We start from the raw sequence: 72,089 nt of genomic DNA, 5'->3' as shown, positions 1-72,089 counted from the left end.
TCTTACCTCTTTTCTCAAAATTCCTTAGCTCCAGAGAATTCACGCTCTTCGAATGTTTGAATGCTCGGTGAAGTAAAATGGAGCCAAAACCACAAATTTATAATGTTTATTTTCCAACTACCACATTTAATGCATGCCGGTTAAGTAATCACTTAACTTTACTTGTCGGTATAGAAGTATTTTCTACTTTTCTCCAATAACCGAGGGAATAATAGCATATGTCTCATTTTATTGCCAAACCCTCAAAGAAATTTTTCTTCAATTTGATGAAGAGCTTCATGCCAGTGGACTACTACTTTGTTCTGTCAGTGGAGTGTTGATTGGTTCTACCGGTGGAGGAGTATTCCCAACATTTTTTAGGTCAGACTTCCTAATCCATTGTTTTGAGAATTCTTGCTTAACCTCTTCAACTTTTTCTTTTCCTTTCAAACTAGAACTTTTGTTGTCCATCGGTGATCCTTTACTTCTACAGAATTTTACAATATGTCCAAACTTGTTACATGCATAGCAAGTCACATTATTTTTCTGAATAGCTTTCCCATAACCTATACCAGTTTGTGTTCTACATTGATTTGACAAGTGTCCAAATCTTCCACAAACATAACATCTTACATTCATTCTACAATTTTCAGAGTTATGCCCAACTTTGTTCCATTTTGAACATTCACTGGTGCGTGTGTTGATGTTCTGATAATTTCTAGATCTACATTGATTTTCTCTATGACCATACTTATTATAGTTAAAGCATTTTCCATTGAATTTATAATCATTAGGTTGCCTTACTAGTTTGCTATGATCCTAAGTGTTTGTAGTACCTAAGTTTTCTCCAACTTCAAAGCCAATTCTACAAGTATCACCATTAGGTTTCTGAATCTTTAACAAGTCACCAAGTTATTTTGAGCTTTTCTTGAATTTTTCTTTGTGCTGATTTGCAATATCTAGTTCTCTTTCTAAGATTTCTTTTTACCTCATCAGTTCATTTGAGTCATTCTATGTATGCATTAGATCTATCTTCAACAAATCATTTTCATAGCTAAGTCTTGTGTTCTCATTTGCTGCATCACTTAATCTTCTAGACAGATCTTCTTCATTCTTCTTTCTATCTTCAATTTCCTTACAAAATCTCATGGTCATATCCTGCATTTCATTCTTTGTTATCATATTCTCTTGCTTCAGCTTATTTATCATATCATTAAGAGTTTCCTTTTCATCATTCTCAAATTGCATCTTTTCACAAAGTTCTCTTCTCTTGTTTCTTGCAATAGTAAGATTTTCTTGAAGTGCTTGAATAATATCCTGAGCTGCTTTTAGATCATCTTCAAGTTTCATATTTTTCAATTTCTCTATATCATAGTCTGAGAGAGCTGCTTCTAGTTGCTTCATCAGATTTTCCATCTCTACCAGTGTCAAGATCTTCCTCAAGCTGTTAGGCTTCTAAAAATAGAGGACCAAGCTCTAATACTAATTGTTAGGATTCCCACAGATACTTAGAGGGGGGGGTGAATCAGTATCTAATCGGTATGTAGAATTTCTTAACTAAAAACATGTAGAGCATATTAAGACAGTGTACTGGTAAGAAAGAAATAATGCAATAAACAGAGATAGAAACAACCACATGAAAAACATACCATAACACAAAGATTTAACGAGGAAACCCGGTGTTGGAAAAACCTCAGTGGGATTTGTGACCCACAATATTCACTTACTGGCCAAGAAGAGAATATTACTACTACAAGAGGGGCCTAAACATGCAGGAAGGCCAAGTGCCTAAAGCTCACTACTCAAATACAAAATAGGAAGTCTCACTAACTTACAAAATAGCATCTATAATGTCAAATCCAGTACCGGTTTCTTCTCTACTTCTTACATAAACCCTTAACCTATAATTCTCATAATAGTTCTACCTTATTTCACCTAATTATATTCTACCATCTCTCTATCAATGTCCTACAATGATCTCTTATATATATGAGTCATTTTACAATGTTGCCAAGTTGGCTTACAATTATTTTATAATAATACACAAAATATATTATAACAAAAATCTTGTCGGCCTCTATGTCGGTATGCTTCCTTTCACTACCAGTGCCGGTGGTCTGAGTGCCGGTGTAGAGTCTAATCTTGCTAGTGCCAGTGGAATGTCTTTTCTAGTGCCATAGAATTGTAAGGTTGTCATCAATGACAAAACATTCAATCATCTAAAATGTCTCATTGGAGTGTGTATTTGCCAACAATATATATATATACATACATACATACATATATATATATATATTAAAAGAAAATATAAAGTAAATTAAAAAAAGAAAAGAAATGGCATTAAGAGTTTTGGGGAGCCTCAGCCCCTACAGAACCCTCGCAGGGCGGCCCCCCACACGGTGGACGGCAACCCCTAGCAGTGGCCATAGCCGCCACTGTGGGCTACAACCCACAGTCGGGGAGGCTTCGCCCCCCTATGGGCGGCACCCCACAGTAGCGACGCAGCCAGGCTGTGGGCCACATCCCACAATGGCGGCAAAGGCCGCCTCTATGGACCATGACCTATAGGCACAGCTGCAGCCATCCCTGTGGGGAGCCCTCATGGCCTTCCCCCTCCCCTCACCTCCATTGAAACTCCACCGCCGCTCCACCCTAATCCCTCTGCCTGCTCACCGTCAGCCTTGCACAAAGACATAAAACCCTTACTCGGTTCGGGTTAGGGTTGTTCAGAAGTTGTAAAGAAAAAAAATAGATTGAAAGGGTATTTTATAATATTTTTAATTAGGTTACATGGATATTTTTATAATAGTGTTTGTTCAGAAAATAAATATCCTTATATATAAATATATATGTGTTTAATGGAAATATATATATATATATAGTTTAAAATATGAATGTATAAATTTAACTTGAGTCTAATTAATTTATTTAAACATTCATATTTTATATATATGATATATAAACATTTAAATATGATGTTTTAAATTTTAAATAATTTTGGAGTTTAATCTTTTAGGAAATTTATAATGACTTTGTAGGTTATTTTAGCTATAGGGGATTATTTCTTTTTAGTTCACCTAAATTTAGGCTTGTCGAGATTAAAATTTATAGGGCAAATTTTATTATGGATTTATTTATCCCTTTAGTCAAATTTTAGATACATTATAATTATTGTTAAAATAATTCATGGGATTTAAAAATCCAATTGCTAGAGTTAATTTAATTAATTCCTACAATGATTAAAAAGATTGATTGAGATTAATAATATCCCTTGTCAATTAATTTAGGGGTTTTTGCTTAAATGAATTTATTATTTAATTAATTAATGAGATAATAATAAATTCTTTGGAGAGTTAATTTCCTGCATGCAAATTAGATTATCCTGCTTCCTTGACATAGTCATTTAAATTAACTTTAGTTGAAGAAGAATTCAAAAGTAGTTAAGACAAGACTTGATACTGCATTATTTTAACAAACTTAGTTTTATTAGGACATGTTTTAAAAAAAAATTTATTCCATTTGTGCCCAAAAGTTTGGGCATGACATTTTTGGTATCAGAGCAAGGTTTCCAACACTAGGAACCTTTCTCCATTATGTTTTTCTTTAAGTATTTAATTAATTAATTATATTATATTAATTTTTATGATATTTAATTTTAATTAATTAATTAAATATTTCTCCCAAAAAAATTATTTATTTAATTCATTTTATTTTATTTTCTCATAAGGATGCCTCCAACTATGCGACAAGCTTGCAAATGAGGTAGAGGTCCTAGGCATGTATGCATGGCATGTGAAGAGGTCGATAGGGAGGAATCGGTTCCAGAAAGGAACCCAGAGGATCCTCTTAAATAGCCGGTTGACCCAAACTGAGACATATTATTAGCACTCTAGAACCTGATCGGTATAGTCCAGGATAGGCTTCCAACTAGGGATCATCATGTTGAAAACCAAAACTCAGGGAGCCATAGATCGACAGATAGGGAACGGAGTAGGAGTCCACCTCCTAATCCCGTAGAGAGTCAGGCTAGGCATGAGCCCGAGTCTGTTCACCCACCAGGACCACCTCCAATAGTAGAGCCAGTGTATCATGAGAGATCACATCAGGATCCAGGGGATCTAATCAAAGAGGTTATGTGCCTCCAGCCACCATCTTTTGGGGGATCTACCAATGGGGTAGAAGCTGAGGCTTGGCTTTTGAGCCTAGATAGGTGCTTTGCATTGTGCTCCTATGAGAGAAATCTAAAGGCACGTGTAGCAGTCCACTTACTAAGAGGAACGACCTCCACATGGTGGAGATAGGAGGAATACAAGTGTGGTTTAGTTGTAGATACCCTCACATGGGAGATTTTTATAGAGAGGTTCAAGGAGAGATACTTGTCAAAGCATTATAGATAGCATAGGGTGGATGAGTTCTTTGACCTCCAGCACAAGGTTGTCTCAGTGACTTACTATGAGAGAAAGTTCTTTTATCTCTTACCGTACGTGGACTACCTGAAAGATGAGAAGCTTCTTGTCAACCATTTTATCAAAGGGATGAATGCTAGCATAGTAGGACCAGTGAGGATGGCCGCTCCAGGGAGCCTTCAGGTTGCCATGGAGAAGGCCTTGATAGCAAAGGAGATTCAGGTCAAGCCACAGGATACAAGGGATTAGTTCTAGAACTGAAACCCTATACCCCAGACATATGGGTTTCAGAAACCCCATTGGAAGGGTAATAACAGACACACATCGGGGTTCTCCAAACCCCCTACTCTACAACAGTCATAGCAGAACCAGAGGTAGAGGCCTCCATAGAGTCAGCAGGATGTAAAGCTCAAGCAGTGACATTCTTAGGGTTAGCGGTGAGATCAGCGACCCCAGGTTCCATACACACCTTTGGTGAGGACTCAGCAGTCCTCTAGGGGTGGGTACAGTGGTTCTATTAGGACAGGGGGACAGTCTTTTTCTAGGCCTCAGGGCATCTAGTTTCAGGCATGTAGTGCTTGTTTCATGTGTGGAGCCATGGGGCACATGGTGAGAGAATATCCTTAGGGTCAGATGGTAGGAAATCAGAGGATAGAAGCATCAGAACCTATAGTTGGAGATATGGGTAGGTCCCATAGAGTCGTCACAGTGGTTGACAACTGTTAGGCAGAGCACCAGACCACAGTCATTGAGGCTACAGGTATGATCAAAGGTAGCAGTGTATCTATATTATTTGATTTAGGAGTTACTGACTCCTTTATATCTTAATTGGTTATGGAGCATTGTGGGCTAGTGGCAACTAGACAAGGTGTTAGTTGGGAAGTGGAGTTAGCTTCAGGGGCTAGAGTGTCAATGGAATCAAAGGTTAGGGCATGTCAGCTTTAGATTGGAAATACCACCACCTTAGTAGACCTTAGAGTTACACCACTCGAATCATATGGCATCGTACTTGGCATCGATTAGCTTTATGCCCATAGAGCCAAGATGGATTGCCACCTGAAAGAGATTGAGTGTGAGGATGATCATGGTTTGCCCATAGTAATCACTAAAATTTAGAGATTCATGTCTCTTCATATGATTTCCAAAATGCAACTTAAGTGGAGCATGCAAAAGGGATGTCAGTTATTTGCCATCACCATTAGTGATAGAGAGGAAGAGGATGAAAAGGAAATATTGATTGATGACCATCCTATCCTTAAGGGATATTCAGACATGTTTCCGTCAGAGCTACTTGGTATGCCACCTTGTAGAGAGATTGACTTTCATATAGACCTTGTAATAGGAGCTGAGCTAGTTTCAAGAGCACCTTATAGGATGACCACAAATGAGCTTAACGAGCTCAAGATGTAGCTTGAGCTCCTAGAAAAGGGTCACATTTGTCCTAGCATATCCCCTTGGGGTGCACCAATCATCTTCGTGAAGAAGGACAGATCTCTTCAGTTATGCATAGATTATCGTTAGTTGAACAAAGTAACCATCAAGAATCGATATCCCTTGCCCATGATCGATGATTTATTTGACCAACTTTAGGGTGCCAAATTATTTTCCAAAATTGATCTAAAGTCAGGATACCATCAGTTGAGAATAGTGGAAAGTGATATCCACAAGATTGCATTTCGCACTAGATATGGCCACTACAAGTTTACCATGGTTTCATTCAGCCTTATGAATGCTCTAGCTATTTTCATGAGCCTCATGAATGGGGTATTCCGCACATTTCTTGACCATTTTCTGATTTTGTTCCTCGATGACATATTTATTTAATCTTAGAACAAGAAGGAGCATGAAGAACACCTAAGATAGGTTTTGCAGTGTTTGAGGGACAATCAATTGTATGGCAGTTTGTCGAAGTGTGCTTTCTTTAGATCAGAGGTCAGGTACCTTGGGCACGTTATTTTCGGTGATGGGATCTGAGTTGACCCATCAAAGATTAGAGCTATTATGGATTGGCCAACACCAACTAGTGTGACAGAGGTCAAGAGCTTCATGGGCTTAGCAGGTTATTACTGACACTTTGTTGAGAGATTCTCTAGAGTTGCACATCCTATTACTTCTCTTCAGCATAAAGGGAAGAAATTTGAGTGGACAGAGAAGTGCAAGAGGGCCTTTCAAGAACTCAAAAAGGTACTTACTAGCACACCAATCCTTGTAGTGCCAGATCCCTTAGTTGACTTCATGGTTTGCACAGATGCTTCCCTAGAGGGTTTAGGAGCAGTCCTTATGCAGGATGGTAGGGCTATAGCTTTTGAGTCTAGGAAACTTAAGACTCATGAGCTTAACTATCCTACTCATGACCTTGAGCTTGCAGCAGTAGTGCATGCACTTGTGAGGTGGAGACACTTCCTTTTAGGTCATCATTTTGAGCTTCATTCAGACCATCAAAGCTTTTAGTACATTTTCACTTAGCCGAACCTTAATGCACGTCAAAGGAGATGGATGGAGTTCTTGTGCGAGTATGATTTTGGCATTCACTACGTCAAAGGGAAAGACAACATAGTTGCAGATGCTTTGAGTAGGAGACATCATGAGGTATACACCATATCTATGGGCACAGATTTGAGAGATCGTATATTGCAGCAGTTGCTAGAGGACAGATGGTATTTAGAGGTTTCTCAGGTGATACGATCTCAGGAAAATCTTGAAGGGAAATATGTGGATTATTCCCTTGAGTCCGATGGACTATTACACCATAGAGGGTGCATCTATGTACCTTCTTCTGGGGGATTGTGAGATGTCATTGTCACGGAGGCTCATAGAGCTCCTTATGTAGCACATCCCAGAGTTAAGAAGATGCATGCTGACTTGAGATAGTTATATCATTGGCCAGGAATGCGGTAGCTCATTACTAAGTTATATCATGCCTCAAGTGTCAGAGAGTCAAGGTGGAGCACCACCATCCAGGTGGGTTGCTCCAGTCTCATGCTATACCAGAGTGGAAGTGGGATACTATATCCATGTATTTCATCATTGGTCTCCCTATGTCATCTCATCACCATGATGCCATCTTGGTGACAGTTGACAAGTTGACCAAAGTGGCCCACTTTTCACTAGTTCGGACTACCTTCACAGCACCAGTAGTAGCATAGGTGTTCTTGTGAGACATTATCAGACTTCATGGTGTTCCATGCAAGATTATTTTTGATAGGGATTCCCTCTTCACTTCTTCCTTTTGGAAGGCATTACAGGCAGCTATGGGCACCAAGCTCAACTTCAGTATAGCCTATCATCCAGAAATAGATGGTTAGATAGAGAGGGTTAACTAGGTGTTAGAGGATATGCTTCGCATGTACATCATGGATCATCATACCAAATGAGAAGACTACCTCCCCTTAGTGGAATTTGCCTATAACAATGGGCATCACACTTTGTTGGGGATGTCACCCTACCAGGCATTATATGAGAGGCCTTGTAGGACATCATTGATTTGGGACCGCATAGAGGAAAGAGTTTCTATTGGTCTTGAGATAGTTCGGGATATGGAGCAAAAGGTGGATTTGATTAGGCAGTGTCTTAGAGAGGCATGAGATAGATAGAAGAAGTAAGCAGATGCAAAGAGGATAGATCATAGCTACTTGGTTGGAGATAGAGTCTTCTTGAGAGTGTGACTGAATTAGAGTCCAATCCATTATGGAAAGGGTTCTAAGCTCGCACCTTGCTTTGTAGGACCATTTGAGATCCTTGAGAGGTAGGACCAGTTTCCTATCATTTAGCATTGCCACCAAGCTTGTCATGCATCCACGATGTGTTTCATGTATCAGTTTTGAGGAAGTATATCTATGATGAGTATCATATTTTAGAATGGGATGCCTTGTAGGTGGAGTCAGATGGAAAGGTAGCTTTGGAGCCCATTTGCATTTTGGCATGCTAGACACTTTCCCTTCGAGGTCGGGAGCTGGACTAGGTTATGGTCTAGTGGGATTGCTATGATGGGGTTATGGCTTCATGGGAGGACATAGCATGTATGAGATCACAATACCCCCATCTTTTTAATGAACTCCAAGAGAAAGTTCATGCCTAGAGGGGGAGGGTGTGAGGCCCTACCCTGACTCATCCTAGCATTTGAGTGATTTTCATGTTGAGACTATTATGGATGCTTTATTTTTATGCATTATGGATTTAGAACTTATATGATTCCATGATTTGGATAACGTTGATGTATATTGATGCTTCATTTCTATGCATTATGGATATAGAACCTTATATGATTCTAGAATAGGATAACTTTGAGATGATGTATGTCATTATTGGATTTGCAGGACTTTATTATGATGATAGAAATAGAATGCATGTCTTATGTATGGACCAAAATTATGAGGATTATGATAATTAATTATGTGGATTTAATTGGATATAAGATAGATTGATTTGTTTAAATGTCAATTGTATGTAGAGTGCTTGATGTGTATTCTTATTCATGTGTTTAATATTTTATGAGGTTATTTGAAATTACTAATGTGTAATTGAGTTGCACAAGAAAATTATCCATGCGACCATGAAAATATTATGAAGAACCAAACCTAGACCTATGTACGTTTGTAAAACCAGGGTTGTCTATTTGGAGAGACAACACCCCGTATGTATCATATTTTATTTGTAATAGTAAATGATGCATGTGTGTTAAATTTCATTTATTGATTTATTTAAATCCAACAAGAGACAATTTTCTTGTGTAATTTTGTAATGTATTTTATTGTGTCACTTGACACATGTGTTGATTAGTGTTTCTAATTTTGACTTGTCTCTTGGAGGGAGTTATTTTAACCAAAGCCCTTTCAAATATTCTAGTGTGGACCCAAATTTGTCTTGGGTAAAGAGTCTTGTGAGTGGTCAACTTAGGTTTGACCCGTAGGTTAACTTCAGGTGGGTTTCTAAGAGGTCAAATGGACTCCTAGGTTTAGTTTTAGGGATTTTCCAAAGGTCCAAAGGGTATACCTATGGGTTAGGAGTATTTTTAGGCATGTGACTACTCCCATGTGACTATTTAGTCACCTCAAAAAGTGAATTTTCCAAGAGGAACGAAAATTCAATTTATAAAGTTCCATCTAGGTTAGATAACCTTCTGTTTCGATGTGATATTCTTTTTCCCCACTTTTTCTTACTTTTTCCTTTTCAGTTTTAGTAACCTGTGAGAACTCCCACTGAGGTCTTTTTAGGCAAGGATTAGGGACTTAGTGGGTAATCAGCCACTCTCCATTTTTTTGGGAGATCTTGTAATTTTGAAAAGAATAGTTTTGGGATAGAATTTTGGCTAAGTGTAGAAGGAATAATTGTGGAATTGGGCTGCTCATCCTCAAACTAGTTCTAGAAAACTTTTGGGAAGATTGAAGGTTGGTTCATCTTCTCCTTTTGTTTCTTTTTACGTTGCATGTTTATGTTGGAAAGATTGTTTGTATGTAAAAGTTGTTTTCTTGTATTTTCCTTTGTGAAAATTATTTGTGACCTATCTTTTATTTCTTGTATGCATTTTCTATGATTTGGGAGTAACCAAAGCCTTCTACTCTTGGGAGAGTGGATGGTCTTGGGGGTGGAAGAGGTTTATAGCCTTAGAGTGAGAGGCTCTCATTATGAGAGTGGTCTCAAGGGTTTGTTTATGTGACCCTTCTTGTATAGCCTTGTTTATGCATTTGGGGGTCATAAGGAGAGAAATTATGGCATGAATGCCTGTGGGGGCATAAGTGTGTGGGGCTAATGTACTTATGATATATCTTGTTTGCCATGAGATGGCTTTCTGATCTACCATGCTTGCAGTCTTCTCAAGGTATTTGGTCCACTTCCACCCTTGTAAAAAAAAAACATCACATTTTGTGATGAAGTGTAGCCTTGGTTGCGAACGTGTTTGTTGTTTGTTTTTTTTCCCTTGCTTGTTTCGTTTGCTTGTGTGTAACCTATCTAGGGCTTGGTTCTCCAAGCTTGGGGGTGGCTTCTAGTAAGCCTAGGATGGGAGGTGAGCTCTCCATGGTAATAGCCTTATGATTTGCATGCAGGTTGCTAGAAAAGAAAATAAAAGACAAGGTAGGAGTTGTTGGTTTTTACTTGATTTGCAAAAAAGGATTAGGGAATAGAATATTATGTTTTAGTTGCAGCAATGTAAAAGAAAAGCTATATGTTGTATTTATTTTGAAAAAGAAAAGTAGTCATTTTATTTAAAGTCCACATTTAATAGAAATGAGAGACTAGTTGGGCATCTCAGCGATTTATAATGATGACTATATTGTATTCTAAAAATGCCTTAAATAAATGCATTATTTCTATTAAGTTATTATTGCATAAATGAAATATTTCTGTTGGGCTTAAGCTTTGTATTGTTCTTGAAGTATTATTGGTTGTATGCATGTTACTTTGAAAATAAAAGTTCATTTTAACTCCTTATGCATAATGAAATAGTTCATTTTAACTCATTTTATTTCCTTTTACAAATTATGGTAAAAAAAGGTTTAATTTGTCTATCTCTAGGGAATATTTCCAATGATTTCTAGTCGAATATAGTTGTTGTTAAAATTTATTAAATTCTATCACTTTATTTATTTGCAGAAAATAAATCTAGAATTAGTAAACGATCTCTAAAGTTAGCAACTAGATTTTCAATAGAAAAAGAAATGCTTTATTTAAATCTGTTAGTTTTAAAAACCTGCTTTAAGTGATTTTAGGAAAAAGAAATATAAATAGATTTTTTTAAAGTAAATAAAAGAAAATTTGTCTCTATTTCCATGTAGTCAATACTTTGTTCATCTTTGCATTATTTAGAAGGCAAAGAAAATATATTCATAATAAAGTAAATCTGTAGCCTAATCTATCCCCAAAATATCAAAAATTATATTTATAAATAACAAATATATATATACTTTGAAAGGTAACTATATATATGTATATATATATAATATGCATATACATATAATATACATATATATATATATAATATACATATATATATATATAATATACATATATATATATAATATACATATATATATATATATATACATATATATATAATATACATATATATATACATATATATATACATATACATATATATATTTAAAAAAATATATATAAAATATTTTTTTTTTTTAAAAAGAAATGGCATTAAGGGTTTCGGGGAGCCTCAGCCCCTGTGGAACCGCCCGCTCAGTGGGCAGCGACCCCCAGCGGCAGCCACAGCTGCCACTGTGGGCCGAAACCCATAGTCTTGGAGGCTTTGGGCCCCCCTTGTGGGCGGTGCCCCACAGTAGCGGCACAGCCGGGCTACAGGCCACGTCCCATAGCGGCGGCCAAGGATGCCTCTGTGGGCCGTGACCTGCAGGCACGACTACAGCCGTCCCTACGGGGAGCCCTCATGGCCTTCCCCCTCCCCGCACCTCCATTAAAACTTTGTTGCCACTCCACCCTAATCCCTCCACCCGCTCACCCTCGGCCCTACACAAAGACATAAAACCGTAACCCAGTTTGGGTTAGGGTAGTTTAGAAGTTGTAAAGAAAAAAAATATAGATTGAAAGGGTATTTTATAATATTTTTAATTAGGTTACATGGATATTTTTACAATAGTGTTTGTTTAGAAAATAAATATCCCCCTATATATACATACATACATACATACATACATACATACATACATACATACACATACACATACACATACACATATACATATATGTATATGTATATGTATATGTATATGTATATGTATATATACATATATAGATATACATATACATATATATGTATATATATATACATATATATGTATATATACATATACATACATATATATATGTATGTATATGTATATATACATATATATACACATATATATATATATACATTAATGTATAAATTTAACTTAAGTTTAATTATTTTATTTAAACATTCATATTTTATATATATGATATATAAACATTTAATTATGATGTTTTAAATTTTAAATTATTTTGGAGTTTAATCTTTTGGGAAATTTATAATGACTTTGCAGGTTATTTTGGCTATAGGGGATTATTTTTTTTTAGTTCACCTAAATTTAGGCTTGTTGAGATTAAACTTTATAGGGCAAATTTTATTATGGATTTATTTATCCCTTTAGTCAAATTTTAGACACATTATAATTATTGTTAAAATAATTCATGGGATTTAAAAATCCAATTGCTAGAGTTAATTTAATTAATTCCTACAATGATGAAAAAGATTGATAGAGATTAATAATATCTCTTGTCAATTAATTTAGGGGTTATTGCTTAAATGAATTTATTATTTAATTAATTAATGAGATAATAATAAATTCTTTGGAGAGTTAATTTCCCACATGCAAATTAGAGTATCCCACTTACTTGACATAGTGGTTTAAATTAACTTTAGTTGAAGAATAATTCAAATGTAGTTAAGACAAGACTTGATACTGCATTATTTTAGCAAACTTAGTTTTATTAGGACATATTTAAAAAAAAAAAATTATTCCGTTTGTGCCCAAAAGTTTGGGCATGATACTAAATCTGATCCTAATCAGATCATAGGGTTTGATATCAATGACAAAATTCACACAAACTTAACATCCTTTTGATACTTACTCTGAGAGATAAAAATTCCATCTTTCTTTTAAACAACTTACAACCTAAGAACAAAATATATAACTCACCAATCGTTGACATGCCAAATTCATTTTGCATCTTCTTAGAAAATTATTTACATTAATTATCATTCCCTCCAGATATAATGTCATAAACATACACTATAAAAATCAATAAATATATCCATCAATCTTAAAATAAAAAAATTGTCTGCTATACCTTTCACCAATTTTGTTAAAACAAATACCTATCTAATCTTTCATACTATGCTCTAAGTGCATGCTTGAGTCTATACAATTCTTTCTTTAGTCTTCATACCATATCCGAATCTTCTATCAATAAGAATCCATTTGGTTGCTCAATGTAAACTTCTTCTAGATCTCCAATCAATAATATTAATTTAACATCCATCTAATACATTCTAAAGTTCTTGTAAGTAGAAAATGCTAGAAACATGTGTATAACTTCCATCCTTGCTACTAGAGAAAAGGATTCTTCAAAATCTATATATTTTATTTTAGAATATCCTTTACATACTAATCTTGTTTTATTTTGCATCACTTGCCCTTCCTCATTCAACTTATTTTTGAATACCCACTTAGTTCTTGTTATATTTTGTCCACCAGACTAGGTACCACTTAGTTCTTCTTTCATTTCTTTTACCCACCTTTCATATTTTTCTTGCTTCCTCATAAATTTTTGACTCAATCATTGATAGAAAATAATAATTGGCTTTATATTGAGACTCTACAATCTTTCTTCTTGTCTGAACATGTTTTTTTATCTCCAATTATCTAATTTTTTGAATGATGCTTGTGAACATACTTGGTGAGAACTTTTGTTGAATCTTCTTCTTCTTCATTTGATTCCTTCTCTTTTCTCTCTTCTAAATCACTTGTCTTATCTAGAATTATTGGAACAATCTCAATGCTAGTCTCAACATCAAGTTCAATCTAATTCCATTTTTTTCATATCTTCACATTTTTACTTTCCACTTTTTTGTTTGAACAACCTTTTGGTGAATCATCGATAAGCCTTACTATTTGTAGTAAATCCCAAAAATATCCCTTCATCTTCTCTAGAGTAAAAGTTCCTAAGATTTTCCTCCTCTCATCTTATATAACACTTACTTCCAAAGATATTAAAATATTTCATAGTTGGTAGTCTTTCATTTGACAGCTTGTAGGATATTTTGGTATGATTTACTTGGATCTGCATCCTATTAAGAAGATATACTATAGTATATACTACTTCTTTCCAATATACATTAGCCAAATTAGAATATTTTAACAAATTCCTATCCATCTCAATAATAAGCATGTTATTCCTCTCAACAACATAATTCTATTGAGGAGTCCTTCGAGCAAAAAAGTTCCTTCTAATCCCATGAATTTCACAAAAGTTATCAGATTACAATGAAGTGAATTCTCCTCTAACTAATCTGAATCTGTTAATCTTAGAATCAATTTAATTCTTGCCAAAATACCTGGGAGAAATAAAGCTAACTAACACACAATAGTGATAATTTTTTTTTAAAAGAAAACATCATCTAATGCGATACATATTTTTTTTAAAAAGAAAACATCATCTAATGCGATACATAACATCATCTACTCAATATGAGGATAGCATCAATTAACATAATATACACTTACTCATCATGATCATATAACATAAACACATAAACTAATTAAGAAATCGGAATAAACACAACATAACATTACCATCATCTTTGTAGGGTATCTCAACATCATTACTTATGACATCACTACAAGGAATTATTATCATGATCACTAATACTATCTAATGCAACCTAGAACCATAATTACCTATTCCTTTTATGCATATACATATGATCATTTACTAAATCCAAAAAATAACATATCATTACCATTTATTCTTTCCATTCAACATAAGAAAGATCATCTACTAACTACCTATCATGAAATGCAATCCATTCCAATTAGGTTCATTTTAGAGCACCAATACCAAATATTCCTAATTCCCTTTTTACATTCAAATTCGAACATGATCATATACTTCTCCCATCATGATTTACTTTATATAAATATGATCTATTCACATTTCTAATTCCTTAATTGCATACACATGATACCAAATGTACAACCATAATTCCAAAACATTATTTTCCATTTCAAAATTTTATTACAAAATACACTAATATACATGCATATTTATCCTTGTAGTACCCCTTCTCGATTGGACTTATTAGACTAATATTTTGTTGTGGTTTACCTTTCAGTTGATACATTACTGCTAAATATTATTCAAACATATTTGATATCATTTCATGTTTATCTGGTTATGAGAGGCATGATTTATTTACAGTATTTCAGTACTTGTGATTGTAGCATTTATGGGTTATTGCATTGTACTGACACTTTACATTATCTATGAAATGTGTCATATATATGTTGCATGTTTGCAAATGTATTGGATGTAAGGGAACGATTTTCCTTCACTTGCTTTGGTGAGACAGGCAATGTTGTGATTCTCCTTCATCAGTGTGTATGCCATGTGTTCTATATTTGTTTATGGGCATGTGTGGTTTGATGATACATGATATTGTAGGTACAAGTACCGGTAGGTACGGGGTATCGTCTCCACCTGGCTTCATAGGTTTGAGCATGCCTTATATGTCTGATGGGAGTGGAGGAGGTAGTTGTTGACCCTAATTCTTACCTTCAGTCTACTCTTGTGAGTGTCGTCAGTCAGTCGTTTGTTCCTTTTGTTCAACCTTCGAGTCTTCTTGTATTATCCTCGGTTTGTGTGCCATTGTGGGTTTGATTATTAATTTGAGTTTAAGTCATCATTTCATAGTTGGTATAAGTAATTTATGCGTTATTATGCCTTTATGTTATGGACTTAGCTTATTGAGTTAATTTATTAGATTTAAATCAACAATTGCTTTATTTTGGAAAAGTAACTATATTTAATCATATGGAAAAAGTAAAATAAATAAAGTTAATTCTATTGCTTTTAGATTTAAAGAAAAATAAAAATGGAGTTCAATTATTAATTTTCACTTTTGTTGAAAAGTTAATTAAATTTCATGATGGGAGAAATGTATTTTTTTTCAAAAAAGGAAATTTCAATTTACTTTGAAAGAAAATAGATAAAGTCAATTTGATTATTTAAATATCTTTTTTTTCTTTGGTGAGAAAAATATTTCAACTTAAAAGTTTAGGTTAAAATATTTTTCCTATTTATCCATGTAAATATTTTTGGAAGGGAGGCTTGTTTTTTGAGAAGGAAATTTTGGAAAATTGCTTGGAAGGAAGATTTGGGTTTTGGTTTGGTAATTTGTTGAAGGAGAGAAGCCCACAAATTTCTTCCAGGAAGCTCCATAGGTTGGATGATTTCTACTTTCTTGTTTTAAAAAAAATATATGCTTCTTTCCCTTCTTCTGGATGTTGTTAAAAGTTTGATTAAATGAGTGTTGTGTTATGGATTTTGTTTTCTATGAGGTTTATTGAAAAATCCCAATCAAATTTTGTTATTAAAATGCAACTTCAAACTCTCCCAAATCAATTTCATGAAAAGTTTTGGTTTAAAAGTCATTTTTTCTTTTTGATTATGCAAAGGATTTCATTTCTTTGTGATTTTGGGTAGAGTCATGCTGGCAAAATTTTGCTAAGAATTTCCCTTGTGTCTTCATTTACTCAAATAAAAATTCTTCCTGGTAGTTTCAAAATTGGGGAAATTTTTTGAGTTAAATTATTTTTGTCCCTTTCTTGTCTTGGCAAAAAATTCCAATTGGGGGATGACAAACAATTTATTTCCCAACCAATTTGAATTTGGGAATGAATTTGCTTGTTTTGGGAAACTAGTTCTTATCTCTGTTTTGTCTCAAAGATTTTTCTTGTTCGTAAAATTTCATTACTAGTTATAAATTTGATTTATTAATTTTGCTCTATTTTCTTTTTAAAAAAAAATTAAATAGAAGTTGTTTTATTATCCTTTGTTGTCTGAGAGTGGGTTTTTAATAGATATTTTTATCTCTATCAATTCATGGAACATGAATTGAGTTTTAAGGAAATTAATTTAATTTAAATTAAAAAAGAAAAGAAAAATTAATTAACAAAAATTTTGGTTTGGGGGTGGTGGCAGGGAGCTCCACTCAACCCAGCCACGCACCCCATGGCAACTCGCTCCTCCCCCCATTCATGGGTTAATAGCAGCGCTGCTACCCCATGTATGAGGTTAGCAGTAGCACTGCTACCTCATACATGGGGTAGCAGGTGCTGCTACCATGTGTATGGGGTAGTAGCAACTGCTACCACATACACGCGGCATCAGGCCACTGCTGCAGCGGTGGGCCATGGGCCCCATCGCTTAGCCCTGCCTTATTTCATTTTTTTTTAAATTATTTTTTTTTAAAAGTTTTTAAAAAAATATAAATGTTAATTAATATAAATATTAATTATTAATAATTATAATATATATATATGTTATTTTGAGTTATTAGTTTTTATTTATATAGTTTAAATTAAAATAAAGAGGGTTGGGAAAAATTTTGGGAATAAATATGATTTTTTATAAATATTAGATATTATATTTTAATATAATATAATCATATAATATTATATTCATAGAATATATATTATATTGAGATTATTTTATATTATTATATATATTTGTTTAAATTGAAATTTAATTTAGATTGTGGTTATAGTCAATTCGGGTTAATTATAAAATTAATCATGATCAGATTATTGGGGGGTTAAATTTTAAATGTGGTTCCAATTAACTCTTATTACACATGTGACTTCATCGTTTCCTTATGTTAAAATAGATGTGATTTCTTTATTTCTAGAAATCTTTATTGCAAGTATTTTATGCTGTCGACTGCTTAAAGAAAAGATTGCCTATTTAGGATTTTGTGTTTATAATAATTGCAGTCTAGTTTACATGTCGTTGCAATTTTGGAGAGTTGTCATTATGTCATATGATGTTTACCCCCTTAGTTAGGTGTCATTGTTAAACCCTGAGAATGTGAGCCATTGTGTCTTATGTTTCCTAATGGTCAATCCTAGGTTAGTGACTGTGAGTCCTTCACTTTTGTTATGTTAGGATTATTTATGGCTGTCAGTTTTGCCATAGAGTTCTCATAGAGAGACCTTTCCTATTAGTGTCCTAGGAGAGAGAGTGGCTTTCAGGTGGGGGCCGCACCCAAAGTGGATGGCAGGATAACCCCTCGAAAGTATGTTATTAAGTGATAACCTAATAATTGATTAGGGGGTGGGTAGTTATTAAATTAATTAAGATATTGTACCCCACACACGGGTGAGTGCTTGTATAGGCTCAAGGTGTTGTGAGAAGGCCTAGAATGGAAAACCTACCACCTTGTCTTCACAAAAGCTTGGTAGGGTCTGCATGATGCTTAGATGGAGTTGGGGGTTCGGGAGAGGTTACCAAGATAACCCAAGATGGGAACCGGGACCTATGGAGACCTACCTAGGGTAACCATCTTAATCCATGTGATGACACTCTCTCTTTAGGGTCATTAGTGTTTTGTGAGCCGAGTCACTTGAGTTCTGTGGAGTCATGTGTACTATTGTACTTGTCTTATTGCTTGCTTGAGGGTCTTCTTCTATCTCCTAGCATGGTGGGGTGGTTCCATGATGGGATCACATGGTCAGGTGGTAGTGCCACTTCACAACATATATCTTTGTTCTTACCTTCTTGTGAGGATAAGCTTTGTTGGTGGTTCTTGGTTCATGATTCATGTATTAGCTCATGTTCATGTTATTGTACCTTTGAGACCCGAGTGGTCATTGTATCAGTAACTTTGTAACCTATGTACTTTATTTGTTCTATTGAAGCCATGTAATATATGGAATATTGTAATTCAAGTTTAATGGATTGTATGTTATTTCAATTATCTTTCTCCTTATGTATAAATGAATCATTGGAAGTATATATGTTGTAACTCTTTAAACCTATCTATTTGGAATCAGTTTTTGGAGTTTGAGTTATTTAATCGTAATTGACTTTCCCTAATTTACATGGATAATTGGATTAACATTGTGATGTAGTTTGAAGTAATCTTCATTGGTAAACCTTTAGGATGTCATTGTTAGACTTCCACTTGTGTTATTATACATGCAATGTTATTTTGAATGCACTTAAACTTTAAAAAAAATATATTTCACTCTTTAGTTGCCTTGTAGTGTTGCATTCCTTGAGGGTTTCTGGTGGGGCATTACATTTGGTATCAGAGTCCATCTTTCAACACTAGGTACTCTAGGACGTTGTGAGCCCATTCAAGTTGACCTTTTGTGTAGGTATTAGTGTTTGAGTTTCCCTTGTTTCATCCTTGTCATAGATCTGAACCATTTTCTCTTTTGGAGTGTTAGGTCATGGCTACGAAAGCTAAGGGAGTTGGGCATGTTGGTGGCCGCAATAGAGGCAGAGGTGGGGGATGGGGTCGAGGTTTAGACTGCCATAGTCCTTCCCCACCACCCACTCATGTGAGTGTGGTGCAGGAATAGTCAGTTCACCAAGATGAGCATGCAGAAGAGCAGGTTCCTGAAATGGAAGAGCTGAGACAGATGTTTTAGGAGGTTCTAGCTAGGCTAGGCCCCATGCCTGAACATGAGCAGCCCATCCATGCTCAGGTTGGGGAGTCACATCAACATGTTTCAGAGGAGAGAGAGAGAGAGGTCTCCTAGAAGGAGGGAGGTCCCAGTTGACCATGACGTAGCTCCCATGGGTCACATTAGAGACTTGATGAGAACCAACCCTCCATTCTTTGATGGTCGAGGCATAGTCTTGAGGCGGAGACTTGGTTGATCAATTTGGATAGGTGCTTCACTATGTTTCCATATAGTAGCAACACTAGAGCGAGATGTGTGATCATGCGTCTCGATGATTTTGCTTCGATATGGTGGAGGTTAGAGGAGGAGAAGATCAGTCTGAGCATCAACACCATTTCTTGGGAGATATTCTTAGAGAGATTTAGGGCATGGTTTCTCTCACTACAGTGGAGGCAGATTCGGGCAGATGAGTTCTACACTTTGTGGTAGTTTGGTATGTCAATTGACCAGTTCGAGCATAGATTTTATGAGCTGAAACAATATGCCAAGATTGGCAATGATGAGGCTATGCTCGTGCAACATTTCTTGAGAGGTCTTAATGACCGTATTAGTGGAGGGGTTAGAGTTTTCGAGCCAGCTTCAGTCAAGGTAGCCGTGGCAAAAGCCAGATTGGTTAAGAAAAACCTCAACCATGTGCAGGGTGGACAGTTAGGGGTTCAGATAGGGAGTGTTCCTTTTAGTGGGAACAGAGCTCATGGGAATCAGTCCTAGTCAGCTACACCATTTAGGACTTCTCAAGCACCCGTTAAGGGTAGCTAGCAGTAGCAACAGTAGCAACAGCAGCCACAAAAACTAAAACAGACCCAGGGCCAGTAGGGTGTCAACCCTCATCATAGGAGGAACAAGAACTAGCAAAGGAGAAAATAGGGTTTTCCAGGATAGTCCTCTCAGAGTGCATCTCAGGCCCCTAGCAAGGGAAGCTTTCAATAGTCCAGTGGGCCGATTGGAGGTAGAGGAATAGGTAGAGGAGCTTGCTACTCTTGTGGGCAGTTCAGCCATGTAGTCATGCAATGTCCTCAATGTTCCCACTAGATGGGAAGTTAGAGACTAGCTACATTAGAGCCTACAATAGGGGATGCTGGTAGATCCCACAAAGTGTTTGTAGCGGTGGATGACCGCCAAGCTGAGCATCAGGGGATAGTTATTGAGGCCGTAGGTGTGTTGTGTGGTATCCCTATCTCAGTGCTTTTTTACTCTGATGCTTCAAATTCTTTATTTCTTCATCCACTATGGAGCGGTGTGGACTCGTGTCTCCTAAGCAGGTGGATAGGTGGCAAGTAGAGCTGGCTATTGGGGTGCGCGTGTTTGTAGATGCCTTTGTTCCTAGTTGTGAGTTGGACCTAGGACCCTTTGTGACTTCTGTTGACCTTCAAGTCATTCCTTTGGGATCTTGGGGAGTAGTGTTGGGGATGGATTGGTTATCATCTCACAGTGCTCATGTGGACTGTCGTCAGAAGACAGTAGAGTGTTTAGATGACCATGGTAGGAAAGTGGGGATTGTTGGAGTTCAGAGATCGATATCCTTACATATGATTTCCACTATGCAACTTAAGCGGTGTATGCATAGAGGATGTCAGTTTTTTGCAATAACTCTTGAGGATATGGATGAGGGAGAGAGTCGAGAAATCACTCTTGATGGTCACCCTATTCTTTGAGAGTTTGTTGATGTGTTTCCATTGGAGATTCCTGGTATGCCTTCGAAGTGAGATAGACTTTTGCATTGACTTGGTTCCTAGTGCAGAACCTATTTTGAGAGCTCCATATCATATGGCTACTCAGGAGCTGAGTGAGATGAAGTTGCAGATGGAGGAATTGTTGGCCAAGGGATTCATTCATCCTAGTGTCTCTCCTTGGAGTGCACCTATTATCTTCATAAAGAAGAAGGATGGTTCTCTTCAGTTATGCATTGATTACCAAAAATTGAATAAGGTAACCATCCAGAATCAATATCCATTGCCTTGTATAGATGATCTTTTCGATCAGGTGAAGGGATCTAGGGTGTTATCTAAGATTGATCTGAAATCTGGGTATCATCAGTTGTGCATTCATGTTGCAGACATTCATAAGACATCATTTCGCACTCGTTATGGTCACTATGAGTTCACAATAGTGCCATTTGGGTTGACAAACGTGCCTTCAGTTTTCATGTGCCTCATGAATGGGGTTTTTTGCACATATCTGGATCATTTCATCCTTGTGTTCTTGGATGATATATTGAGTTATTTTAGATCTATGGAAGAGCATGAGGGTCACCTATGACAGGTATTGTAGTGCTTGAGAGAGAATCATCTTTATGCCAATTTGGTGAAGTGTGATTTCTTCCAAACCAAGGTGAACTATCTTGGTCATGTGGTTTCAGGAGAGGGTGTATCTATGGATCCTTCAAAGATCCAAGCCATTGTGGATTGGCTAGCACCGACCAATGTTTCAGAGGTTCAGAGTTTTATGGGTTTGGCTGGTTACTACCATCACTTCATTCAGGGTTTTTCTCAGATAGGTCACCCAATTACTTCTCTTCAGAGGAAAGGGAAGAAGTTTGTTTGGTCAGAGCAGTGTGAGTCATCATTTCATACCTTGAAAGAACTCCTTGTCAGTGCTCTGATTTTGGCAGTCCCTGATCCATGTTGAGATTTTATGGTTTGCACAGATGCCTCTTTAGAAGGTATAGGTGCAGTGCTTATGTAGGATGGACATGTGGTTGCCTATGAGTCTCGCAAACTCAAGGACCATGAGTTGTACTACCTAGTACATGATTTGGATTTGGTAGCTATAGTGCATGTGTTGGTTAGATGGTGCCACTTTCTGTTAGGGCATCGGTTTGAGCTGCATAGTGATCACCGCAGTTTATAGTATATTTTCACGCAGCCGAACTTGAATGCTCAATAGTGAAGGTGGATGGAATTCCTCTGTGAGTATGATTTTGAGGTTCGATATATTCAGGGGAAGAAGAATGTAGTGGCTGATACTTTGAGTCATAGGCAGCATGAAGATTCAACAGTGTCCCTTGGAGTGGACTTGAGATAGAGAATTCTTGGAGTTCTTTCTCAGGATTCTTGGTATCAGGATGTTAGAGCTGTGTTGGAGTCTAGAAGGCCTTTAGAGGGTAGATTTTCTAGTTATAGCCTTGAGGCAGATGGCCTTCTTCATCATCTTGGTCAGATCTATGTACCTCTTTTGGAGGGTCTTCGCACTTTGATCATGACTGAGGCCCATCGTACACCTTATTCGGCACATCTAGGTGTCAAGAAGATGCATGCAAATCTTAGACAGATTCACCATTGGGCTGCCATGATATGTGACATTGCCGATTTTGTGTCAAAGTGTTTGGAATGTCAGCGGGTGAAGGCAGAGCACCAGCACCTGGTAGGGCTTTTACAACCTAATATAGTACCAGATTGGAAATGGGACATCATTTCCATGGATTTCATTGTTGGGTTGCCTGTCTCTTCATGTCGACATGATACCATCATGTTCATTATTGACAGGTTGACCAAGGTTGCTCATTTTGTTCCTATTTGAGCTTCCTATATGGCAGTAATGGTGGCCCGTGTCTTCTTGGAAGATGTGGTGAGATTACATGGGTTTCCAAGGTAAATCATTTCTGATAGAGATCCTATCTTTACCTCAGCATTGTGGACCTCACTTTAGCATGCTTTGGGGACTCAGTTGAACTTCAGTTCAACTTATCATCTAGAGACAGATGGTCAGACTGAGTGTGTGAATCAGGTTTTAGAGGACATGCTTCAAATGTATGTTATGGACCAACAGTCATGTTGGGAGGATTATATTTATCTAGTGGAGTTTTCTTATAACAATGGATATCATAGCTCCATAGGTATGTCTCCCTTTTAGGCATTGTATGGTCATCCTTGCCGCACTCCCTTGAGTTGGGATTGGTTAGAGGATAGGGTGCTTATAGGACTGGATATTCTTCGAGAGATGGAGCAACAGGTTGAGCAGATTCATGAACATTTGATAGTTGCACAGGATAGATAGAAGAAGTATGCAAATTCTCATAGGGTAGATCGTCAGTTTTTTGTTGGCGACCATGTGTTCTTGAGAGTGCATCCATGAAAGAGTGATCTATCATGGAAAGGGTTCTAAGTTGGCACCTCATTTTGTTAGCCCTTTTGAGATCCTTGAGAGGATATGACCTATTGCCTACCATCTTGCCTTGCCACCGAGTCTATCCCACATCCATGATGTCTTTCATGTTTCAGTTCTTCAACCTTATCACTTTGATGTGACTCATCTTCTTGATTGGAACTCCATGTAGGTCAAGGATGGCCAGCTTTCCATGGAGCCCTTGTGAATTCTTCAATGTCAAGATTTGACCCTCAGGGGTCCCACCATCGACTAGGTAAGGGTCCTATGGGACCAAAATGATGAGACCTCGGTGACTTGCGAGGATGCAGTGAAGATGAGAGAGCTCTATTCTTATCTATTTTAGGCTTCCAAGAGTAAGCCTAGTTTTGGGGGGGAGAATGTAGTACCCCTTCTCGATTGGAATTATTAGACTGATATTTTGTTGTGGTTTGCCTTTTAGTTGATACATTACTGCTAAACATTATTCAGACATATTTGATATCATTTCAAGTTTATCTGGTTATGAGGCATGATTTATTTATAGTATTTCAGTACTTGTGATTGTAGCATTTATGGATTATTGCATTTTATCGACACTTTACTTTATCTATGTGATGTGTCAAATATATGTTGTGTATCTGCAAATGTATTGGATGTAAGGCGATGATTTTCCTTCACTCGCTCTGGTGAGATAGGGAACATCATGATTCTCCTTCATCAGTGTGTATGCCATGTATTCTATATTTGTTTATGGGCATGTGTGGTTTGATGGTACAGGATATTGCAGGTAAAAGTACCGGGTAGGTATGGGGTATCGTCTCCACCTGGCTTCATAGGTTTGAGCATGCCTTATATGTCCGATGGGAGTGGAGGAGATAACTATTGACCCTAATTCTTACCCTCAGTCTACTCTTGTGAGTGTCATCAATCGGTCATTCGTTTCTTTTGTTTAGCCTTCAAGTCTTCTTGTATTTTCCTCGGTTTGTGTGCCATAGTGGGTTTGATTATTTATTTGAGTTTAAGTTGTCATTTCATAGTTGGTATCAATAATTTATGCATTATTATGCCTTTGTGTTATGGACTTAACTTATTGAGTTAATTTATTAGATTTAAATCAATAATTGTTTTATTTTGGAAAAGTAACTATATTTAATCATATGGAAAAGGTAAAATAAATAAAGTTAATTCTATTGCTTGTAGATTTAAAGAAAAATAAAAATGGAGTTAAATTATTGATTTTCACTTTTGTTGAAAAGTTAATTAAATTTCATGATGGGAGAAATGTATTTTTTTTCAAAAAAGGAAATTTCTATTTACTTTGAAAGAAAATAGATAAAGTCAATTTGATTATTTAAATATCTTTTTTTTTTGGGGTGAGAAAAATATTTCAACCTAAAAGTTTAGGTTAAAATATTTTTCCTATTTATCCTTGTAAATATTTTTGGAAGGGAGGTTTGTTTTTTGAGAAGGAAATTCTGGAAAATTGTTTGGAAGGAAGATTTGGGTTTTGGTTTGGTAATTTGTTGAAGGAGAGAAGCCCACAAATTTCTTCCAAGAAGCTCCATAGGTTGGATGATTTCTACTTTGTTGTTTTAAAAAAAATATATGCTTCTTTCCCTTCTTCTGGATGTTGTTAAAAGTTTGATTAAATGAGTGTTGTGTTATGAATTTTGTTTGCTCTAAGGCTTATTGAAGAATCCCAATCAAATTTGGTTATTAAAATGTGACTTCAAACTCTCCAAATCAATTTCATGAAAAGTTTTGGTTTAAAAATCCATTTTTCATTTTGATTATGAAAAGGATTTCATTTCTTGGTGATTGTAGCTTTTAATTTTTTGTGATTTTGGGTAGAGTCATGCTGGAAAAATTTTGCTAAGAATTTCCCTTGTGTCTTCATTTACTTAAATAAAAATTCTTCCTGGTAGTTTCAAAATTGGGGAAAAATTTTGAGTTAAATTATTCTTGTCCCTTTCTTGTCTTGGCAAAAAATTCCAATTGGGGGATGGCAAACAATTTATTTCCCAACCAATTTGAATTTGGGAATGAATTTGCTTGTTTTGGGAAACTAATTCTTATCTCTATTTTGTCTCTGAGATTTTTCTTGCTGGTAAAATTTCATTACCAGTTATAAATTTGATTTATTAATTTTATTCTATTTTCTTTAAAAAAATAAAATAAATCAAAGTTGTTTTATTATCCTCTTTTGTCTCAGAGTGGGTTTTTAACAGAGATTTTTATCTCTATCAATTCATGGAACATGAATTAAGTTTTAAATAAATTAATTTAATTTAAATTAGAAAAGAAAAAAATAAAAATTAAATTTTTTTTTGGTTTTGGGGCGATGGCAGGGAGCTTGGCTCAACCCAACCACGCACCCCATGGCAGCTCACTACTCCCCCCATCCATGGGTTAGAAGCAACGTTGCTACCCCATGTATGAGGTTAGCAACAACGTTGCTACCTCATACATGGGGTAGCAAGCACTGTTACCGTATGTATGGGGTAGCAGCAATTGCTACCACATACACGTGATAGCAGGCTATTGCTGCAACAGTGGTCCATGGGCCCCACCGCTCAGCCCTGCCTTATTTCCTTTTTTATTATTAATATTATTTTTTTTAAGTTTAAAACTAATTAATATAAATAGTAATTATTAATAATTATAACATATATATATATATATATATACATATATTATTTCGAGTTATTACCTTTTATTTATATATATTAAATTAAAATAAAGAGGGTTGGGAAAAATTTTGGGAATGAATGTGATTTTTTTAAAATATTAGATATTATATTTTAATATAATATAATCATATAATATTATATTCAATGAATATATATTATATTCAGATTATTTTATATTATTATATATATTTATTTAAATTGAAATTTAATTTAGATTGTGGTTATAGTCAATTCGAGTTAATTGTAGCATTAATCATGATCAGATGATTGGGGGGTTAAATTTTAAATGTGGTTTCAATTAACTCTTATTAGACATGTGACTTCATCATTTCCTTATGTTAAAATAGATGTGATTTCTTTATTTTGGGAAATCTTTATTGCAAGTATTTTATGTCGTCGACTGCTTAAAGAAAAGATTGCCTGTTTAGGATTTTGTGTTTATAATAATTGCAATCTAGTTTACATCTTGTTGCATTTTTGGAGAGTTGTCATTATGTCATATGATGTTTACCCCCTTAGTCAGGTGTCATTGTTAAACCCTGAGAATGTGAGCCATTGTGTGTTATGTTTCCTAATGGTCAATCCTGGGTTAGTGACTATGAGTCCTTCACCTGTGTTATGTTAGGATTATTTATGGCTTTTAGTTTCACCATAGAGTTCTCATAGAGAGACCTTTCCTATTAGTGTCCTAGGAGAGAGAGTGGCTTTCAGGTGGGGGCTGCACCCAAAGTGGATGGTAGGATAACCCCTCGAAAGTCAGTTATTAAGTGATAACCTAATAATTGATTAGGGGGTGGGTAGTTATTAAATTAATTAAGATATTGTACCCCACACATAGTTGAGTGTTTGTATAGGCTCAAGGTGTTGTGGGAAGCCCTAAAATGGCAAACCTACCACCTTATCTTCACAGAAGGTTGGTAGGGTCCGCATGATGCTTAGATGGAGCCAGGGGTTCGGGAGAGGTTACCAGGATAACCCAATATGGGGGCCAGGACCTATGGAGACCTACCTAGGGTAACCATCTTAAGCCATGTCATGACACTCTCTCTTTAGGGTCACTAGTGTTTTGTGAGCTGAGTCACTTGAGTTATGCGGAGTCATGTGGACTGTTGTACTTGTCTTATTGCTTGCTTGAGGGTCTTCTACTATCTCCTAGCATGATAGGGTGGTTCCATTATGGGATCACATGGTCGAGTGGTAGTGCCACTTCCCATCGAATATCTTTGTTCTTACCTTCTTGTGAGGATCGACTTTGTTGGTGGTTCTTGGTTCATGATTCATGTATCGGCTCATGTTCTTGTTATTGTACCTTTGAGACCTATGTGGTCATTATATCAGTAACTTTGTAACCTATGTACTTTATTTGTTCTATTGAAGCCATGTACTATATGGAATATTGTAATTCAAGTTCAATGGATTGTATGTTATTTCAGTTATCTTTCTCCTTATGTATAAATGAATCATTGGAAGTATATATGTTGTAACTCTTTAAACCTATCTATTTGGAATCAATTTTTGGAGTTTAAGTTATTTAATCGTAATTGACTTTCCCTAATTTAGATGGATAGTTGGATTAACAATGTGATGTAGTTAGAAGTAATCTTCATTGGTAACCCTTTAGGATATCATTGTTAGACTTCTGCTTGTGTTATTATACATGCAATGTTATTTTAAATGCACTTAAACTTTAAAAAAAAATTATTTCATTCTTTAGTTGCCTTGTAGTGTTGCATTCCTTTAGGGTTTCTGGTGGGGCATTACATTCCTTCTACTAGAGTCATAGCCTTATCCCACATCAACTAATGCAATCTAGTTCATCCCCTTAAGTTTAACCACTCATCCTACCATTTACCCATTCACATTCATATTCTAGAGCTATCCATTCTCCAAGAATAACAACTTTTCCATTAAGAACAATCATTTAATGCCATTATAAATATTATTGTATTCTCTCTCCTCCTAAGGGACCTCTCTCTATCTCTATCCACATGCTCAAACTGGTGAGATTCTTGAAACTACATATTATCCTACTGCTCAGCCTTAGGTCTAGGGCCTAGTTAAGCCAAGACCTCCTAAAACATTTGACACAACTCATCCCTCTTAGGAACTTGCTGAACACTAGGCTACTCACTCTACTAACTCACATCCCTCTACTCACTCAAGTGATTTGACTAATGCTACTCTGCCTCAAGTCTCTTGTGAGTATCTTGAGGTGAAGGATTCTAATGGATAACCCTACAACCATGTCCTCTAACTCTGCCTTGACCACGACCTTTACCCTTACGAGACATAATCCTAACAACAATACCACAAGAATAAAAGTTTAGATATCCAACAAGGATGCTAACAAGGAAGACATAAGAACTAAGTGTTAGGACCCAGGGACAACTGAGAGGGGGGGGGGGGGTGAGTCAGTTGTCTTAGAATATTAAGCCAGAAACCACTTAAACAAATTATAGTTTAATACTAGTGAAATAGTATGTGATATCGGTGAAACAAATTAACTGATAAATGCAATACCGGTAAAGAATAATGCATGAAACTGAAAGACAAAGTCATCCACAACACATAACACCAATATTTGTACGTGGAAACCCTGTAAGGGGAAAAACTACGGTGGAAAACCTTACCCACAATCAGATGATACTACTGTAGATAGTAAGTGTACATAAATGGGGGGCCAACCACCTAGAGCTCACTACTCAAACACAAATGGGAGTCACACTGACTAAAATTGGATGGTTAAATCCAATAAAAATGTACTACTTAAAATAGCATCTTCATATGCTGGATTCAGTACAGGTGTAATGCTGACATGCTTTCACAAAACCCTAGCTTTACCTTCAAATGATGTCTTCATGTATAGCTCTGCTTAATCTTGCATATACCTTCAAACACAACCTTCTTCACATTCCACATTCGATCTTACATTTAAGATCTTACATTTATACCATAAACTAAGGCCAATTATAGTAGGTCGGCTCTACAAGATATTACAATAAAGTCATTTTACAAATAATACAATATTCGATGTAATAACCAATTGAACATGTCGGCTCAATGCATTTACAACATTAATTAATTATCTCCATAGTGTACCATGATGATCTGGAAGAGTTAAACTTGCCGGTGTAAACCTAGATAACCCTGGACCTATTTGCTGGTAAAAGCAAATATGCAAGTATGAATATACCAATGATTAATTCTTCAAAAAAAAGTGTCCCCATGATGTCTTCGATATTACCAGGTGTCTTCCATGTCATTCCGAGTGCCAGTGACCATTATATCCTATCGGTAAACCATATACCAGTAACTGTGCAATAGTTACTTGTTTGTCGGTGAATGCTGCTAGATCTCCAAAGTGCCAGAGTTGATAAGTGTTTAGTAGGTGTTGACATCAATGACAAAACCATACCAAAATACCAACACTAAGTCTTAGCAATTGGTCTAGTTATAAGGGCTTAGATGAAACTAGAGTGCCTAGTGTTGAAACTTGGGCTCTAATACCAAATGTAATGCCCCCCCAAGAAACCCTAGAGGATATAATTTAAAACACTCAAAAAGAGTGCAATTTTTTTTTTTAAACAATACTAAACTAAAAGATGAATTAAGATAAACATCGCATTTAATTTGCACAAGTGGAAGACTTAACTTAAACTCCTAAATAATTTCCAATGAGGATTACTCAATTAAATTAATTAAGAGTAAGGTTTATTGGTAGAATGGTTACAACAAGAACATAGCATTAAAATTTCATTAGCAGATTACAATAAGCATGTTTGAATGCATACAACTGTATTTATTTACATTACATTTTGAAAGCTACATTCATCATAGTCAATTACATTGCATTAAATCCATAATTCAATTCACACAAATAAAATATCTATAACCTAGGTTACATCATAATTTTACATCTTGCCATGAAGGCATACATAAATAAATGATACATCTAACTACATAAGGTCCAAGAAATATAAAAAAATGCTCCAAGAAGAACAAAGAGGATCCAACTAGTACATGAGATGATCACATCCGCAAGAACAATTGAAGCACCAGTGAAGCCAACCCTCACAAGAAAAGAATGAACACCTGATTGAAAGTGGCACTACCAGTTGACCATGTGGCCCATAAAGGAACCACCCCACCATGCTAGGAGATAGTAATAAGACCCTCTACAAAACCACAAAGAATGCACACATGGCCTAAACATTACATCGGGTAACCACATAAAACATACACACACAAATATGATTCCACAATAATACTCCAAGTGACATCAACAAGACTACATGTCTGTGAATATAAGGGAAGAGTGTCATCACATATATTGGAATGGTTATCCTAGTAGGCCTCCATAGGCCCCCAACCCCCATCTTGGGTTATCTTGGCAGCCTCTCTCGAACGTCCGACCCCATCCAAGTCTCATGTAGACCCTAAAAACCTTTCTTGAGGACAAGGTGGTTGGTTTTTCCATTCCAGGCCTTCCCACTACATCCTGAGTCTGTATGAGCACTCAACCATGAGTGGGGTACAATTTATATTAATTAGTATTTAAGATACCCAAACTCTGTAATATATTATTAGGTTATTAATTAACTATCCAACTTCCAAGAGGATTATCTTGGCAGCCTCTTTGGGCCCAACCCCCCACTTACAAGACACTCTTCCTTATGACACTACACAATCCCCAAATAAATCCAAGGAAAAAAAACAAAAGAAAACCATACACAAGGAATTCAAACACAACTAAACAAATACACTTGGTCACATAAACCCTTCTATCTACGTTTAACCAATTGGAGGTGTGATATGGACAATTCGGTGTACTCATGAGACAAGACCACAAAGGGAAAACGCATGAAAAGTTCAAAGTTTATATATACCCAATTTACTTGCACAATGACTTGATTTAAGAAGTCATACCCATACAAACATGAGAATTTCCCCTTTAAAAAAAATAACCCATTAAGTTCCTAAACCAAAAGACTAAAAACAAGTTTCATTTGCAATATGATTTCTAATTAATCAATAATGCATTAAGCCAAACATATAAGAAACAAAACCATTATTTACATTCGAATATAGATTTTGTGTTTCCATCTAGTTAATATTGACCAATTTTTCCTATAATTTATAAATTTTAATTTAAATCAATTTCTTACAATAATTTTCCAAAAGCAATATTAACCTACAATCAATATTTACTAACATCATTATAAATTCTAAAAACATAGCTGTATATAAACAACAAAACAAAACAATTTCCAGATTCAAGTTTCCTTATTTTCCAATTCATAGCATAAGAAAATAAAATTTTGAAACTTCAAATTCCCCAACCCATATTTTTGCTCTACTTTTTTTAGACTCACAAGGAAGAAATAAAATAAACTTAATAGAAAATTTACACTTCCACAAATAAACTTCAAACACTTCCTCTTTCTTACAAGAATCTTCAATGAATTTTCTCTACTGAACATAACACACAAAAAAAATAGAGATTTCTTTATCAACACTAAAATTCAATAACAAAGGTTTAAATCCCAACCTTATATGCTTTCGTGGAAGGAAAACTAGAGATAAATCCAATGGATGAACACACAAAAAACCACAACAATACTTCCAAAGCTTTCCACCAAAATAAAATCCTTCAAACTTTCATCAACACCTCTAAGAAAAATCACCATTCAATAGAAAAGAGAAAATTTTCCCAAAATGCAAGAACCCCATATTTTGGAAACAATCCCCCAATATAAAGGTTTTTTAACTAAAATATCTTTTAGGGCAAAAAACTTTTCTTTCTGAAAATACGTCTTTTCCTAAAATTAAAATTTGAATTTCTTTCCTCCAATTTAATAACACTTATTTTTTTATTTAAAATTAAATTTCCTCACACACAAAAAAGTCATCTAGATATTTAATTTTTCAAAGTTAAAATATTTTTTTACAAAAACACATGACACAATAATAAATCCACTAGATGATATATATTAAAAAATTAATTTAATTAGTCAACCTAGTATGACTGATTTATTTATTTTAACATATAAGGTGCCCATATAAATTATCCATAATTTAATTTATGCATGACAATACACATTAATTATTAATTACCCTAAGGTATTAATAATTAATTTTACATAAAATAACACTAGAAGGATTTAATAGTTACTAAGCACATAACTGATGAATAATGATGAACAACAAATACCCTAACTGGTACTGAGAGGGGGGGGTGAATTAGTAAATACAAAAACTTCTTCACAACTTATCAAGTTAAATCAATGCTAACCTGTTGTCTTCATCATTGAACTTAACCATGGCAATACCAGTTAAACATAGTAAGACTTCAAACATCTAAACCAGTAAAAATGAATACTTCAAATATCATTCAACACTTGATAACTAATTCACCCATATACATATGCATGTGTTGTATCAGTAATACCATAACCATTAGCTTTGCATGCATACTCACCTAAACAAAGAATACTCAATCATCACATGAAAAATGCACAACTCATGACACATAGATTTTTCATGTGGAAACCCAAATGGGAAAAACCACGGTGGGGATGAATACCCACAAACTTGTGTTTGAACTCTTTTAAAGCTCACTTTTTTAGGAGCCTAGTCCGATTAAAGACTACAATAAGGTTCTCCTAGGAACCAATCTTGTTAAAGATCACCTAGTTAAGGGATGGCTATATACTCTATTAAAGGTTGAAACCCTATTAAAGGTTACCTTGCTAGAGTATTTTAAGAACTCAATGAACTTGAGTCACCTGGTTAGAGGTTTTATAATAATCCTATTAAAGATACTCAACAAAGGGATTTTCCTTCTCTTGAAATGGTTAGAAGACAACAGGTATAACTCTGATCTGATAACAACACTACATGCTAAGGTAGATCCTTTTCAATTCCTCTATTCTGCAATCACACTCTCCAGTTTTCCACTCCTCTACTCTGGAATCACACTTTGTAGTCTTCCACTCACTGGTCCGACAAGCATCTCATCACTAGGATACACACACAATATTTTCCAGCACTTACAATACCAAAACTTGTCGACCTTATAGACAACAATTAGGTTGGTAGCATGAACCCTAAACCCTAATCAATTTAGGTTTACAATTACAAGCGGTCCAATCTTGAGCATCCAAACACATGACATAGAATGAAACAATCTCAAACAGATTACAAGTCATTCTGCATCATATATTCTTCACCACACATAGAAATAAATAACCCATCACACTTTCTTCTCATACAAGAAAATTGTTCATTCCTGAGGTAGGCATTTAATGCAATTGATCTCATCCTTATCTCTTAGCTAATTCATCAAAGAATATAACTAGTTGCATTGCACAAGCTAGATTGTCAAATTGGAAACCCTAGAGTTGAGACTACCAACTAGTAGTCACACTTAGTGAAACCCTAGCACCGGTTCACTTCATCTCTTCATATCGGTTCTCCAACTTAAACATCAATAACAACTTCTTCCGATCTTCATATCGGTTCACCTATACTTATTGACATCAATGACAACATACATTTTCATCATATCATCATATGCAACCAATCTACCCCTTTTGCATTGATGGCAATACTTAGTGTATCATTGCAACTAACATATATCTTCATCATTAGATATCTTCTCCCATACCATACATTATATATATTCTTCCCCTTTGACAACAATGCAAAAGTGACGGCACAAGCTCCCATACTCCACTATACTGATCCCCCTATCAAGTAGAATCCTTCAACACATCAACCTTGTAAGATTTATCACTGTAATACCTGATTGATGTGGAGCACACATCTTTAGTTTACTTTATGAAGGGGCAAAACCCCTAATTCACCTCTCAAATACGTAAATGTAGTATTTGGTAAGGGCTTAGTGAATATGTCTGCTAGCTGCTCCTTACTGGAAACATGTTGTAATACAACCTCTCTGTTTCAAACCTTCTCTCTTAAGAAATGATACTTGAGCAAGGTCACAAAATATACTCACTTGTTCAAATATAGGTACTTTGAAACCATCTAATACATGTTTCATCTAAATTGCTTGAGTGCAATTCATAAATGCTGCCACATAATCTACTTTAGCTGTAGACTGAGAAGTACATCTCTCCTTCTTACTCATCCATGAGACTAGTCTTCCACCAAGAAAGAATGCTCCATCGGTTGTGATCTTCTGATCATCCACATTACCTCCCCAATCTCCATTGGTAAATACCTTGAGATTAAAATCAACATTGTATGGATACCACAATCCATAATCAACTATCCCTTTTAGGTATCTAAGAATCCTCTTGACTGCTACCAAGTGGGATTCTCTTAGACTTTTCTAAACATGGGCTACTATTCCCACAGCATGAGCAATTTCTGGTCTACTGTGCACCACATAGTGCAGCTTACCAATCATTAACTGGTACTTCTTCTCATTCACTAACACTAAATCATCTTCCTTAGTCAATTTACATCCGGTTACCATCAGTGTACCAACCGGTTTGCTTTCCTCCATGTGAAAGGTCTTCAATACCTCTGACATACTTAGATTGGGTAATAAAGATACCTTCTTTCATTTGTTGAATATGTAGACCAATGAAGAACTTTATGTCTCGAATCAGAGACATTTCAAACTCTTTCTTCATTTCATCTACAAATGCATGGCTCATTTCATCATCTCCCCCAAAGATTATGTCATCTACAAATACATCACAGATCATAATCTGATCACCTTCAGATTTCAGGTAAATGCTGCTATCCTCACTTGTTCTCTGAAATATTATATTCACAAGATGAGAGTGTAATCATTCGTACCATCCCCTTGGTGCTTGTTTCAATCCATATAGGGCCTTGTGTAATCTACAAACCATGTTACTATCTTCTGATAAGGCAAACCCATCTGGTTTCTAAATATACACTTCCTCTTCTAGGATTCCATTCAAGAACACATACTTCACATCCATCTGGTATACCTTGAATCCCTTAAATGCTACAAATGCAAGTAGCATTGAAACACCTTCCAATCTAGCCAATGGGGAAAAGGTTTCTCCATAGTCTTCTTCTTTCTAAGCATATCCCTTGCATACAAGTCTTTCCTTGTTCCTTACAACTGTGCCTTCTTCATTTAGCTTATTCCTGAAGACCCATTTGGTACCTATGACATTCTTGTGTTTCAGTCTTGGTACCAAAGACCATGTTACATTATTTTCTATCTGGTCCACCTCCTCTTCCATTGCCTTGATCCAGTCTTCATTTGTAAGTGCTTCTCTAGAAGTCTTAAGCTCAAAATCAGAAATCATGCAAAGTTTTATTTAACCTTTCTTCTTGTGAGTATCCCTGCATCGTTATCTCCTATGATCTACTTCAGATCATGATGTAGTTTCACATATCTAGGAATGACTCTAGTTGGTTCTACTTGATTTTCCTCTTCTTATTCACTTACCTCTTCTTCTTCACCTACTACAGCTTTTACCGATATAGGAAAACTGAGGTCTCTACTTGTTTCTTTCTTAACTAGTTCCTAGAAGGTTACACCTGGTTTATCTTCCACTTTCTCACTATAGGTTTCCTCAAGCTCCTCAGGGGATTCATCAACCCAAACATTGATACTCTCAACGTTTTTTTGTGTCCTATTGTTGTAGCACTTGAGAGATTTGATCTTAGTGGAATATCCCAGAAATATTCCTTCATCACATTTAGCATCAAACTTGCTCAGATTCTCACCTCTCTTGATGTAACACTTACTGCCAAATACTTTAAAATAACTCATAGTGGGAGTCTTCCTGGTCCAATACTCATAAGGGGTTTTATCTTTATCTTTCTTGATGAGTACTCAGTTCATAGTATAGACTGTAGTGCTCACTGCTTCTCTCCAAAAGGTGTGAGCAACCTTTCCTTGGATCAACATTGTTCTAGTTGCTTCAACAATAGTCTTGTTGTTCCTTTTTGCTATGCCATTCTGTTGTGGTGTCCTTGGGGTAGATAACTACCTCTTGATACCGTTATCTTCACAGTACTCATTGAATTCATCAAAAGTGAATTCACCTCCTTGATCACTTTCCTTCCCTACTAATGCTCTAAAGGTTTTGAACTTTCCAAATGCCTCAGACTTGTCTTTCAAGAATGTGACCCACATCATTCTTGGGTAGTCATCAGTAAGAATAATAAAATACCTATCTCCCTAAATACTTCTAATTTTCATAGGACCACATAGATCAATATGCACAAGATCAAGTATGTTCTCTACTGAAAAAGACTTACCTTTGAAAGTTGTGGAAGATATCTTCCCAAGTTGACATTCTCTTCACAAAGAATTTTCAAGTTTGTTCAACAAAGGCAATCCTCTTACTGCCTTGGTCTTGCTGGCTTTTACAATATTGTAAAAAATCATATGACAAACTCTCCTATACCATATCCAACTTTCATCAAACTTTGCCATCAGACACCAACTAATCTTGGCAGTCAACTAAAATAAGTTACCTCTGGTCTACTTACCGATGGAAATAAGTTCACCACTCTTTCCAGTTATACTGCAGACTCCACCTTTGAACTCTAGAATGAGTCCTTTGCCATTTAGTTGAGCAACACTCAAAAGGTTGTGCTTAAGACCTTCTACCTAGCAGACATCATCCGCACTTCTCTTTCCATTCAATGAGATGGATCCTTTACCATTTACCAAGCATGGTGCATCATTGCCAAATTTGACAACACCTCCATCATATTCTTCTAGAGATAGAAACTTTCTCCAGTCACCAGTCATGTGGTGAGAACAGCCAGTATCAATAATCCACTCGTTAGAGCTATCAATGCGAGAGACAAGTGCTTTCTTGTCAGATGATTCTACCTTTACATCTACAAATACTATGTCCTCATTCTCTTCATCCTCAAATTCTTCATTAGTAACACCTTCATGAACTGCAACAAGACAATTTCTTTTGTTTCCTCCTTTATACTTTCTAAACCTCTCCAGTTTATCCTTATTTTCATTGTTAGGACAATTAACAGCTATATGTCCTATCTTATTGTAGGAAAACATTTTAAAGGAAGCTTACCTTTGTATTTTCCAGCACCTTTTGGAACTCTCTTGGCAAGAAGAGCTTCAAACTCCATCAGAATATTTTCATCATCGATACCTCTACTTTGCATGGATTCATAACTACTACTTACTTCTTTTCCTTTTCTCATTGGTGCAATAGATGCTCTAAAAGTTGACTCAGTCTTCTGAACACTACCATCATAACTATTCAACTCATATGCAGTCAACTTTGAAATGATAGAGTCTAAGGATACCTTGGTTTTGTCGATAGACCTTAGTTCCTGAATAGCAGCAACTCTAATTTCATAGAACGGTAACAATGATCTCAAAACTTTACTAACAATGGTGGCATCATCAATTGTTCCACCAATGCTCTTGATGTCTCCAACCACAATCTTGATCCTTATGTCATAATGTTGAATGGTCTCACCTTCAACCATCCTCATGTCTTCAAATTTTCCTCTAAGGCTCTCTTCCTTAGATTTCTTGACATGCTTATCACTGCCATAAATAGTTTCCAATGTATCCCTTACATCCTTAGGAGTGTCCCTATCTTGTACACCAATGAACTCAATATCAAACAAACTGCTAATAAGGGCTTCCATGACTTGCCCATTTTCTTGAATCTCTCTTTTTTAATCATTAGTTAGAGTGCCAGTGGGGATTACATAGGCATTCTCAACATAGCTCCAATGTTGAGCACCCAAACTCTTTATATAAATCTTCATTCTATCCTTCCATATTTTGAAGTTATCTATATTGAACTTAGGACCTTCCCTCTTCATCATTAGAGAAAGATCTTTTACCTCAAGCGGTTAAGCTTATATCACAGAGGACCTAGAATTGCTCTGATACCAATTGATTAATAATGATGAACAACAAATACCCTAACTGGTACTAAGAGGGGGGGTGAATCAGTACATACAAAAACTTCTTCACAACTTATCAAGTTAAATCAAGTGTAATCGGTTGTCTTCATCACTGAACTTAAACATGGCAATATTGGTTAAACACAGTAAGACTTTTGACATCTAAACAAGTAAAATTGAATACTTCAAATATCATTCGACACTTGATAACTACTTCACCCATATACATATGCATGTGTTGTATCAGTAATACCATAACCATTAGCTTTGCATGCATAATCACCTAAACAAAGAATACTCAATCATCACATGAAAAATGCACAACTCATAACACATACTTTTCACATGGAAACCCAAATGGGAAAAACCATGGTGGGGATGAATACCCACAAGCTTATTTTTGAACTCTTTTGAAGCTCGCTCTATTAGGAGCCTAGTCCAATTAAAGACTTTACAATGAGGTTTTGCTAGGAACTGATCTTGTTAAAGATCACCCAGTTAAGGGATGGCTATATACCTTGTTAAAGGTTAGCTTGCTAGAGGATTTGAAGAACTCAATGAACTTGAGTCAACTGGTTAGAGGTTTTACAATAATCCTATTAAAGCTACCCAACAAAGAGATTTTCCTTGTATTAAAATGGTTAGAAGACAACAAGTAAAACTCTGATCTAATAACAACACTACATGCTAAGGCATATTATTTTTAGTTCCTCTACTCTACAATCACACTCTGCAACTTTCTACTACTCTACTTTGCAATCACACTTTGCAATTTTCCACTCACTGGTTTGGTAAGTATCTCATCACTCGGATACACACACAAAATTTTCCAACACTTACAATATCAAAAATCATCGACCTTATAGAGAACAATTAGATTGGTAGCATAAACCCTAAACCCTAGTCAATTTAGGTTTACGATTACAAGCGGTCCAATCTTGACTGTCCAAACACATTACATAGAATGAAACAATCTTAAACAGATTGCAAGTCATTCTTCATCATCCATTCTTCACCACACATAGAAATCAGTAAACCATCATGCTCTCTTCTCATACGGCTAAGAAAAATGTTCATTCCCGAGGTAGACATTTAATGCAATTGACCTTCCCATACAAGATCCTCAAGGAAATCCTTTACATGCACAAAAATAATGTGGTATCTTGATCTCATCCTTATCTCTTAGTTAAGTCATTACAGAATATCACCGGTTGCATCACACAAGCTAGATTGTCAAATCGGAAACCCTAGAGCTAAGACTACTAGCCAGTAGTCACACTTAGTGAAACCCTGACACCGGTTCACTTTATCTCTTCATACTGGTTCTCCAACTTGAACATCAATAACAACTTCTTCCAATCTTCATATCGGTTCACCTGTACTTATTGGCATCAATGACAACATACATTATCATCATATCATCATATCATGATATGCCAACAATAACATACAAACTCATCTAAACAAAATAAAGATTTGACTCATATACCAAAATTAGAAAGGTTGACATAAGAATGACAATGCTCACTATTGAAAAAGGCTAGGGATTATATTTAGGGCCTTTATACTATCTCCTTTATTTCTATCAGGTTAATTAGGTACACTCAAACCTATGGAGCCAGGTGGAGTTAATACCTTGTACCTATAGTTCCTGCATCACCAAACCACACACACACACACACACACAGTAAACACACCAGTGAAGGAATCATGACATTGTGTGTCTCAGCAAAGTGAGTGATGGAAAATCATCTCCTCACACCCCATACAGACTCCACACGTACATGAAGACAAATACATAATGCAACTCATATATATGGTAAATGCGTTAGTTCATGGTCAAGAAAACATAAATAAATTTAACATCTAATAATCCATAAGGAACTAATGCATAATCAACAATCACAATATCACACATCAAAGCATAGTCCATAATAGCATAATATCTGAATAAAAACATATCACATAATGTATCTACAAAACCACTGAAAAGTCAACCATGGTCATAATGAGTATCAAAAAGGTCTGAACAAGGGAGGGGTACTACATTACGAGAAGTAATCATTTATCAATCTTGATGTAATGGATTTTCTTTATGTGCTATGAGTTATGAGTTCTATGTAAAAAAAAATGAGCTAGCATATATGTATTCATGTTGCATTTGCTTCCATAATATGGAATTATGAAGTGTAATCCTATGAAATGAATGATGGAAAGACTAGTAATGGTTGTCTTGAATATCATTGAGTAAATAAGAGATAACTAAATGAAATTGTTAAATATATCTATGATTTGTTATGATAGATGGTAGTAGGAGTGTCTGGAGCATTTGATTGTGTTTCAAAAAGAATTTAAGGAAATGCAATGTAAAAGAGTTATGCATATGTGTTAATGTTATCTAAGTAGCCTAGAAAGTAATTGAATAGTTGGATAATGGAATATGATGATGTTATATATGGATAAGTGTTATGTTAGAATGATGTTAAGTAGTGATGTTAAGATACCCTAGGGAATGGTTAAGATTGCACGAGTTTACTTGAATATATGTTAATATGTTTTATTCCACTTGTGTAGTATAATTATATAGATTGTGATTATAATAGTTCATGAGATCTTGTGAATGGTTTATGTTATGCTTGTGTATGTTAATGATTGCATCAAGGTAATAGATTCTAAAAAAAAAAATCCATTTGTTAGTAGATTTTAGATTATATCTGTAGAGTATTTTGTTAGGCATTACAATTTCTAAACAATCAATACACACATAAAGTTTATGGATGATCAATTTAAATTTCTTAGACATGCTAGATGTAGCTACTTAAATCCTTTTCTAACATATGCAAATTGAACTTTCCATGAGGCCTCCTAATGTTACAAATGAAGCTAGAAATATCAAATCCTTATGGAAAGATATGATTTAATCAAACAATATTTTCTTACATGTACAATCACACATATACTATGGAGGCAGGAAAAGCAAGATCGGGTGACTAGAACCTAATCCTACTTTTGCCAACACATTGGGAATATTAAAGAGCCTAGGCAGAAAGATCACTCTGGCTACTTATTGTGAGAAAGATAGAGCCAAGGACTATCTCTTAGGGTTTATATTCCTCTTGTTGCAAATGATGAGAAAAATTAGGGTTTGGACGATCAACTAGGCTAGGAGATAAAGAATGAAGCATAAATGAACTCAGAATTGCACAAACTTACAGATCTAAAACTAATATACTGAAATAATGAAAGGGGGGGGGATTTTGGATGTGTACCTGATGTTGCAAACTGATCCAAACTGATCTAGACCAGGGTGACATGCCACTATCCTATTTTTGCAGACAAAAGGCTGCACCTGAGACACTACAAACTAGAGGTCTTGAGTCTGCAACCTATCAAATTTGACTAATTTATAGGGGGACCATGGCACCACACTAGTGTCCTTGGTAAGACCAAGGTTCCATGCCCCTATCCTAGGTAGAATACGTCAAATGTAAAGTTTATGGGTAGTGCATGTGTCTTTTCCTAAGTTGAAAGTCCTTTTGAATACCTATTTCTGCACCAGCAACTAAAAAGATAGGGTTTGGGTAGCTATATAGGGTTTTGCCTCAGTCAAACCCTTATGTTGGTGATTTCCACATCCGCAAATAGTTGATAATATGCTGAAAATGTGTGTGCTAGAACCTTGTGTGTATGCAAGATCCTAAAATGAAAGCAAACAATCTAGAGTAACCCTAAAGAGTAAACCCTAATTGCTTATAATAGATAAAGTAAATTCTCTAAATGAATGATGCAAAGTGATCTAAAAAGTGAATGTAAATATGCAAGTTGATATAATGAAGCTTATGCAAAGACATGAAAATAACATGAAACCATACCCAACCCCTAAGGGAGGGGTACAAGCCAATCATCAGATGGTGATCTCCTATTATTCTTCAATGTCTTCAAGGCTCCTACTTGATGATGAATGCTTAATGAATTTTGTTGAAGACTCCACATAGGGTTCTCTTTCACTATATAGAAGGCTTCTTGTGCTTGAAGAACTTGCTCTTAGATTCTTAGATCCCATCCCCTTAAATGAAGAAAGAGAACTCTTATGTATGAAACCCTAGATCTTAATTTTATGTTTAGGGTGACTTAGAGATTTAATTTCCCACCAATTTATTGGGGTTAAGCATTGTAATATCATAGATTTATGCTCCACAAATTTTAAGAAAAAAGTCGAGGAACATGTTCATTTTCAACATGGTTCAACCAACTTTTCACCAAATTTTTAGGGTCATTAGATATGATGATATTACAACAAATCCTAAAGTTACAGCTGATTTTGAGGTGTTTCTATATGTGAAATTGGGCCTTAAAGGTCAAAATAGGACATAATTAGGGTTTATGATTTAATAATTTATTGGAGGAATAAAATTAAAAGGGGAACACTCAGGGTAAAGGGCCCAATTTTATGATGTGGGGAGTGAGGAAATATGACTTTAAATTTAATTTAATTAATTAATTAAATGATTAAAGGTAAATTACAATGCAAGATGTAGACACACTAAGATGAGTACTAAACTAAGTGTGAAATTGTACCATCCTAGGAAGGGCGTACAATTTACGACACTACATATACAAAAACACTCAATATTTCTATTGGGTACCCATACATCACTAGCTAACTTCCTTACATTTTACCTAAGAGATTAAAATAAAGAGAAGGGCATTATAAGCTACTATTTACTTATATATAGATGCATCTCATACAAGTTCTTCAATTTCACATCACGATCTATAATAAATTATTTTTATATGCACAATACAAACAGTTCAACTTACTATTCATAAGAAAATCAATGTTCCTAGGTAATCTTATAAACATAGAAATAGTTAAGAGAATACACACAATCTTTTCTCATTGTACAACATAATTGTATATAAGGAGAGAAATCATTAACATTTAGGTAAGCACTAGTTATTAAAATCCAAGAAAGACCACATAGAATCATATAGACATCTCTCTCATTCGGGAGACATGTATCAAAAACTAATACACATATTATATAAAATTATGATTTCTAGAAGGGATTAGAGAGAAACACAAGGCATAGATGTCTAGATCTCTCACAGTTCTAATGAAATTTTCCAAGACTAATTTCAAAGAGTAACTTAATTCACAGGAACATTATAGCACACTACATAAAAAAAAGAGCATCAACCTTAACCAGAGATCCTAGTGTTTTCAACACAGGTTGTGATACCAGATGTATTGCACACAAAAATACCTTGGAGAAATAAAGTTAACTAACACATAATAGAGATAATTTTTTATTTTTTTTAAATCATCTAATGTGACACATAACATCATCTACTCAATATGAGTATAACATCCATTAACATAATATACACTTACTCATCATGATCATATAACATAAACACATAAACTAAATATGCAAGTAGAATAAACACAACATAACATCGTCTAATTTATATCCACTACTCTTGCTTCTCCAGAAATTGCTTTATGTTATTTGCATTCCCTCTATCCATGTTAAAGATTCTCTTGTCTGCGTAGGATCTTCATCTTATGGTTTTTTGGTCTCTTAGGCCTTTTCTTTTCTTTCAAGAACCTATGCTCTGACCCATTTTTGGTTTTTTCTCTGGAGTAAGTTCCTGATCCCCAAAATTAATATTTTCTTTTGCCTATTTATGAAAAATAAAGTGTTGTCTATTGATAACCCTTGTAGAAAGGGGATGTTTCTTCCTAAATGTTGCTTTCTCTACAAGGAAGAGGTTGATAATATAACTCATCTTCTTTTACATTGCTCATTTAGTCAGAAGATTTTGGCTCACTTTTTTGAACTCTGGGGTATTAGTTGGTGCTTTCCCATGAGTCTATTGGATTTTTGGTTGCAATGGTCATGTCCTTAGATAATTAGGCTATTAAATTTTTTTGGAACTTTATGGTCCCTCATGTGGCCTAGGAAATTTGGAAGGAAAGAAATAATAATATTTTTAGAGAGAGAGAATCTTCGGCAACTGTGGTGGCATGTCATATCCAAGATTCTATTAAGGAAAAATTAATTGCATCTTTCCCTTCTCGACAACATGATCTAGTTATTAATTCTCCAAAAATGGACTGGGACATCATCAACAGATGGCACATTGAATGGGATATTTCTAGACCTAATATGAAAATGAAACACACAAGACCCAACATTCCTTGGAGTGCTCCTTTGAGGGGGTGGATCAAGATTAATATTGATGTCATGACCAAAGGTAATCTTGGTCCAATAGGCTCTGGGGGATTTGAGGATGATTACAATGGTAGGCTTGTCTCAGTAGTTTTACTCCCACTAGGCTCCCAGACAATCCATTTTGTTGAGGTAAATACAGACTACATTGGGATTAGAATGGTAATTCGTGGGGGAATTAAGAAGGTGTGGATAGAGAGTGACTTGTTAAATATAATAAACTGTCTGAACAAAAACATTCACCTAGCTAGATGATCAAATATTTCATGCAGGAGTGCTTTGAAATGATCAACAAATTTGAGGATATTAAAATGTCACATGTTTTGAGGGAGGGTAATAGGATGACTAACCATGTGGCTAATCTAGGTGTGATTAGAGATGATGAAACATGGTGGTAGGAAGAGGATTTCACCCCATTTCAGTTGTGTGAGTTGGCAAGGAAGGACACCAAAAATATTTCACCACTCAATCATTTTTGATGAATGATCACATGTGTAGGGATATTCATAGAAAAGAGTGAAGGCGATTTTCTAGATTGTTCCCGTGGCTCTGTTTGTTTTGTGTCGATTTGAAGAATTATTTTGGTGTTGTGCAGGAAAATCATAGAAGCAGTATCATAATGGGTGGAGGTAAAAATAGAATGGATTCGTGCTCATGTGAACTTTGGGAGAAGAATAATACATCTGGAGGGAAATTATGGATGGTGGAATGGAACCCTTTGTCTGGAAACTTCATGGACATAATCATCATCTCATAGACCTATTTGTGAGTAATTAGGATAATGGGGTGCTACATGTGTATGGGGCAGAGTTTAGAATCGATGAACCATTCATCATTGAGATTTATGGGCTCATTATGGAAGGTAGAAATTTCTTCAAGGAAAGGAATAATTCAGAAGAACCCTTCTTTATTTTCTATGATAAACAGACTGAAAGGAGGAGGGTTAAGAAGAACTTGGAGGGTGGTTACAATAGGATGGACCTTCAAAGTTTCCACACTGACATGGTGGAAATAATTATGAGGTACATTACCCTTGATGGTCATTTTTCTATTATTTAATGCTACCATTTCACAACTCTCAACCATTTTAGACATGACAAAAGAATTTCTATTATGTTTTACTTTCTTTCTTTCCTGGAGTTATCTATTAGTAAGCATGCTAAGAATGTGGATAACTTGATCTTCATGAGGGTTTAATTCTCTTAAGCATGGAGTATGTGAAGGCCCATGAGGTCAAACCCTCCATTGCTCAAGTAAACCCTAAGTCTTTAGCTAGCTAGGAGGTGCATGGTGTATCAGATACAAAGATTGATGATGTTGAGGATAGGAAAGCTATGGATTGGAATGATGTCTAGGTGTCAGATGACTTGTATTATACACCCTCAGAGGATGAGGGTCCCCTAAAAAAGACTCCTCGTACTAGTAGTAGGAAAAAATCACTCCTAGATGGGCTACTAAAAAGAAAACCCATGTTTTGCAGACCCACATTTTGGACTTGCAAAATCAGAAGAAACAAAAGACTGGAAACAAGGTGGTGAATCTTAATAAGGAGGATAAAAAAAAAAACTTGAAATCCCCATCAATGGGGACCCCGACGAGACCAAATATGATGAGAAGGATGTTGAAATGCATCTCGGGAATTCACTGATATATTAGGAAAAGTGTTTCTGATAGTTTTTGTGGAAATCAATATTCTAAAATAGGGGATTAAATATCTCATTGCAACTTTCACTAATATTCCTACTGCAGATAAGACTAATGAAATTATAAAGTGATCCCAACAAATTGTGAAACATATAAATATCATGAAGATTGAGCATGAGGTGAAAACCAAGAGGCTAGAGAAAGAGATACATAAATTGAAGAGTAAAATAAAGGGTTTGGTGGAAGTCGGCAAGGAAGTGATGTACAACATTGTCGAGGGTCTTAAGAGATTCAATGAAGAAATTTCTTTGCAAAAGGAGCAAATGGCCAAAGCAGAGACACCTTTAGGTGTTAACTTGACTAAGTTGAACTAGGAGATGCAGACATTCATGGGACCCTATACCAGGACAACAAGCAAACATTGAGTTACTAGTAGCTTGACATTTACTACAGAGGAACTCCAAGAGATTAATAGAAAAGAGATGCAAAAAAATGTAGAGATTATGAAATCTCTATCTTAGTTCTTTTGGTTATTGTATCTTTTTTAGTTCTATTTTTTTGTGGGTTCTATTCTAGGGTGATGCCCCTGTTTCTGTAGCTAATTAATGGTTGGTAAAACTTTGTTTACCGTGTTATATTTTTGGTTGGATTTTGGTTTTGAGTCCTTGTAAAATATCTTTATCTTAATCAGAAACATAACATAACATTGCTACCATCTTCGTAGGGTATCTCAATGTCATTACTTATGACATCACCACAAGAAATTATTATCATGATCACTGCTACTATTTAATGCATCCTGGTACCATAATCACCTATTCCTTTTATGCAAATACATATGATCATTTACTAATCAAAAACCTAACATATCCATTAACATTTATTATTTCCATGCAACATAAGCAAGACCATCTACTAACTACCTATCATGAAATGCAATCCATTATAATGTTAACTAGTCCATTCCAATTAGGTTCATTTTAGAGAACCAATACCAAATATTCCTAATTCCCTTTTTACATTCAAATTCCAACATGATCATATACTTCCCCCATCATGATTTACTTAATAGAAATATGATCTATTCACATTTCTAATTCCTTCATAGCATACACATAATATGAAATGCACAACCATAATTCCAATAACACCATTTTTCATTGAAAAATTCTATTGCAAAATACACTAAGATAAATTCATACTTATCATCCTACTAGAGTCATAACCGAGTCCAACATCAACTAATGTAATCTAGTTCATTCCCTTAATGTTAACCATTCATCATACCATCTACCCATTCACATTCATATTCTAGAGATATCCATTCACCAGGAATAACACCTTTTACATTAAGAACAGCCATTTAATTCCATCATAAATAGTACATACATATTGAATATCTATTCAAAACAAACACATTACAATGACTTCAACCATCACAATCTATTGCAATACATAATGATCTCAATCTACCACAAGTTGAGAGACATTACAATACATCTCAATGTTTTCTTTCAAAAATCATAATCTAGTCCTAAGATAAAATCTACTATTACATACATATATCCAATATATCAGGAGTATTACTCTTATACTACATAACACATTTATAACATTTACATGATATATACATAATAAGTTCCATAAGATCAAATACATCTATCTGCTACAATATTCATCAATAAACCACCATGATAGAAGAATACACATCCATGGATGAAGAATACAATGAAGACATCACAATGGAAGAAGGCATCAATATGCCTGACCATGTGGAACCAAAGGAACCACCCCCCATGCTATGAGATGACACGGGGTCTCGACATACACTATAGAACTAGGCTGACACCTAACAACCAAACATAAATCAAAAAATCAAGAAACACAACAACATATAACATAAGCCAATCATAATGCCTATCATAAATAACAACTCCCAAAGGCATACCAACAATCAAAGGCACAAGGACTCAATATGGGCATATGTAAGGGTAGAGTGTCATCACATGCTATCCTCTAAAATAGAAGGTATAACCTTGATAGCATGTCTCTACATGCTATCCTCAAAATAGAAGGCATCACCCTCATAGACATGTGGAGCCATCTCAACCTATGAAGGATTCAAGGGAGATTTACTTGCCATCCTAATGGCCTTCCCAAGCTTATCCTAAAAAAACCTCAAATGGGTCAATTCTTGGGGCTCATATCCATTATTATCTTAATTAGATGAATCCTATTTACCCAACCCATCCAATTAATTATTAATGTTATCACTTATTTACACAAGGAAAACTTTAAATGTGCCCTAGTGGTCTAGACTCTAAGCATCCTTACTAAGAACCTCCTAGAAGCCTATCTCTCATGACCTCTATCATCACAAGAAATCCCACTCCCCCTAACAAGTTATAAAACAACATCAGCAACAAGGAGGCTCAAAACAATGTCCATAAAGGATCCTTAAACAACATATTTGAAAACAAAGCCATCAATATAAATCAAGAGCCTCAATGCAAATAATGAATCAAAAGCCATATCAAAGGCACTCAAATCAACCATGAACATAACACAATCCTCAACAACAAGGCTTATCATCTCACTGGAGAAAACTCAAAAGCATAAACCTCACAATATGGTACATCAACATGTTGGAGAAAGCATATAACCTCTATGACAATGCACACCAACTTGTTAGAGCATAAAACCACATAAAATAATCAAATCTGAATATACTCAAGCTAGAAAACATCAAAAGGTCTCAATACAAGCCTCTCGTACAAGAACAAATCCAGAAATTACATCACAAAAAAGCGAACTGAGAAAAACATAGAATAAAACTTTTTTAAAACCTTCTGGTGCATTTGCAATAGGAAGCTCACCAAGCTCATGTTGCACATAAAAAAGACTCAAAAAATTGCACAGAGAAGCCAGAATTATGAATCCAAGTTAAAAATCATAGAAATTATTTTGTGCCAAAATCAAACATAAAAGGAACACCCAAACATAAGGAAGATAAATAAATAAACATAATAGAAAAAGATGAACTATATTAAAAGATATCCTCAACCAAATCCTCGTGGCTCCTAACACAAAACTGATAGAGAATGATTCTCTGAGAGCCTTACATGGCTTGAGAACACTCCAAGAGGGAACATAACTCAAAATAGATAATAAAAATATTGAACCAAGATGAAATAAACATAGTAGAATTTCTGCCAAGTCCTCTACGACATAGGTCTCCTCGCAAAGCCCTACTAGAGAAAGTCTTAGAGAACCCCAGGAACAATCTGACTCCATAATCCAAACCAAAAGGGATCTCAATACAACTTGAGAAAAATAAATCTCCAACACAAACGATGAACCAAACACATGAAGCCAAACAATCACATAACCAAAATCCTCAGCCAACTATTCACAATTGTGCATAGAAATGTCCAAATAATATTTTTCCCAACTATAGCCCAAAACTATATAATATAAAATCCATGAAGTTTCATAAACTTTAAAACTATATAATATAACTATTTTTACCCCAAACTACTCACAAACAATATTTTCTCTACAGACACGGAGCAAACAAGAATTGAAAATAAAATTCAAAGGAAATGTCCTCCAACCTTGAAATTGAAGTTACGGAAAATGAAATCTAAAGAAGCACAAGAATCCAAGCTACAATATTCAAATCAAAATAATTAAAATAGCCAAGAAAACTCTTCGAATCGTAACCCAACAAAATGCACAGTCTACCATTTAAATATAAATTATCCAAAAAACCTGGCCTTAATGGCGGCCAATCAAAATAATACAAAATAATATAAAACTTACTTACCCACTTTACTATATAATTTATTTCCCTAAATAATATTATCCAATAGAAAATAATGGTAGGTAGGAAATATAATAAAAACTACTTACCAAGTAACAAGAGAATATTTAATAAAATATTATAAAGTATTATTCACCACATGAATAAATAATAATCATGCCCAATTAAATAACCAAAGACTTATAAATAAATAAATAAATAGAATCAATCAATAAAATATATATCAATATTAAAATATAAAATCACTATTAGACAATAAATAAATAAATTATAATTAAACAATAAATCCATCATATCAAACTACAATAATAATCCACCAATTAATTTAATCTTTAATAAACTATATAAATCAAACATTAATTAATTAAATAAATAACCACATACTCACAACCCATCAAAAGACCACAACTCACTTGCTAACATGTTGAATCATGCCAGAACAACTGACAACAAAGGTACACAACTTAATCCTAGAGTATATGAAGGGAACTAATGCCATCTCCAACAACTTTCCATTGGGATTAAAGACATGGGTGCACCTATGGAGCCCAGTGGAGTTGATGCCTGGTACTTGCAAATCTTGCATCCACCAATCCATGATACAACATATACAATAATATATCATATATAACAAGCAAGTGATAGAGTCAAAATCCCATATCATGCTTGCAATGAGTGATATGACATCGTCCTGGTCACAAATACAGTCACATAACAACCAAACACATCATAACGCTAACTCATCACATATAATCAGGAAGTAGGGTTAGCATAGTAATAATACCATCAAATTCACAATCCATATAATCCATCTAACATAGAAAGTGCATATAGAGACCATGAAATATAAATCCATCGTATATCATGATCATCAATAATAAGTATCATCATCCATAGATACGTCATCAAATATCATATGTCCACATGAATATATAGGATCATAATAAGCATCTAAAATATAAATGGACTCAACATATAGTATGATACCATCAATCATTATCATAAAGAAAACTAGGCTATGCCAATAGGGTGTATTAATGTATAAAGAGAAGGTGAGTCGGGGTGGGGAGCTACAAACAACTTGATTCTCAATCATGAGTTTTAAAAAATTAAATGTATCAACAAAAGCCTTAGATTTATCATCCAAAAATGTAACCCAAATCATTCTAGAGAAATCATCAATGAGTAACATGAAATACATTTGCCAATTCAATCCCCTTACTCTTGTAGGTCCACATAAGTGTGAATGAATCAACTCCAGTGGTTTTGTAGTAGAATATATTAGTGATGAATACTAAGATGGGGGGATGAATTAGTATACCAAAAAATAGTATAAATAAACTTTTAAACAATTTACCAGATAACTAGTATAGAAGATTCACTAATAAACTGATTAAGATAAAGGCAAACCAAATAGAAAACAAAGCATTCACCCACAAAAGCATAATCACCATAACACAAGATATTTGACATGGAAACCCAAATGGGAAAAACCACAGTGAGTAGAAACTCACAAGCAACTATCTGTAGAATAGAAACTAGACCGGTTAAGGTCATACAATGTTCTTCACTAGAACAGATCCTGTTAGGAATCTAGATCTCTATTAGGAGATAAGTCTTGTTAAATAATACCTTGTTAAATGATTTTAGATCCATAGTTGCGAACCACCTTGTTAGAGGATTTACAAAGGCTTTGCTGGGCCTACCCAGCTAAGGGTTTCAGACTTGTCGAAGAGATATTTGTAGTCAACAAGTGAATGATCTAGATAATAGCACAATATGCCTGGTTAGATCCTTGACAACTCATTGTTAATGCATTTTAGCATTACTTCAGTCTTCAATATCTCCACACTCTATCTCTTCACATAAACCTAATCTTCTCTTCAATGATCATACATAACATATCTCACATATCATACATGTAAACCCTAGACATGATGTCCTTATAAAGGAATCTGATTTCATGTTAGTCCAATAGGATTAGACTACAAGTTTCTAGGTTTAGTGCATCTAGACACATTTTGTAACATGACACAAAATCACCACTAAAGTGTCAGTGGATGATAACTCGTCACAAATTACAGAAATACTGATTGGTAACTCATCATAGAGTAATACCGGTTAATACAATATATCGATTACCAATTGTCAAAAATTAAGACTAGTAGATCATAGTGTTCCGATCAAAAGTTAACCTACTGCTTTTTTCCTTCATACCACTTGAGTTCCTCAAACTACTTGGGTTCTTCATACCACTTGAGCTCTTCAGTCATTCAGTGATCGGTAAACATCTTCTGCAAAACACTGATAGTCTAAATACTATACTTTCAATAATACACAATACTAGTTGGAAGAATTATCAGTTGAGAATAACTCATACATCAAGAAAGTGTGTGTCCATCAATGACAATAAAAACATCATCAAAATGCCAACAATCTCCCCCTTTGGCATTGATGGAAACACTTAGGAAAATTTTGACATCTAAGTGTTTTTACAACAAAAAAATACCATAATCAAAATTACTCCCCCTAAGCATATACACTATCCCTTTTGCACAAATTACAATGTACACTACTTCCCAAAATGGTAAGATGAAAGTATACATGAAATGGTAACATTACCAAAATTTTAATGTACACTACTCCCCCTTTGCCAACAATGACAAAGTAATGCATAATAACCCCTATTTCCTTATATAATAAAATAGTAGCTAGATTTAAAGTCCAGCATAAAAGTTTTCATAGCCAGTGTCCATGACTCAAGTAATGAGGTAGAAACCTCACTTTTTGTCTTCATTTGGAATACTAGTTTTGCTGGAAAATGCACACTCCAATGAGAAATTGTAGCTGATTGAAGGTTTTTTCATTGACCAGCACTGACAATGACAAACTCTACATTGACGCACAGAACACCAGTAGTGAAAGCAACGATATCAACACCCTGGCCGATAGGAATTTTGTTGATGATGTATTTTGTAATTAATTTTAAAATCATTCTAAGCCGACATGATGAGTTGTAATATGACTCATATATGTATGAGATCATTGTAGAATATTTTGTATGAGGAAGACAGGTGAAATTATGCAGACCTAATATGTGAATTATAGGTTAAGGGTTTATGTATGTAGCAGAGCTAAAACCGGTACTGGATTTGGCATAACAGATGCTAATCTGAAGTAGTACAAGACATTGGATTAATATAATCCATCTTTGTAAGTCAGTGTGACTTCTTTTGTATTTGAGCAGTGAGCTCTAGGCACTTGGTCTTCCTGCATGTGCATGCCCCTATTGTAAAAGTAATATTCTCTTATTGGCCAATAAGCGAATATTGTGGGTCACAAATCCCATCGAGGTTTTTCCCACACTAGGTTTCCTCGTTAAATATTGTGTTATTGTTTGCTTCTCATGTGGTTGTTGTTATTCTTGTTTACTACATTATTTTTGGTTTACCGATACACAGTATTGATATGCTTTACATGTTTTAAATCAAGTAAATTCATAAACGGGTTAGATACTGATTCAACCCCCCCCCTCTAAGTATCTTTGGGAATCCTAACAATTGGTATCAGAGCTTGGTCCTCTATTTTCAAAAGCTTAACAGCTTGAGGAAGATCTTGTCTCCAGTAGAGATGGAAAGCTTAAGAAAACAATTGGAAACAACTCTTTCAGACTATGATGCAAAATAAGTAAAGAATATCAAACTTGAAGATGATCTAAAGGCTACTCAAGACATTATTTAAACACTTCAAGAAAATATTACCATTGCAAGAAATAAGAGAAGAGAAATTTGTGAAAAGATGCAGAATGAGAATGATGAAAAGGAAACTCTTAACAATCTGGTAAACAAACTAAGACAAGAAAATAGTACAACAAAGAATGACATGCAGGATATGACTATGAGATTTTGCAAAGAAGTTGAAGATATAAAGAAAAATGAAGAAGACTTGACTAGAAGACTGAATGATGTTGCAAATGAAAACATAAGACTTAGTCATGAAAATGATATGTTGAAGACATATCTGATGCATACACAAAATGACTCAAATGAACTCATGAGACAGAAAGGAATCTTGGAAAGAGAACTGGCTACTGCAAATCAAAACAAGGAGAAATTCAAGAAAAGCTCAGAAGAACTTGGTGACATGTTGAAGAATTAGAAACCTAATGGTGACACAAATGGCCTTAGCTTTGAAGTTGGTGAAAGCTCTGGTACTGCAAACACACATGATATTAGCAAACCGATAAGACAACCAAATGCTTTAACTATAAGAAGTATGGTCATAGAGCAAACTAGTGTAGATCTAGAAATTATCAAAGCACTAATATACCCACCGGTCAATGTTCTAAATGCAACAAAGTTGGTCATAATTCAGAGAATTGCAAAATGAATGTAAGATGTTATGTTTATGGGAGATTTGGACACTTATCTAGTCAATGCAGAACACAAACTGGCATAGGATATGGGAAAGCTATTCAGAAAAACAATGTGACCTGTTATGCTTGTAACAAGATTGGACATATTGCAAAATTTTGTAGAAGTAAGGAACCATTGGCAAATAATAAAGGTGCTAGTTTGAAAGGTAAAGAAAAGGTTGAAGAGGTAAAACAATAATTCTCAAAACAATGGATCAAAAAGTCAAATTAGAATGTTGATGGGAATACTCCTCCACTAGCAGAACAAAGTAACACTCCACCGGCAGGAGACTCCTTATCTAACTGAAGGAAAATCCTTTGAGGGTTTAGCAATAAATGAAATACATGCTATTATTCCCTTGATTGATGGTGACAAGTTGAGATTACTTCTATATCAACAGATGAGTTAAGTTGAAACTTAACTGGCAAGCATTAAATGTGGTAGTTGGCAAAAATAACATTATAAAGCAACTGTTTTGGCTCCATTTTCATTTCATCGAGCATTCAAATCTTCGAGAGTGCGAAAATTACCAAGTGAAGGTATTCCAAGTGAAGAAGTGAAGCAATCTATCAAATCATTCATCCTTAAGGCGGATTGAGGTATTTATAGCTATGACATCTTCATCCACTCCTAAATTTATTGCAAACCCTACTATTGTTGAAGTTGCTAAGTGACCTAGACCCGTTTTCCAGCTAGTTCCTGAAATTGGTAAGAAAGATGATAGCATAGGTGCATTCTCTCAAATCCCTAAAGGAGTAGTATATGCTGAAGACCTTATAATATACATACATTGTCATATTGATGAACTAGGTGATGATGAAATTAAAAATATGTATAAGACTGTAATATGTGATGAATCTGGAAATGTCAAATCTAAACATAAGATAGTAGAAACCCTAGGTTTCATTGAAATTCTTAGTATCTAGGATTTCCCCAAGGATATCATAAGGATTGTGTTAAGCAGAGTACATGGTAATTTTTCTGGTTAGACTCTATTCATAAAATCACAAAAGAATTAGTAAGAGCAGTAATAGGGTTACCCTCCACTAGCAATAGACTTGAAAAAACTAAGAAGGTCTCAAATGACTTAGTGATGAACCTAACTGGTGCAACATTTGATAAGAGATCTCTAAGGGTAAACGATGTAAAGGGTATAAATATTAGATTTATCAGTATGATCTTAGGTTATAAGGTTACACATGCAAATAGGTTAAACTCAGTTTTTAGCCTATGTATTAAGAGTGCCTATGATATGGTAAATGATAATGCAAGGATAGACATATGTGAATGGCTTAAAGATGAGCTAATAGACAATCTAGGAAAGATCAAAAGAGATCAGAAAGGAACATTCAGATTTGGAAACTTACTTGTTTGTCTAATGCTATACATAACCAAACAAGTACCAGGTATTGGTGCTAGAGATTTTGGATTTGATATACCTATAGGAAAAAAACTATCAGAACTATTGAATGATATGGGAGAGAACAAGGGGAAAAACATAAATGAGCATTTTCAAGCACTAAAGGCTTGAATGAAAACCAGAGTAAGGCTATCACAAGCTATTATGGATAAGTATCAAAAGGAAATCTATTTTGTGATAAAGAAAGATGAAATCTGGATGGAGGTAGTTATTCCTAGAACTATTTGGGTAACTGAAATGGGCTATGAAACAAATGACAATATCATTGAAACTTATGCAAAATCCTTCCTTGAAGCACCCAAGGAACCTACTGAGGAAGTTTTTGGAAATGCAAAAACTTTAGAGAGTCAAATTCAATCAAAGAAAAAGGTTAAGAAAGTGGAAACAACCGTAAGAAAAGGAACCCAATAGGCAAAAGCAATCAAGGAAGATGTTTTGAAGCAAACTGGTATAAAGGAAAGTGAGTTGGAAGGACTTCAACCGGAAACTCATCTTTCACTAGTTGGAACTTCCTCTGAGAGTGGTATACGGTATTTAAAAGGGTAGAAAGGAAAAGAAAACCCTCACCAGCACCCTCACCCTCTCCTAGGAAAACAAGACAAAAGCAACAGGCAGTGAGGCCCCCAACAAAGAAAATAACTCCAAAGAAAAAGAAGGTAAAACAAGTCATTGCACAACTAGATAAACTTCTTAGTGAAATTACAGAGGATGGTAAATTGAAGAACATTAGCAAACTATATAACACACTATTTGCTGATGACAAAGAGAAAATAGAGAACAGTGTAATCTTACACTTGGATATTTTCAAGTACTTTTTCTTGCAAGTTGTCAATGAAACACCAACTCATCTGTGTAATAGACTAGAAGCTAGAAGGGTAGCTATTATTGAACTAGACAAGAAAATAAAGATTGAGAAACTACTTGCAGTGTACCCTGTTAACTCACCTGATGAGATAGATCAATTAATCTCTAAGGCTAATCGGTCAGTATTCTCAACTGCTCACCGACATGTAGCACTGATGGCAGGAAGAGTGAATGAGGTAAGAGAAGAAACAACGGATGCATGAGATATATTCCTAGTAGAAAAAGAGAAACAGGAAGAGTATCATAAACCTAAAACCATCAAAGTATATCAAAAAGATAGAGATAAAGAAAAAGGTAAGGTAGGTGGACCTCCCAGTATAAAGATAACTGATAAATTACCCCCACTGCCCTTAGATACTCCACTGGTAGACACTACTAACAATCAACCAGCAACTGAGAGTACTGATACACCACATGAGGATACAAATCCTGATTCTAAGGTGTTATATACAATGAACATTGACACTTAGGAATCAATATTGTGGTGGATAAGGAATCAACTGAGAAGATAGATGTGGCAATAGAGCCACCAACAGGAAATGTTGCAGTTGAAAACATTGGAATTGGGGAACAATAACAAACTGAAGGATCAAATGAACCCCTAGACACTGGAAAGGCAAAGACCATAAATGTGCATACTGATGCATCCACTGAGCCACCAACAACTACTGAAACTGAAAAACCAATTGAGTCACCGGCAATAGGAAGCATAGAGGTAAACAAAGAAAAGCTAGTAGTGGACACCATAGAGAAACAGGTAGAGCAACAAGCTCCTTCATAGGTACCTACTCAAAATTTACACTAGCTACATCTGAAAAACCCAAGCCTTTGGTAGTGGAAATGCAAACTCAAACAGATCCCCTAGAGGAAGAGGAAAGCAAAGCTATCACCACAACCAGTGGACTTTAGATTGTGAGAACAGTTGGACAGTCACTTGGTAGATCAATGACTGAATTCGAGCCAATAAATGTAATAGAGGTACTTTTGGATTCAATAAAGAAAATAATAGAGTGCAATACACAAGCTTATAAGGCTATAGATGACACTTTACTAATTTTGAAGATGATAGCTCCAAAGTGTAACATAGATAATAAAGATTCTTTGAGCCAATTAGACACATTGTCTAAGTATATAACCAACAACCTAATAACACTAGACCAAATAAATGAGGATACATTTAAGGAAAGGATTATAAAAGAAAAAGAGAAATTCTTTGAGGATATTGTAAAGAAGGACAAGGAGAAAATGGATATCCTATTACCGAAACTTGGAGAAATAATTCTTGACTTCAAGAAACTTTACAGGGACACTTGTAAGACAAATGTCCTAACAGAAGATCTAGACAAAGAAATCAGCAAAGCACAGGATAAGATTAATAATATTGATAACAATCTGATAGGTACATCAGATTCATTTTTGGAGATAGAAAAGAAAATTGTAGAACAAGAAGACAAAATTAAAAAATTAGAAAAGGACAAAGAAAGAATAAAGAATAAAGCAAAGACTTAAAATGTAGACTTGGTCCAAGACTAGAATACCTCATTTCTTTGAGAAAAGAAATATCTGAGGCTCTCATTCCCGAACTAAAGACATCGGAAGAGAAAATGTACATACTCACCAGTACAATGTAGAGAACTCAAGAGGCAATAAAAGATAGCAAAACATTTAGTAATGGTTTAAATTTTGTTTTGACAGATATTTTTTAGATTGTAACCCACTGGTTACAAGAATCCAGGCAAGACTCCACTGACAACGAATGACAACCTTTGTCAATGATGTCAAAGGGGGAGTAGAGGCAATAAGAAAAATGATCAGTAGATGACACCATCAGCTCAGGGGGACCACATATTTTTTTGGTAACACATTTTTGACAATTCTAGCAGATTCTTTTGGATAACACTTTTTGGATTTTTCTCATGAGTGTTGCCATCAATGCCAAAGGTGGAGATTGTTGTCAAATGCAAACCCCAATGAGAAATTGTAGGTGATTGAAGGTTTTGTCATTGATGGAAACCCTGAAATCATATGATACCGGCAAGACAAATATACCAACACTGGCAACAACAAACTCTACACCGGCACACAGAACACCGGCAGTGAAAGGAAGGATACCAACACCCTAGCTGACAGGAATTTTGTTGATAATTTATTTTGTAATTAATTGTAAAATCATTGTAATCCAACATGATGAGTTGTAATATGACTCATATATGTATCAGATCATTGTAGAACATTTTGTATGAGGAAGATAGGTGAAGTTATGCAGACCTAATATGTGAATTATAGGTTAAGGGTTTATGTATGTAGCAGAGCTAAAACCGGTATTGGATCTAGCATAGCAGATGCTAATCTGAAGCAGCACAAGACATTGGATTAATATAATCCATCTTTGTAAGTCAGTGTGACTTCTTTTGTATTTGAGTAGTGAGCTTTAGGCACTTGGCCTTCCTACATGTGCAGGCCCCTATTGTAAAAGTAATATTCTCTTATTGGCCAGTAATTGAATATTGTGGGTCACAAATCCCACCGAGGTTTTTCCCACACTAGGTTTCCTCATTAAATATTGTGCTATGGTGTGCTTCTCATGTGGTTGTTTTTATTCTTATTTACTGCATTATTTTTGGTTTACTGGTACATAGTATTGATATGCTTTACATGTTTTAAATCAAGTAAATTCATAAACCAGTTAGACACTGATTCACCCCCCCCCTTCTCAATATCTTCAGGAATCCTAAAAAGTTCTTCCATTGTGTCAATGGTACTCATCTCTTGAGTTACCATGATAGCTTCCGGGTTGAGAAAAAATTTCTGAAGAGTCTATAGTGTTGGCAATAGGAGCAATTGAAGCTCCTACAAATCTTTAGATAGGTTGTTGATCTTTGAGTCCATCTTGGTTGTCAACTACTAATAACGATGAATCATTTGCCCATATGTAGTGAAGAGATCATAGGGCATCTTGAAGGTGCTGATTTATCACTAAAACTCCGATCGGAGTTTATCTTTCTATTCAAGCACATCATCAAAAAATAGATGGGGTTGGTCAATTTTACTCAAAAGTAATTTGCCCTCATCCATAGAAACACTGATATCCATCTAGTGTTTCAGTAGTTGTGTCTGAAGCTCATTTATTTGCTTGACTAAGGCAGTGTTGAGTGCTTTTTCATGATTCTTCTTTGCAGTGGCTTCAGTAACATCTTCCAAGCATTGTACTTGGTCCTCCACTACGGTACATAGAATTTTAAGCTTGGATAAAGAGGAATTGGTACTAGGGAGGTTGGTACCAAGAATTAGACTGGTAAGGGTGTCAACTACAATTTATATGAAATCTTGTTCCTTCTTCCTCTACAATGCTTCCAGTCTCTCCTGTGCAAGTTTGATGCTTTGAAGGAGCTCAGAATCATCTACTGATTGAAGATCAATACGACTGGTGGTATAAACCTATTTGGTTTGATCACCAGTTGCCTTAGGAATCTCCACTTGTTTGTTCTTCTCTACTTCCTTTTCCTCTCCTGCTTTTATCTTATCCTGTTCTTTCTTCTTTTGCTCCTCTTTCTTCTTCTCCATTTCTTCTTTCTTCTTGTCCTCTTCCTTATTTTTCTTCTCTTCCTCCTTCTTCCTTTCTTCTTCCTTCCTCTTGTCTTCTTCTTTCTTCTTCTCCTCTTCTTTCCTCTTCTCCTCTTCTTTCCTCCTCTCCCTTTCTTTCCTTTTCTCCTCCTCTTTCCTCTTCTCCTCTTCTTTCCTCTTCTGCTCTTCTTTTATATTATCCTCTTCTTTCCTTTTCTCCTCTTATTTTCTCTTCTCCTCTTCTTTCCTTTTCTCTTCCTCTTTCCTCTTCTCTTCCTCTTTCCTCTTATTTTCTTCCTGCCTTGCTTTTTCTTCTTGCTCTTTGTCTTGTTTCTCTTTTTCTTCTTATTCTTTATCCTATTTCTCTTTCTCATTGTTTGGAGTGACATCCTCACTATCTAATGCATCGACATCAATAGTGTCAATTTTCTCTATCACTCTTTCACCTTTACTATCAAATACTTCATCTGATTTGCTTGATGATAGGTCAAGTTCTTGTTCAGCCTTCTTATTGGCTTCAGATACTTGGTGCATTCTGATAGCAGCTTTCACATGTATGTGAGTATCCTTTTCCACCTCATAAGTTTTACCTTCTAGTAGCCCAAGTATTCTCCTTCTCATGAAGAAGATGCCTTTGTTCTTATCTATTATCTCAAATAATTCGGAATTAGAAGCATCAAGAAAATATTGTACAAAAATTTTCTCCCTGATCTCCTATTCTCTTTCAATGACAATGTGCCATTTGTTATCTAAATAATTATACAAAGAATCTATAGTAACCAATCTAATCTTAGATGGCGACTGATCATTAACACATAAATATTTGATGAGTTCTTGTTCTACCTCCTCTTTCTCATTATCATTAAAATCATCAAAATACTCCTTTAAATCATCAAGCACTTTTCTCCTAATATTCTTAATTGTCCTCTAACAATGTGTCATCAATTTATAAGAGGAAATATCTATATTTACCAGTGCTGAAGTCGTAGGTCCATGACTGGTAGACTTTGTCTTTTTGCTTTATTGCCTTGTCTTCTTTGGTTGAATTTCCAGTTCAGTGTCCTCTGATTCCAGTGAGCTAGTTTTTGTTTTCTGCTTCCTCTCAAATAATTTTGCTGAAATAACCTTAGGTTTCTTCTTAGCTGGTGACTGTTTGGTCACTTTTGAACTGGGAAAGGTAACCGATGCAGATACTGATGGCACTATTTTGTCTTTTTTCTGTTTTGGCTCTTCAACCAATGAGACCCTCTCCAAGTAGGTATTGGTTCACTTTTTCTTAGCATCTAGTGGTGAGGCAAGTAGGGTAGAGGCATACCCAATCAATAGGTCATTCACCACTTCATAACCCATAGGTTCAATTGCTTCCTTTCTCAGTTCCACCGCTTCCATTATGCATTCATCTACCTTTATTGTGAAGCAAATGTCATCTTTATATTCCTTCAGAATATCATCAGATATCCTCATTCTCTAGTTCATTTTCCACTTGAGTTCATTAAAATAATTGTTTAGAACCTCAAGATATCCAGTTCCTACTACTTGTAGACTTTCCTTGATTTTCCTGGAAACCGGTAGGTTAGCAGACCATTGCACATCACCTACTCCAAGGAAATAAGCTTGAAAATAGAAGAATAAACCAACCAAAAGTTGGCCAAATCTGAAACTTAGAGAATTGTCCTGTTTGATGGACTTCAGATTTAACAGCAATTGCTTCTGAAGATAGGTACATAGGTCAAATGTAGTGTCTTGCTTAATCATTATGTAAGTAGCATTCACTATAGTAGTAGGGATAGAATTCATTTTGTTGGCATAGAATATCCAGTAACCAATCACCATGCAAGCATACTTCACCAGATCATATTTGATGTAGTTGATGGTCATCACCCATTGGTCACTCAGAGAACCAGTGAGCTTAGTCATTTCAGTCTTGGTGACCTTCTGTAGGGTTGGTTCCTCTCCAATATTGTAGAAATCGGTGACAACATGAATTGCTTCCAGTGTGATGTCATGCATCCACTCGAGATACATCTTGTGACCATGTACTCTACTGAGGATGATGCAGATATGCTCTTCTGTGAACTCTTCCAGAAAGTACACCACATTGTGTAGATTCATCTTCTCAAGGACACTATACTCAGGTTTGATCTTCTTGTCATCCCCATAGAATAGACTTAGCTGGGAATGAATCACTAGGGATCCTAGGTCTTCCAATTTACAGTCAATATATCCTGAAATATCTCCCTCAACAATAACTTCGACGGGTATTTGAGATAGGGCATTGTATTTTTCTTTCTTTTAAAGAAATTTAGTTGAATCTACAGGTGCACCAGAACTAGAGTGTGATGCATAAGCCATGATAAGAAAGAAATTCAATAAATACCTTCACAATCCAAAATTTAGGGTTTGCCAATGTTGCCCACAATACACCACTTCGGTTGCTAGATTACCGCTTAGTGTTCTTCACTAATAGATTGAAAAAGATCTCTAGACTCCTCTGCAAGATTTTTGAATTCACTTTAAATCGCTAGATGAATTTCTCTTTGTCGCTCTGCTCTTGAAAATTCTTCTCTCAAAAACTGATAAGTGATAATGACAACAAAAACCCTTTTAAACAAACTCTCACCTACCTTATTAAATGCATCACCGTTAGGGCACAAACCCTAATTTTTCCTTTTACCACTTCAAATCTTCTACTGATTTACAAGTAACATATACTGGTTAAGGTCTTTACCAATATAAACCAAGGGTTCAAAATATTTCCCTGATATGTTCCCCCTAAGCTTTTCTGAAACTCACTTTGCCAGTTCAAAGACTTCCACACTAGGTGCAAAAACCAGTTCATCCTGTGACACTTCTTCTAATTTCTTTTTCCAAGTTTTATTTATTTTTGTTTGAATGGTTTCAACATCAATCTTCCCTTCTGGAGTGATTGGTATATCATCTGATAGGTTCTTTCTCATTCTGCAAGTTCTGGCAGTGTGTCTCGGTTTGTTGCAATGATATCATACCATTCCATTATTCAGTGTGTCTCGGTTTGGCAGTGTGTTCTCCATGGTCCATTATTCATACTTCCATTCTTCCTTTTGCATGTTGCAGCAGTGTGACCACTACCACGATAGATCAAACAGGTTGCTCTCCAACTAGTAGCTACTTGATAACTACTTGATCAATGGTCATAGGTTTTGTACTGGTTGGGATTCCAGTTCACAGAAGGTTTCGGGATAACTCCTTGATTCCTTGGAGGGTATCTCCCAGTGTTGTGCAAAATTGACCTGCATTCAAATTCTCTATGCCCAAGCTTGTTGCATGCATAACAGTTTCCATTGAATCTATTGGATCTAGGTATATTGTTTTGAAAATAAGGAAAATTGTTGTAGGCCTTGCTTCTACACACATTAGTAGTATGTCCTTCTTTTAGACAATTGAAGCAAATAGGTTTAAATTTTTGCTTACCTTTATCCTTAGATGTCGGTTGCTTCCTTGATGCTTCAACTTTTGTTCAAGAGGTCTCACCTTCCTCATACCTAGAGAAACCAAGTCCAGTGGTATTCTTTACTAGCTTTGTCGATTCTATCTTTTTCTCTAGCTTAGTAGTACTCTGATTGAATTTGGCAAGTATCTCCTTTGACTCAGTAAGTTCCTTGGAAATAGCGGCATTGGATTCCATCAAGGTTGCATTCTCAGACATAGCCATGTTTAGTTCACCTTGCATTTCTTCTTTTTCCACTTTACTCTCTTGGAGATGAGTGGTAAGGGTATTGATTTCTTGCTTCATCTTGGAGATCTCATGATCTTTGTCTTTTACCAGACCTCCAGCTTTCCTTCTATTCTCAAGCTCTTGACACATTCTGATAGTCAGACCTTCCAACTCTTTTCTCAGATTGGCTTTAGATTCATTCAATTTTTCAACTTCTTCAATTAGGGCATCCATGTCTGCTTCTTCAGAAGAGATATTTTTAGTAAGTTCCATCAGTTTCTTAGCATGCTCTTTTCTCTTGCCCAAAGAGGCTTTATACTTGACTTTGAGTTCATCATAGGCTCTCTCAGTCTAAGTGAAATGATGAGTATGTTCCCTCACACTGTATTCCCCCATATCTCCTTCCAAGTGGTTAGACTTATAGAGAGGTTGGCTCTAATACCAGTTGATGAATACTAAGAGGGGGGGTGAATTAGTATACCAAAAAATACAGTAAACAAACTTTTAAATAGTTTAGCAGATAATCGGTACAGAAGATTCACTAATTAACTGGTTAAGATAAATGCAAACCAAATAGAAAACAAAGCATTCACCCACAAAAGAACAATCACTATAACACAATATATTTAACATGGAAACCCAAATAGGAAAAACCATGGTGAGTAGAAACTCACAAGTAACTATATGCAGAATAGAAACCAAACCGGTTAAGGTCACACAATGTTCTTCACCAGAACAGATCCTGTTAGGAATCTAGATCTTTGTTAGGAGATAAGTCCTATTAAAGACTACCTTGTTAAAGGATTTTAGATCCACAGTTGTGAACCACCTTGTTAGAGGATTTACAAAGGCTTTGTTGGGACTACCCGGTTAAGGGTTTCAGACTTGTCAAAGATATTAGTAATCAACAAGTGAATGATCTAGATAATAGCATAGTATGCTTGGTTAGATCCTTTACAACTCATTGTTAATGCATTTCAACATTACTTCAGTTTTCAATATCTCCACACTCTATCTCTTTACATAGACCTAATCTTCTCTTCAATGATCGCACATAACATATCTCACATATCATACATGCAAACCCTAGACATGATGTCCTTATAAAGGAATCTGATTTAATGTCAGTCTCATAGGATTAGACTACAAGTTCCTAGGTTCAGTGCATCTCGACACATTTGGTAACACGACACAAAATCACTACCAAAGTGTTGGTGAATGATAACTAATCACACATTACAGAAATACTAGTTGGTAACTCATCATAGAGTAATGCCAGTTAATACAATATACTGATTACCGGTTGTCAAAAATGAAGATTGGTAGATCGTAGTGTTCCGATCAAAAGTTAACTACCACCTTGTTCCTTTGTACCACTTGAGTTCCTCGAACCACTTGGGGTTTTCATACCACTTGAGCTCTTTAGTCAATCAGCAACCGGTAAACATCTTTTGCAAAACATTGATTGTCTAAAGACTATACTTTCAATAATACACAATACCGGTTGGAACAATTACCGGTTGAGCATAACTCATATATCAAGAAAGTGTGTGTCCATCAATGGCAATCAAAACATCATCAAAATGCCAACAATATCCACATGAATATATAGCATCATAATAAGCATCAAAAATATAAATGGACTCAACACATAGTATGATACCATTAATCATTATCATAAAGTAAACTAGGCTACGCCAATAGGGTGTATTAATGTATAAAGAGAAGGTGAGTCAAGGTAGGGAGCTACAAACAATTTGATTCTCAATCATGAATTTAAAAAAATTAAATCTATCAACAAAAGCCTTAGATTTATCATTTGGAAATGTAACCCAAATAATTTTAGGGAAATCATCAATGAGTAACATGAAATACATTTCCCAATTCAATCCCCTTATTCTTGTAGGTCCACATAAGTCTGTATGAATCAGCTCCAATGGTTTTGTAGTAGAATATTACTTATTCTTTAATATCCTATTTGTTTTCCTTCCTAATTGGCATTCTCTAGACACCATATTATTAGGCTTCACAAGTATAGGTAAATATCTAACTGTTTCAGATATGGAAATCTTGATCATATAATCAAAATTTATAGGTCCCATTCTTTCGTGGCACAACCAACATTCATTACTCTATGTTGGAAAATATTTACTCTCTCCTACTATTAATATTGTACACATTTCTGCCTATTCTAACTAGTCTTCTCTTTTCTGATTACATGTGTGGTGCTATTGAACAAAACTTCATAGCCTTTTTAACACATCTGACTAACACTTATCAAACAATGTCTTAATCCTTCAACATAATAAACATCATTAGTCTTATGCTTACCATCAATAGAAACACCTCAAATACCTTGAATAGTTGTAGTATCTTCTCCAACAAACTTCATTAATCCTCTATTATATTTCTCGATAATAATAAACCTAACTTTTTCACCAGTCATATGATTTGAACATCTGGAGTTTATAATCCATGTATTCAGTTCTATCTTAGCATACAATGTAGTCTTAATAACTTTCTCTTCTTTCAATTTCACTAAAGCATTCTCCTTATCTTGAATTTCCAAAAACAAAGAATTTTTCATTTGAATCATCATTAAATTCATCTACAAATGTATGTTCCTCAAGAGAACATAAGCCTTTCTTCTCCTTTTTATTGAAATGACATCTTTTAAACTTGTTTTTATTCTCATCATCATCCAAACTCTTATAATATTCTTTATAAGTGCAATTAGAAGCATAATGTCCAATTATACTATAAGGAAAATATTTTAGAGGTAACTTGCCTTAGTATTTCCTAGTTTCTTGATGTAATCTTCTTACAAAATTTACTTCAGCTTCACCTAGATCTCCACTGTGTTCTGGATCATCATATCTTAAAACATTAAATATTGCTTCTCTATTTTCTCTTTTCTCTTTTCTCTTCCTCAATTTCTAAAATCTCATGTGCTACTAAAGTACCAATAAGTTGTTCAATGGTATAATTACTCAAATTATCAATCACTTGTATAGCACATCTCTATGGTTTGTAGGATCTAGGAAAAGAGAGCAAGATCTTAGTTACAACATCACATTCCTCCAAGTGCCCACTTGTAGCTCTAATTCCATCAACAAGATAAGTCACTCTATAAATATAGTTCTCAACACTTTCATCTTCAAGCATTCTCAAGTACTCATATTTCTACTTCAAATTCATCAGCCTAGCTTGTTTTATCTTCACATCTCCTTCATATGGAAAAGATAGGTTGTTCTACATAGCTTTAGTTTCTTTCAATCCTTTTACCCTTCAAAACACTGAATCACTTATACAGCTGAGGATTATAGCTCTAGCCTTTGCATTAGCCTCCTTGAACTTTATCACATCCAAAGTTTGAGCACCAACCTATGGAGTTGTATATCCAATTAGAATGATTTCTCAAATTTCATTTTACAATGTCTCCAAATGCAACTCCATTCTCTCCATCTAGTACAAAAAATTTGTACCATCAAAGATTGAAACCTTGTAATGCACATCATACGCCATAATACATCTACCTCAAGTAATTAAGCTTACTCGAGAGGAACCTTACTCTGATGCCAATTGTTGAACCCAACGTAGGATAGAGAGTGGGGTTGAATCGGTCCAAACAAATAACTAATGCAACACATAAAAAATTAATTAAAAAAACATATCCAACACATGAATATCAATATATTCTATGTGGAAAATGCAAACAGGGAAAAACAATGGTGAGCACTCGCTCACAAAAAAAATCCACTATTTATATAAAATTAGAAAGAAAAGAGTTCACTGCTCTCGACTTGCAAACCTTGAACTCTACATCAAGTGACAAAAAATAGCACACAATTGAGACATCAACTATCAACACTCTATCTCATATTTTTGGTACCATCTCAACAGGACTCTTCACTTCTCACAAATTCTCTGATATTCGCTTTTCACCACATAATCTACACTTTTTCTTCCTCTACTCATCTAACTCAAAAACACACATATTTTTTATATACAAGATAGATCATCAAGGCTTGAACAAAGTTATCCCAAACCAAAATATACTTTCCAAGCCAAAAACACATATGTTGATCCACTCTTGGAGAAAGAGGGGATGAGAACAATTTACCAATCCACAATCACTGAAACATGACCAACAAAATATCCACATGCTACATATCTATATATTCAATTAATGATCAAAACATACTCTCCCATACAAATAAATCCAATCTAGAGCTCCACACACTACAGTGAGACCCATAGCATATCAAACAATATCCTACAAATCATATTTAACCCTAGGGATAGGTCAAACATAGAATACCACAACCAACAATAAATGATGCCACAATACTTAGAGAATACAAAGATGTGTCCAGACAAAAAAACTATCATATCCATGATACCAAAGCCATAACTAATGAAGATAACAAGAATACTTGACATTAGTAGCACTTTCTAGACTTGAACATTTCCAAAAAACCTATAGGACAACTGTAACATCAGCACAACAAGATAAATCTACACCACAAACATTCTGAACCAATCTAGAATAATAAGTTTCACATCAATGACAAACATAGCAACATTGTTAGACAGTTCAAATAATTGGAAGACAACTGACGGGGGGTGAATCAGTTGTCACAGATTATCAGAACCATTACAAATTAAAACTTTAGTACTGAAACCCAAAACATTAATACAGGAATAGAATTTAAACCAATTAAGCATAAACAATAATCACAAAAAAAATACCATCCACATGACACCAATATGTATACATGGAAAACCCAGTAAAGGAAAAAATCATGGTGGGAAGCCTACCCATAGTTAGATAATACTTCTGCAGTAAGTATGTGAATTACAATTGAGAGGCCTATACTTGCAGGAAGACCAACAACCTAGAGCGCACTGCTCATCATAGAAGGAGTCTAACTCATTACATAGAAATCCAGACTACAATCCATAGAAGTGTTGAACTACAAAAGATAGCATCTCCTATGCCTGAGTACAATTCCAGCTAAGCTCAATACCAAAGGAATAAATCCTCTTACATAAACCCAATTTGATCTCCAATGATTGACAAAATCCTCTGCCTAAATGATATTACATTATTCACACATTACATCCCTTTCCCATAAATATATATCACTACTATATGATCTACAATGAGATCTTACATCTATATATACAAACCCTCAATCATAAGCAATTAGGTTGGCCACCAGAAAATAAACCAATTACATAATTACAAACCATGTCAGCCTTAGACCAAACAAATAATATCCAACACATAAGGCATCTCGAAAACACATCGAGAGGTCCAATCCACACACTCCATTAAAGATGGTCCATAACATAGATCAATTGGGACCCTTTATAGGTCCACACGCTATAGCAATAATCTCCATCTTCCAAGTCTCAAACATGATCACCAACATCATCTTGAAACTCCACCAGAAGCTGCACCAACAAAACTTATTCAATTCATCAAAGATCTTCATCAAAAGCTCTATCGGTGAAACCCTCATCAGAACCATAAACCAAGCTTCTAAGAAAACAGGATAGCATTCGATTACCAGACCAAAACCAACTTACTGAAGATGAACATGAGTATCATGAACAAGCTAATCCCATCATTAAACTATATCAGAGCCTACTGGATCATGCAAGATCCAAATCAACCAGAAACCACTTAACATACCAGGACCAGAAGGGTGTTGGTAAATCATCCAAATAGCTAGTGTTGGCATCAATGACAATACATAAATGCAACACATAATCAATTTGACCAAATGGCCAACAATGTCCCCCTTTGGCATTGATGGCGATACTAGATGTGAAAAACATCTAAGTATTAAGAAATGCCAAACAAGCTTCCCCAATGGAAGACAACCAACAATCTCTTGCATACAACTTTGAAATAAAGACCAAACTCCTCTTGTGAATAATATCTCTGTAAAGCTCAAAATTTCTCCCTTTTTCCTTTTCTTTTTCAATTTGTTTTTCACATCAATATCACTTCCCCTTTGACATCAATGCCAAAAATCTAACAAAAATATCAAAGCAAAAACGTAAACCACTGAATCACAAAGCTGACTACTCCTCCTAAGTAGTAGCATCCCCAAATCAGTGCTAAAATGAATAGTATCTTTGATAATCCATACCAGACTAATGCCAAACTGCACCATTCAAGTATCTACCAGAGGGGCAAAAAATCCCAATCTGTCTCTAAGGTACACAAATGATTCCTTGGGCAAAGGTTTAGTGAAAATATCTACAATCTTCTCTTTATTGTTCACATAAATCAACCTAACTTCATTTGCTTCCACCTTTTCCTTCAAAAAGTTATACATGATAGATATATGCTTTTTCTTAGAATGAAATACCAGATTCTTTGATATATCAATAGTAGCAAACTTATAATAGTGAATAACTACCCGTGCATCACAATCCATCTTTATATCCTTCAACATTTGCTTCATCCATAAAACCTATGTACAGTTAGTAGAAGCAACAACATACTCAGCTTCAATAGTAGATAAAGAAGTACATGACTATTTTTTGCTGATCCATGAAACGAACTTCTTTCCAAGAAAGAAAGCTCCACCAGAAGTACTTTTTTGGTCATCAACATCTCCAGCCCAATCAACATTTGTATATGCACATAAAGTAAAGTTATCATTCTTAGGGTACCACAAACCATATTCTGATGTACCTTGCAAGTATCTAAAAATCCTTTTCATCGCAATCTCATGATTTTCTCTAGGATCACTCTAAGATCTTCAAACAATACAAACAACATTCATAATATCACGCCTAGTCTAAGTCAAATAAAGGAGACCTCCAATCATATATTTGTATCTTGTAGGATTTACTAGTGTAGAAAAATCTTTTCTTGTCAATTTCTCACGTGTAACCATAAGAGTACTTACTGGTTTAGAATCTCCCATACAAAATTTCTTCAACAATTCCTTAGCATATTTATTTTGAGAGATGAAAATACCTTTATCAGTTTGAGTAATCTGCAAACCTAAGAAAAATTTCATCTCTCCAATCATAGTCATCTCAAATTCTTTCTCCATATTCTTAGAAAATTCTATGCATAATTTATCTTCACCTCCAACAATAATGTCATCAACAAATACTTCAATAATCAATATATCATCATCAGTGATTTTATAATATAAATTACTGTCAGCACTACCCTTTGTAAAACCAAGCTTCAAAAGATGTTTATCCAACCTTGCATACCAAGCTCTAGGTGCATGTTTCAATCCATATAAAGATTTTGTTAACTTGCAAACCATGTTTGTATAATCTGATAGTGAAAAACCAATAGGTTTTTCAATATAAACATCCTCATCAAGATCCCCATTCAAAAATGCACATTTAACATCCATCAGATAAACCTTGTAGTTTTTATAAGCAACATAGGAAAGAAATAATCTTATAGCTTCAATCCTAGCTACAGGTGCAAAAGTCTCTCCATAATCAATTCCTTTCTTCTGAGAATATCCTTTACAAACCAATCTAGCCTTATTTCTTATAACTTGACCATGCTCATTCAATTTATTCCTAAAAACCCATTTACTTCCAATAACATTCCTACTTTTAGGACGGGGAACCAAAGTTCATGTGTTATTTTTCTCAATCTAATCTAATTCTTCTTCCATAACTTTCAACTAATATTCATCTTTACATGCCTCAATTACTGATACCAGTTAAACTTATGAAATTAAACATACCACATTAGTTGCCAGTCTTCTTGTCTTCACTCCATTGCTCTTATCACCGATGATCTGATCTTCTAAATGATTCAATCTCACATACCTAGGAGTGCTCTGACTCTTTGTTCCTCTTCCTTGTTCTTCAGTCACTATAAAATTCTCTGATACTGCTAGAGTAACTAGTTCAACACTCTTTTCTGGTAAAGGAGCTACCGGTTCAAGTATAATCATTTCCACTATCGGTTCCTTCTCATAAACTCTGATTTGGCTTTTGTTCTTCTCATCTACTTTGACATTATCACTCTCCACAATTCTTTGGAATCTCTCATTATAACATTTATATGCTTTTCTTTCATTAGGATAAACAAGAAATATGCCTTTAT

This window comes from Cryptomeria japonica, chromosome 9, assembly GCF_030272615.1.
Source record: "Cryptomeria japonica chromosome 9, Sugi_1.0, whole genome shotgun sequence".
In the NCBI taxonomy this organism is placed as follows: domain Eukaryota; kingdom Viridiplantae; phylum Streptophyta; class Pinopsida; order Cupressales; family Cupressaceae; genus Cryptomeria; species Cryptomeria japonica.
The sequence above is the reverse complement of the archived record's forward strand: the minus strand, read 5'-3'. Positions refer to the sequence as shown.